Raw genomic sequence first — 72089 nt, forward strand, 5'->3', positions numbered from 1 at the left:
TGCGGGAGGGGGCTCCGGGCTGAGGCAGTGGGTTGGGATGCGGGAGGAGGTGAGGGCTCTGGATGGGGGTGCAAGCTCTGGGGTGGGGGCAGGGATGAGGGGTTTGGGGTGCAGGAGGGGGCTCCGGGCTAGGGATGCTGCCAAGGGGTTCAGAGTATGGGAGGGGGCTCTGGGCTGAGGCAGGGGATTGAGGTGTGGGAGCGGGTATGGGCTCTGGGCTGGGAGTGCAGGTTCCCACGGGGGGCCAGAAATCAGGAGTTGAGGGTGCTGGAGGGGGCTCTGGGTTATGGTAGGGGTGTGTGAAGGCTCCGGCTGGGAGTGCAGTCTCTGGGGTGGGGTTGGGGATGAGGAGTTTGGGGTTCAGGAGGGTGCTCTGGGCTGGGACCAAGGGGTTTGGAGGGTGGAAGGGGGAATCAGGGCCGGGGCAGGGAGTTGGGGCGCAGGAGGGATGCAGAGTTGCAGGCTCTGGGCGGCGCTTACCTCAGGTAACTCCCGGAAGCAGCGGCATGTCCCCCCTCCAGCTCCTACATGCAGGTGCAGTCAGGCTCTGTGCACTTCTGTAGACATTAATCAGTAGAAGGAGACTGTCAGGGTTCATCAGGACCAGGGAACCACAAACCCTAACTTAAGAGAGGGTGTTGACTTGGGAACTGGATGTTTTCCCAGCTGGTTCTCTTAGAACTAGGACAAACCCTGTTTCTCTAGAAATAGCTAGGATATTGAGTCTTTCCAATGAATATCAGGAATACCCTAAGTCTCTGTAATTAATAGATATGATATGGATAATAATTTATTTACCCTATTTTGTGTAATTTAGGTTAAGATTCCTCCTTACTTACTAGTGATGTTACAGGAAATAAAGAATATAAAGAGTGCACTTTTTAACAGTCGTTCCATATATGAAGGTACTATTTGTCTGGTTCTCAGCACCATGTCACACTTTCAATATTAGTAATAGAGACATGATATGAGACTATGCAACTGTAATCAGAAAAATCTATTTGTGCAACTGAGAAAAAATAGAGCTGAGAAAATTCATTTTAGCAAATATTTACTCAAACAAATTTGCTCCTTTTTTCTGTTTATCATTTAACTGTAATTTTTACATCTTTGTTCACTATTGCTCTAAATGGGCGACTGTTTACCCAGGAAACATGGTATTAATTCTGTTCCCTGCCTGGATGACTACAACTTTTAGAAACAAGGAGAGACACCAAAGATTTCAGTATGCCTGCATGAACTTTGAGCATAAGTATTTGGAAGACTTGCCTTCTAAGAGCATTCTTGCAGGAAAAGAAAAAGAAAAACAATAGTTCAAACTAAAGACATGTTTTTTTGTTTGAAAGAATGTCCAATATTTTTTTTAAATCATTATTATTATTTATTCACCTAAATCTAAGACTATTCAGAGTGTGTGGCAGCTGGATTTTGAAAACGAAATATTACATTCTATGTAAATATTGATTAGAAATTAGTTATTCAGAGATGCAAATGCAAAGGGTTTCCAAGTTATCTGATTCGGCAACACTGGCTGCACAGCTCCTTGTGGGTTAAACTAATGAGACAACATTTCATGCAATTCTTAAAACAATCCAACACCTCAACATTGAGTCTTTGGAAATATAATTCTACTGTTTGAGGGATGAAAGCGTACCGATGATGTATGTAGGCAATACATCATTAAAGTGCTATGACCCTGAAGATGGCTTCATTTAATATATTGCTCCCTAATGTAACCCTGACTGGCAGAAGTTAGTTTCAGGAGATCTAAGCTGTTAAGGTTACTTCAAAAGGCTTTTCATACTTTTCTGATGTACGACTGTCTCTCTCGCCCAATAAATATTTAATTATTAATACAAAGTGGCAGAGCTCCAACAGGAGAAACTGAGAAAGACCCATCCCACACCATCAAATAACATGGTCAAGGGCACTCATTGGGGAGGCAGAAAGCCCAGGTTCAAGTCCTTAGTCTAAACCAAACAGAGTAAGGAATTAAACCTGGGTCTTGCATATCCCAGATGAGTACTATTCTGGGATTGGTTGCTCTCTTACGTTTTGAACAGAGATTCCATCCTGGATCTGAGAAACCTTTCAGAGGAAATTTTCAGAAAATTAACCCTTTCATGCAAAAAGCTTTGGTTTTGATGAATTGGCATTTTTCAACAAGAAGTAGTTTAATTGAAAATTTCCCAGCTAGCTCAAGGTTAAAGAACATGTTGAGGTTAAAGGAGTCCTCTGGACTCAAATATCTCAAAAATAAGTGATAGAATAGGAAGAAAGGTCCTGGGGGAGGCCTGTTTTGAGAAAGAAAAGTATCAGATCTAGGCCTGCAATGTAGTCAAGGGAATAGAGAGTAAGAAGGAGCCATCAGGGCAAGGAGTTTGTTTATATATGCAAGAACATTTTCCATGTTTTAGCCAGAGTGTAACAAAGTTTGAAACTGCTCAAAATAATGTCAGAGATGAGGTGAGGTTATTGTTTCTGGTGCTGTATCACTTATGTCTAATTTTCTTTTTCGCAAAGAATATTCATACAAACAGAAAAGACAAGAAAATATCTTCCAAAAATAGTCACTAGGATGCAGTAGTTTCCCCTCTAAGGACAGTGTATACTTCTCCCCATAGGCCAGTGGGGAGACGACAAACACTTTTTTGTCCCTGCAAGGTCATACTTAGCTTATCTGGAGCTAGATATTAAATTTTTAAGATCTATTCTCCATTTGATGTAGAAGCAGAATGTATGAGTGAAATAATATTTTACTTTCAATTTGCCTTCTATTCAGGAGAAACTTGATTTTAATTGGCTCATATCCTGAGTCATATAACCAGACTTCAAGAAGATGCATTATTAATTATTTATAGAGCACATATATATTGTTTCATTCAATTCACAGTCTTCAACATTTGGGCTTTAGTTGCTAGCATTTAAATAGCCCAGAGGGGGAAGAAGTGATGGTATGCTCCAACTTTTAATAAACATTTTTTCTTTCTTAGAGCCAGGAAGAGTGAGAAGTGGTGGTGTAGGATAATCCTCCCTTAATTGGATTTGAAGCACTGATCTAATCAGCAAATGATGTATTCATACTCTGACGTGGACTCAAATTATGGTTTCATTCTGTTTCATTGCATTCAGTCATACTATGTTTTTTTTCCATAAATGAAGAACAAAGTCTGAATTAGTTCGGTTGTTTCCCTTAATCTAAAATAAAACAGAAATAACAATAGCAAGGTCTCTGTGAGAGAGCACAGTTGTCTCCTCTCCAGTGTTCTTCATCAGTTCTACATCACAAAATGGTGACTGCCTCAAAAGGCAGACTCCTTGGAAATTTAACAGTGTGGTTACAAGGGTTATATATCTTCAGAATCACAGGGCCCAGTGGGGAAGCTTTTGTAATTGGCTTTATACTGCTATCCTACTCTGTAAGTAATGTATCCTTATTAGAGATTCCTGGAACCATTTGTGGGCTATTCAGTGATACAAAATGACAGAGAAGGATCCTGGAGTGCAGGCTAGGAAAATGGCAGAAAGCTCATTTGTGCCTGGGATGGCCACATTATAGACTTCTACTGTGTGAATGTACTTACCAAGGAAGTGTGTGGCAGAACTATTGAGAACAGTGAAGCATATGGTTCATTCTTATTGCCTTCCTTCTAAAGCAGTTTCATCATTTAAATGCTGTGAGCAATTTTCCACCTTCTTTACTGAAAAAAATCTATTGTCTCATTTACCAAGCTGCCAATGTCAGAGCAAATGAGGACAAATGCACTATTGCCTGACTGTACACAACATTGTTTTATGTGACAGAGGATCTTTGGGTGAGGTGGAGATTTAGGTTCATAATTTCTTCTGAGTAGTGGTATCCTTGCCTGCTATAGCTTGTGAAGGCTGTTGGTGAGGCATTAATCTATTGTTTGGGATCTATCATCAAAGCCTCTTTGGTGGAGGGCATTGTGCCAGCTTAGCTATAATATGTTTGACTTCCTTGTGGGATGATACTTCAATTTTTAAGGGACAGAGATTGTGAGGAAACAGTTTAGGCTCAATCCTGGACTCTGTACTTCAGTGAGATATTTGCCTGAGTAAGGAGTTCAGATTTAAGACCTTTTGGGTGATGGTGTAGACAGTGATCACTCACTGTTGGACGATGAGATCTGAATGTATCAATATTTTGAAATCACATGTCCCCTTGCACAAAGTGTCTTGCTTCTTGGGATGCAAACTCCTCCAAGGTTGCTGAGGTGCATCACTTTAAAGATTTTGTTTTTGCTTTCTAGAATTTGTGAGAAATGTTCTCAGTGAGTGATTAGGTAGGCAGGAAGCTAGGGGTGTACAGTATAACATGAGTGTTAAAAGAAGGACATTTACAGATATAAATCTCCACCAGAATAAATTCAAGGTCGTGTATAATAACTAATGCTTTCCTGCAATTTGTCTCTACCTATAGGACTATTTCACTAATAGTTATAATGATCTATTCATTTATAATTTGAAACATTTTTTTTCATAATAACCTTAACTGTATCATACCCCGTATATAATGTACACTCAACCAGATTTTATCAGGTGAGACTTTAACAAAGATTAAATTTGATTAAGCTGGTACAAAAAAGAGGTCCAGGTTTGCTCCTTTCAATTGTAAAGATCCCAATCAAGGCCTATGCAACAATTAAAACACACTCAATGTCTAATTGGAAGCCTTAAACAGACCTTAAGTGGTGTATAGATATCTGTTGGCTTCCATACCAGACTGAATGGGAAACAGTGCGGAAATTATATACATTAGTATCCTTTTTTAAAAAGAGAAATATCTCTTTTCATTTCTCATAACTTTCCTCTTTTTCTTGGGATTTTGTATGTTATCCCATTTTGGTACAAAGCTCTCAGTCTGAACTTTAGAGGTACACAGAAGATCTGAACATCTGAAAATATTAGGTAGTTTGACTGTATTACTATCATCAAACTGGAAGTATTAAAAAGTTAACTTTAAAATACAATTAAATTCTCAGGAACATACATTCTTTATTCCAGCACTATTTAAGGTGGAATATTAAGTCATCCCTAGTCATCCCATTAACATCCCTTGGAAATTAAATAAAAGAAAATAAGAATAGTTTCAGAAAATTGTAACTACTTGCAGACAGTCTTTGTTAAAAAAGCCAGATCAGTTTAATGCAGTGATAGATAAGTCAAGTATTCTTATTTATGAATGGCTGCAGTTACTACACCATGATAACAACTTTGGGTGACAAGAAACATGAAAGACCATATATCAGCTCACAACTCCTTAAGATCATTTCACTTAAAGGTCTGTAGAATAATGTTTCAGCTGCTTTAGAGAACTGACATACTCCGGCTGTGAATTTATAGACTTTATTCAAGTAGAAGGCCAGTAAATGTAAATTTTCATCTTGACAATGAGAAAGTATTGAGTTTTCATTTGGGGAGGCATAAAAGGTTTTGTGTCTGATAAGCCACTCTAACATGTAATAAAAGAGTGCTTTGCCCTACAATGATCAATATGTTTAGTTTACTTTTAGACTCTTGTCATGTGCATAACTAGAACTAAGGTAGGTATAATTTGAGTGTTTAGAAAAAGAAGAGCCAATACTGCAAGCAGAATATGCCACATGGCTTTGGTAAGTACGCAGAGCTGCACAGGTCCAATAGCATAGGGTTTGTGGTTAATTCTTTTAGTGCAGTTGATAAGCTACTCTATGAAATATGCTGATTTTCCAAGCAACAGAACAGTTCTTAATTTTTAAGTTTATAAAGGACAGTTTTAAGGACAGTTATGAAAACCAGATATGAGAACATGAGTAGATTGGCAGTCAGCTAAAAGCAGGATATGACTTTTGGATAAAACAGGGCGCATCTTAATCACTGTAGTGCCAAAAGGCTAATTAAACTCCAACAAGGAATTAACATAGCACAAGCCGAGAGAACACATATAAATTATCATTATTCTGTGCAAGACAACAAAGCATGCAGTCCAAATTGTAGCTTTAAGGGGAAAGCCATCAAATGTATTGGACCTCTTGGTTAGAAATAAAGTGGGACTAAACTGAGTTTTAATTGCTTAATAACAAAAAGTGCTGCTGTGGGCATTTCTCTCTCTTTTTTTTTTTCCTAATAAAAGATGAGGTGTCTGAAAACATCAAGCTGTACAATCAAAGGCATTTTATTTCTCCAGGCCTGCAAAGCCTTTGTTTAGACTCACATGGCAGTAATGTGTGACAATGTTCATGATATAATGTCTGCTTGTTAGTACACTGAACACCTCAGTTGTCATTTTCTATTGCAGTTATTTGCAGAAGAGATAATGGGCCAGATACATCAAAGGGATTACAGACGATTACCAAATATACGCTGCTACATAATGGCACTGCTTGATATTTATGAAGTGCTGATTTTGCTATAAGGCTACATCTGAATTCTGCTCTGTTACTTCTTTGTGCACCTGAAGTACCTTCATTCAGATCTGTGAAGCTCTTTTGTTTTCTCTTGGTGCAACCAGGATCATAATTTGGTCCTTAACAGCTACAGTGAACACTTCCAAGATTCTAACAATCCATTCCTGCATAAACGGTAATATGTTTGGTTAAAGTCCAGAGGAAATAAATGTATCTGCCTGTTATCCCTTTGCATTTTATTATTTCTAGGTCAGATCATTGTTTTCCGCTCTATTCTTCAGCAAAACAATTCAGTACCACAGCTGCCTAGTTTTGTGCAGATCCAACTGACCTTTTAAGCCAGATATTTAATGAGTTTATTTGCAAAAATAACATAGCTGCTATTATTTAGTATTTGTACTCTGATAATTCCTAGAGGCCCTAGTTAGGGATCTGGACCCCATGGGCTAACTAGTCTGTACACACATCATGGAAACGTTTCCTCCCTCTTAGAGATTGCAACTAAAATTCAATTTAAAAAGTATTGTGTGGATTGAGTGGTGGTGAAAGGCACTGTCTTGACAGCCCTAGTTAATTGAGTCCTTTGCTTACCTGCAGTCGGCAGCAGCAGAGGTTTCTAACACACACTGCCCTCCTAGCCTGGGTCAGCCCTGGAACAGCCAGTGAGCGGATGGAGGCAATCTCAGGGGAAGTTCTTGGCCTCTCTCCTGAGTCTGCCAATTAGTGCAAAATCTAGTGGCAAGCTTGTAATGTTTGCTCAAACTCCTCTGCTGTAGGGGCCACCAAAATGGGTTAGATGGGAACAATTTTTAATCCTTAATGAGCTGGGCTGGATTCAAACGGGGTCCTACAGGTGAAAGGCCATGCAGCTCATTAGCTGTTCCCTGAGGCTCCCGGACTCCCAGTAAGGGCTAATTTTACAACTTCCCCTGTACACACGAAAAAGTCTAATTCTTGAAATGTATCTTTATTAAATACAAATTCGGACCTTTTTGGAGAGTGCACCAGGTTTTCCATAATCTAGACACAGGCAAAATCTGCCATGCATGGTCCTGTAAACACTCGCTCTACTGTCAACTGTCTCACATTGTTCTGTAAAGGGACAGCTTCCTTTAATTAAAATAGAAACAATAAATTAATAGCAAGACAACATCTACATTCAATTTTTTGCATTTGGACAAATTCAAGGATTCAATGGTACACTCACATTCGGAATCTCTGTGTAAATTAGACATGCATTGGCATTACATTTAACAGCGAGACATTCACTTTCTACTCTACTGCTCTACACTGAAAGCTTATTTGAGACAAACTTTCTTAAAGGAGACAACACTGGATGGCTCTGTGGACAGCCGCTTCTTTTATGGCGAATCCCCTGGTTTGGGATTTATACGTTATGTAATTGGAGTATCGCACTTAAAAACTAAGTGTCTTACAGAGAGTTCTTTCAACTTAGTGGTACACTGTGTCGATTATTATTTCTTTCTCTAGTCTAAAGAAAGTGAAATAATTTGGAACTAATAAAGTAACATATTTTATTATTGAATTGAGAGCATGCACTCCAGCTGGCAACATAACAGTGGCAAGTGTTTTATATATATATACTTGTAAAATGTGACATAGCAAATTTTCAGATTGTTTAAATTGGTCTGAATGAAATCTCATTACAAACTCCAAATCCTGGAGTACATAGCAAATATACTATAATAATCCATCTATCAATTTTAGGGTTTTATCTAGTGCCCCTGACCATGATATTTAGTTTCCTGCTAAATATACGGTGAAGCTAGTACCTATCAATGTCAGACCTCACATTCTCTGCTTATTTCAAAATGTGGGAAAAGATCATATGAGCAATAAGGAAAGAGGGGTATTGACAGGAGAACACCAGTCCTGTTGTGATGTGAATATTTCCAAATAGTATTCAGAACCAGCTCTCAGCAACCATGGATTTCCCATGATTTTGTGAATGTCCATCTATTTTCTAAAGGGCATCCAGTGGTGCAGGTGGACCTCATTTCTTACCCAAGGGCCCCCACACTCTTCCTGTCCCCTCCCCATAATCCACCCCCCTTACCTGAGGTGGGGGGAGAGGGCTCTGTCCTCCTACTGTGCTGGAGAAGCAGAATGTGTAACCACTGGGTGGCACAGTTGCCAACTTTCACATGGTAAATAAGCACCCCAACTTTCACAAAAAGCCAAAAATCAAGCTAATCCCATTTAAAAAACAAAGCCAAAACAAGCCAATCCCTAAGAACCCCAACATTCTATCAGGTTTCAGAGTAACAGCCTTGTTAGTCTGTATTCGCAAAAAGAAAAGGAGTACTTGTGGCACCTTAAAGACTAACCAATTTATTTGAGCATAAGCTTTTCTGTGCTACGTGCATCCGATGAAGTGAGCTGTAGCTCACGAAAGCTCATGCTCAAATAAATTGGTTAGTCTCTAAGGTGCCACAAGTACTCCTTTTCTTTTTGCCAACATTCTATGTGACTAGTTCACCCCAGCATGCCGTCTGGGACTATGGTGGGCCCGCTGTGCACTCCTGACTCTCTCTCTCCCTTGGCCCTGCTTGCCCCCCCTTGGCCCTGCTTGCCGGGAGCCCATCAAAAAAAAAAAAAGAAGCAACAAGCTATAAGCCAATCAAGCAACAAGCTGCAAGACAAAAACTAGCCAACAAGCAACGCACAAGCAAATTAAGCCAAAAACAAGCCCAATTTCTGTGTTTTTTTGGTGGGTTTGGCATGTCTGCTGGGTGGCCCCACACCCACAGTTCCTCTGGTGCAACTGTACTTCCCCAGCCCTTCCACGCACAGTCTCCTCCATCTGTAGTATACAGCAGCCAGCCCTGCTGGAGGACAGGCCTGGGCTGGGGCAGTACAGCCATGTCGGAGGAGCTGTTAGCATGGGGCTGCCATGAGTTTCAGGACTCTCCTGGGAACTGCAGTGGGGAAAGGAGCAGAATGTGGGGCCACCGGGCAGCCCCATGCACGCAGCTCCTCCAGCACAGCTGCTGTACGCCCCGGCCCCACCCCGAGCCCTGTCCTCCGGTGGGGATGCTGTACAGACAGAGGAGCTCCTGTGTGGAAGGGCTGGGGCTGGTACAGCTGCACCAGAGGAGCTGCGGGCTTGGGGCACATTCTCCTCCTCCTCTTTACAGTACGCCGTACCAGCTATAAATGTCTTGCTAGTACATCATACCACACCATACCACCCTACTTTCACTGCTGAGCGCATCTCACACTCCACAAAGAACTGTGAGCACGCTTGTGCAAGAAGCGAGAAGAGGAGACTATAGAGGATGCCTCATACATGGAAGCGGTGTCCAAATCCTGTTGTTTCTTTCTACTGAACATCTTAGATTCATCCTTTTTCTTTCTCTTCCTCCAGAGAAAGTTCTTTTTCAGAAAAGAAGGGAAAGAGGGATGATAAGTGCTCAGAATCCCCTCTGATGCTCTGAACAGTATTGATATTCCTAGCCCAGTTGGACTATGACTGTAAGAATTTTTGCTCATTTTCACTCTCTGATATACCAATGATCCCTGATAACAAAAAATGTGTTTTTTAGTCCTATTCATCTTGTCTGTATTACTGATAACCAGCACACAAGAACATTTTGGAAATTACTGGAAATCAGCTATTAGACACCTGTCAAAATGTTACTCTTCAGGGTATTAAAATCTGAATTTGGACTACTTGTGTGCTTCAAGTGCTGCAGCCAAGGAAGTAAATGTGGGACACAATTATAGCACTTCAGTTGTGACTTCAATAAAAGCTGTGGTGTTGATCCTCTTCAAACCTCCTTGATCTTCCATATGTTGAACCATGGAGCAGCTTCCTAACCAAATGTTATGAGATATGAAAGGTAAGGTTCACACAATGAAATTAACATATCAGTGTTGTAGATATTGCATGTATACATTTCTGTTTTTCTGGTTAAGGGCCTGATTCTCCCACCCTACTCACCCTGAGCTGTACAGAACTTTTTTGATGGCTAAAAATGTGTAAGACTGTGTAGCCTTTTCAGTGAATTAAACTCCTTAGCTCCACAAGAAGGCCAAGCATCAGAGCCAGTATCATCTTCACTCATCATTAGCAAATAGGCATACATTCCTGTCCTTCATCACTCCAGATGTGACAACCTCCATTTTTTCAGATCACCCTCCACACGACCTGACCTCTCACTTACAGCAAATTGACTGACACATTACCTGCTTCTGTCAAATTGTTTTGTTTTGTCAATTATCACTATCCCTCAGCATGGTTCACCAGGCCTCCCATTCCTATCTTCCTGACCCTTATCCCCACCATTTCTGCTCTCCTTACTCTACCTGTTAGTAGCCTCTTCTCCTGATCAAATTCCTTTTACTCCATTGCTCTACCTTCTTGTAGCCTTAATCTGTGTCACCTCTGATCTACCCCCAAAAATCAAGTAACCAGTACTTTACACAATTAAAATGTGTTGCCAACTCTCACAATTTTATCATGAGTCTTGTCATGTTTGTGGTTTTCCTTAGAGCCCCAGTTGTTGGTATCAAATTTGTATATGACAATCTCAGCTTTCATTTTAAAAAAAAGTTTCTAGAAGAGCTGACTGAAAATTTTTCTATTAAACTTCTTTTTGGTCAGAATATGTCAATTTATCAAACCCAAATGTTTTCATGAAAACTTTTCAGTTTTGACTAAAGTTTTGTTGGAGAATGGAATGTTGGTTAAGACAAGAGAGAGAACAAGACTCACCTCTATCAGTCAGAGCAGGGATGTAAACTTGGGTCTCTTACATCCCAGATAAGTATCCTAACCATGGAGCTATTGGCTCTTGTGGGGTGAATCACTCAAGTTTTCCTACATAACATATTTCAAAAGAACTCACTTTCATTCCACACACAAATGAAAACAAATTCTGAAAGCTCAAAAAAAACCCTGTGAAATGGAATTCTTATTTTCTGGCCAGCCCTAGTTTCTAGCTTGCATGGCTACAGAGCAAAATTTGACAATGTGAACCTTAAATACTCCTACTCCTGAAAGCAAATAAAAAGAACCCAAAATGTATTAATTAATGAATCTCAAGATTTTTAAGCCAGTCTCGTGACTTTAGTGAGCCTGATGCATGATTTTTGAATACCGAGGGATGGCAGGTTTTAAATTAGCAGGTTCTGGGGAGTATATGGAAGGACAGATAGATACAAATTCATTTAATGGAACAATCATGAGTCACACATAATAGCCCTATGTCCCTACATAATATTAGTGATTTGGATGTACCCTTTCTCCTGTCCCATCCTTCTGATTGTTATCTTCACACATTGCATTTTGTTTAATTTTAGATTGCAAACAATATAGGATAAAGACTGGTTTATCTGTTCAGTTGAGTGCCTAGCACATTTCTGGATCTGGTAATAATAATAATTGTCAAAGATAATATTAACTACAAAATAAGAAAACAAAACAGAACACAAAACATCAGCTTTGCAATGGAGCCAAGTTGATATTATTGTTGGAGACCCGACATTCACATTTCCTGATTTTCTGTGACTTTTGAACGTACATCCTTAATACTGGATTAATACGGGGATTTCACTTTATCTTTTTTTGCATTTAATTTAAAAATAATTGAAAATGTTAACTTTATGCATAGGTTTACCCCTTTCTCACACACGCTGTCTTCTCTTCTTGTCTGTTTTACTGATATTTTTTCAGGCTTGGAAAATATTGTCATAAATGGCAGCAATACAAATGGAAAACAGATATTATTCCTTTTAAATTAATTACTTCATTATTAACCTATAGTTGCCTCCTTACAGATACCATTCAGAACTGTAATTGTTGCATCTGATTTTGGAGTTGGTTTGTAATTAAAACATGACAACTAATGCTAGAAAGCCCTTTACAATAACATTCATTTGTATTCACATTGAAGAATAGTTAATGCAAAATACTTAAAGTGCCCATTATCTAAAGGACAGGACATGGAATCACGATGTTCTAGTGTTAATATACTGACAGAAGCAAACTTCAAAAAACTAAAATTATACTTCCTGTTATACTTATTGTGTATAGCAACAATGACTCATGTCAGTTACTTTCAGGTGTCTTTCCTGTTAATGTGCTGCATTGCTAATTACAATCAGATTACGTGATCAACAAGCTACTATCATACAGTTAAATATGTTTACAAATTAATGTATTTTCAACACTGTTCACATGTCAACATAATCTTGGCTTCTAAATACTCTCTACACAACAAAGAGATTTTAAATATCAAGTTGTGATAAAGATTTAAACGGAGACAAGTCTGATTTACAGTACTGTGAAAGGACAAACTTCCCATCCACATGGCGAAGGGACACCACATTCTAAATCCCAACATAAACCAAAGAAACACTCAAATATTCAGACTCTGATTTTCTGTTAGAATTGGCTTGGAAACATCATACTTTCAGATATAGCACTTCAGACTGGCTGCTGAATTCCTCAGAACAAAGAACAGTTGTTCTTTGAGTGCTGGTCCCTATGTGTATTCCACACGTGGGTATGTGCACCATGTGCCTGAGACTCAAAAATCGTGTGAGTTGTGTCTGTTTTTTCCTGCACCCTTGAGCTCCTCATGCTCAGCACTGAAGGTACAAGGGAAGTGCATACAGACCACTTTTTCTTATCACCACCTGTCCTGAAAGTTGGAATCTTCTGTGTCCAAAGCTATCTTTGCACTGTCCTCCTGATCTGTAAATGTAATTGTAGATAGTTCCAAGTGGGTTTAATGATTTCAGTAGTGTAGATTAGTTTTTCCCTGCCTCAGGGAGCTTCTCAATTTTTCTCCCATTCAGGAGAAGGACTATGCCCCAAATCCCTAGGTTTAATAACTGTGTCTCCTGTCCTTGCTCCTTTTTAATCAGTGATGATTACCAGTGCATCCTTTGCTACATTGGAGAGGCATACATCTCTACCAAGTGCAGTATCTGCTGCTCTTTCTCTCCTCAGACCCGAAAACAATGAGCGCTTCAACAGAGGAAGTAACTCATGGAGAAAGCCAGGAGACACTTTTCAGATCCAGGCCACAGATCTGACAAAATACAGAGGGGCCTCGGTCCTCAAGTAGCACCCCTCCAAACAGGAGCTCTGAAACAAGGCTACTTCTGATAAATCTGAAAAATCGTTGTCTCAGGTTTCTCATGAGAGGAAGGGGCACTCTTTTCACAAACACAAGAACAGATCCCCTTCCAGACCTGCTCCTAAGAAAAAGAATCCTTCCCCAATTCCTTCCAAATTCGGTAAATTCTCACACTTGGTTCCTAAAGTTTTTGACCTGCTTAGGCTTCCTGGTCCTGAGGATAAGACTCACAGGATCAAAGATCCAGTAACACTGATTCCAGCAACAGCTGGAAAAAAGAAGATTTATCATCTGCCGGCACCAACCAAGAGCTCCAGGTGGGAATCTTCTTCTCTGACAGTACTGTACTGATCCCATAAGGACCCACTGTCCACTAGGTCAGTGACCACACTGGATCTGATAATACTGACTTCCAGGACTCCTTGTACTCCAGGATGGACTGAGGCTTATAACTCCCTGGAGGATATCTTCACCTTCCCATACCCACAATCAACTCTGATTTTGGGTCCAGTCCTTGTGAAGGATGTTTTGACATTAGAAGAAGAATTAAACTTCAGGTACAGGATGCTACTCCCTTACTCTGTGTACAACTCAAAGTCTCAATACACCTGCACTGATGGTACGGCTGATGGGACCAGAACCAACTTTTTTTTTTGGCTGAATCTGATGTCCAGGACAAACTGTCACCTCCACAAAAAGAGATTAGCCCATCTATGGCTTCTAGACTGCATTTGAGCTACTCTCTGCGCAGACATGATTAACCTTCAAGGAGCTGCTAGTACCCAATGCCATCAGTTTTCCCCAAACAGATTTTGAACATCATAATGGCCCAGGGGATCCCTGTGCATGGCACCCTGGATCTGCGTGAGAGTCTTACCAACCCTCTTCCCCTAGACAACAACTGGCACCACTAGATTATGTGGAAGAAGTAGACATTGAACTGGATCCACCAATACCGACAGTATTGGCAGGCATATCGTCCTCCTCATTCAATGAGACTATTGCCTCTTCTTGACCTGAAGATCACAGGAAATACCAAGAACTCTTGCAGAAGGTGTTGACTGAATTGCAGATCCCACTTGCATATGCTGTGTATAACAGACCTCCTCATGTGCACATTCTACAGCCCACTGGTCGCAATCGAGTGGCTCTTTCAGTAAACAAACCCATCATGGAACAAGCCAGAGTAATGTGGCACAAACCTGCATCATGCAACCCTACTTTGTAGGTACTTTGTCCTGCAACACCCTGCCGCCAAATTCCTAGTAGTAGAAGCAGACACAGAAACATCCAGGCAGCAACATCTGAATGCCACCCCTGTTATGGCATTAAACATCTCTGCCTTCTGGGAAAGCAAATATTGTCAGCCACAAGCCTCCAGTTTAGAATTGCTAGTTACCAGGCCATGTTAGAGAAGTATGATTTTAAGAAGTTTCTAGAGTTTAAAGATAAACTCCCTTGGGAGGACAGAGCCCAATTCCAAGCCCTTATTGACAAGGGTAGATTTGTGGCAAAGGCTTTGTTTCAAGCCTCAGTGGATGTGGCTGATATTGCATCTAGAACCATAGCAACTGCCATAATAATGCTGTCTAAATAGTGACGTTACTCTTTGGTGTTCCCCAGAGAGACTCAGAACACCCTGATGACTTTCCCTTTAATAATCTAATTTCTTTAATGAGAAGACAGATGAGTCTTTGCACTTGTTAAAACACTCCAGCATTGAAGAGGAAATATCAGAAATGGGTACATAAGCCAAAGTCTCTCCCACAGCCTTTCCACCATCAATGACCAGTATATGGCCTCATCCAGCTTGACAGCAGCCATCCAGCCTCATCTACAGACCAAAAGTTGCTTTTGACAGGATACTTGAGGATATTTCTTTCCAGGCCCCACTTCTGGAATAACTCTCACAAGGAGATCCTTTGCTAGGAAGTGGACTTGCTCCTCACAACTTAGCATCATGGCATAGGGTTCTACACCCACTATTTCATAGTTCCCAAGAAAAAGTAGGACTGGAGACCCATTCTTGACTTACATCAGCTAAATATTTTTATTTGCAAATTAAAATTGTTCATGGTTACATTGACATCAGTAATCCCCTTCCTGGAAAAAAAAAACACAACGTTTGTCGCTCTTGACATGAAAGATGCTTACTTTCATGTGGATGGTCATACATTCCACAAAAGGCTCCTTAGATTTCTGGTAGGAATAGTACCAGTTTAGGGTACTCCCAATTGGGGTTGAAATAGCAGCCAGGGTTGTCACAAAGTTCTTCTGAATATTGGTGTCACACATGGGATGAAACAGCTATCTTCTCTTTCTGTACCTGATGACTGCTTCCTCGCAGGAAGATCCAGATGGGAAGTTCAGCTGGCTATCTTAACATTGTTCAGCCTTCTGGCATCTTTGGTAATCTGCATAAATGTGGAGAAATCCCCCCTGATACTGATGCAGACTATAGACTTGATGGAAGCAACATCAACCTCAACAAGGATCTACCTCTCTATGGACAGATTTCAAGCTATGAAAAGCTTGATAAGACAAGTCACTCACAGACCTCAAACCACAGATAGAGTCTGTTTTTCTCTGTTAGGTCATATGGCCTTCTGCACTTTTGTAATGCCACTCTCCAGACTTAACCTCCTTTGACTACTTTGACTTTGCTTTGGTCTGTTTACTCACCAGACAGAGACAGAATGAATATCAAGGTGACAGTCTCCAACAATGTCATAGCTTCCCTCATCTAGTGGATGAATCCAGAGCAAGTGCATGCTAAATCCCTTTCCTCCCATTCTCTCACACAAGATATGACCATAATCATGCTCAGATCCCTCATAGGCAGGGGAGCCCACATAGGTGACCAGATGACACTTCAAAAAGCTCGGATCCATATCAATCTTCTGGAACTAAGAGCAGTCAGACAGGCCTGCAATACATTCCTCCGATTTATACAGTCCTGACATGTCCAGATAATGTTGGACAATATTATAACTGTGTTCTATGGAAACAAACAACGAGGAATGAAATCTCTTCCTCTGTGCATAGAAGTGTATCACTTACAGAACTGGTATATCCAGAACTACATCTCATTCTCCACAATATAACTCCCAGGAACACAAAACTGTGTGGTGGACAATCTCAGCAATGAGAGGGAGTTAGACAATTCAATGATCAATGCAATCTTCACTAAGTAGGGGACACCTTCTTGGAAACAGTTTGCCTCTCAGATGAACAGAGCAGCATTAGGTTGGGACTACAAGGATGATGCCCTTCTAGTGTCCTAAAGAGATCACCTGAAGTACAAGACTAGAGCCCCAAACTGAGTGTGTTTGCTGGCTGCCTTATCCAGGAGCCTGAGGCTACGGCCTACTCCAGCTCTGCCCCACCCAAAAGGCCAGAGCCTTAGATTGTTAAGTACTGCCAGCCCCAGCTGAGGGGTTGCGAGCTAAAGACTACTCAGTATTCTGCCCCACCTGAGGATGGGGACAAGAACCGCAGATTTTTATTGCTTGTTCGCCTCTGTTAGACAGCCACAGAACTATAGATGGCTTACGGCTTGGCCCTGAGCGCGAGGGTTACTGCCCAATAAAGCGAGGCAGAGTGGCCTCCCTCCCCACTGGAGCACAAGGTACCACTACAGTGAGTCATTCTCATTATACGCAACCAGCCCAGCTAGATCTCCTGAGAATGTCAACCCATCCTCCCATCTGCATGCAACCCTTCCTGGATCTTCTGACTCGAGAAAAGTAGGATCAAACATTCCAGCCCTAACTCTCTTCCCCTCATGGCCTGGTATTTGGATGTCCATCATACTTAGACTGTCCATATTCAGAGGCCATTCAGAATATTCTCAAAAACACTCTACCAGAAAATGTTATATAGCTAAATAGAGGTGTTTCTCTACCTGGGCACAACAAAACCAATTCTCCCCGACACTTTTATTCTAGACTACCTCCTCACTCTCAAGATGTTGGACCTTTCTATTATCTCTCTGCAGGTCCACCCAGTAGCAACCAGTGCCATCCACCCCTCGGTAGAGGGCTACTTTGTTTTTACTCACCTGATAACAAGAAGGTTCCTGAAGAGTCTCACTAGGACCTTCCCAATAGTAGTGATGCAGACTGCAATGAGACATCAGTCTTGCTCTCTCAATACTTACCAGGCCACTCTTTGAACTGCTTGTCATGTGCTTGATGTCCCATCCATCTATACAGGTCACCTTTCTCCTCACCATCATGTTGGCTAGAAGGGTGTGTGAGCAGGGACACTCACGGCTCACCTCCCATACACTACTTTTTATAATGAGAGGGTATCCCTTTGCTTCCACCTGAAATGTATCCCTAAGGTAATTTCTGAGTTTCACATAAATTAATAAATTCACTCACCGGTTTTCTTTCAAAAACCTCATGCCTCCAGTGAGGACCGGAGGCTTCACTCTCAAGATGCCAGACAAGCTTTGGTGTTCTACCTGTAAAGAACAAAACCAACTAGGAAAATGTCTAGACCATTTGTTGGTATTGTAGGGTGAATATGGGTAAAGGGATATCTGCTCAGAGATTCTCTGAGTTGACTTCTAGCATTATTACTCTTTGTTCTTGACTAGTGCATCCCCCGAGAGGGTGAGGACATATTCCACTATAGAAGATGCAACCTTAGTGTCATCTCTTTGAGAAATGCCTATACTTGAAGTTTTTAAGGCAGAAAGCTGAAGTTCCATCCCCACCTTCACCTTCAACAAATGTGTGGACAAGGGGGATTCACTGGACATAGTGTATTTAGATTTCCAGAAAGCCTTTGACAAGGTCCCTCACCAAAGGCTCTTATGTAAATTAAGTTGTCATGGGATAGAAGAACTGGTTCAAAGACAGGGAACAAAGGGTAGGAATAAATGGTAAATTTTCAGAATGGAGAGGGGTAACTAGTGATGTTCCCCAAGGGTCAGTCCTAGGACCAATCCTATTCAACTTATTCATAAATGATCTGGAAAAAAGGGTAAACAGTGAGGTGGCAAAGGTACTCAAGATAGTTAAGGCCAAAGCAGACTGTGAAGAACTTCAAAAAGATCTCACAAAACTAAGTGATTGGGCAACAAAATGGCAAATTAAATTTAATGCAGATAAATGTAAAGTAATGCACATTGGAAAAAATAACCCCCACTATATATACAATATGTTGGGGGCTAATTTAGCTACAGCTAATCAGGAGGAAGATTTTGGAGTCATCGTGGATAGTTCTCTGAAGATCTCCACGCAGTGTGCAGCAGCAGTCAAAAAAGCAAATGGGATGTTAGGAATAATTAAAAAGGGGATAGAGAATAAGACAGAGAACATCTTATTGCCCTTACATAAATCCATGGTAAACCCACATCTTGAATACTGCAAACAGATGTGATGCCCTCATCTCAAAAAAGACATATTGTCATTAGAAAAGGTTCAGTAAAGGGCAACTAAAATGATTAGGGGTTTGGAACGGAGAGATTAAAGAGGCTAGGACTTTTCAGCTTGGAAAAGAGGAGACTAAGGGGGTATATGATAGAGGTATATAAAATCATGAGTGGTGTGGAGAAAGTGACTAAGGAAAAGTTATTTACTTGTTCCCATAATATAAGAACTAGGGGGCACCAAATGAAATTAATGGGTAGCAGGTTTAAAACAAATAAAAGGAAGCTCTTCTTCATTCAGCACACAGTCAACCTGTGGAACTCCTTGCCTGAGGAGGTTGTGAAGGCTAGGACTATAACAGGGTTTAAAAGAGAACTGGATAAATTCATGGAGGTTAAGTCCATTAATGGCTATTAGCCAGGATGGGTAAGGAATGGTGTCTCTTGCCTCTGTTTGTCAGAGGGTGGAGATGGATGGGTGGAGAGAGATCACTGGATCATTAACTGTTAGGTTCACTCCCTCTGGGGCACCTGGCATTAGCCACTATCGGTAGACAGGATACTAGCCTGGATGGACCTTTGGTCTGACCCAGTATGGCCATTCTTATGATCTTACGTTCAGAAAGCACTACACTTTCGTGCAAGACTCTTCTGTGGATGCAGCTTTTGGAAAGGCAGTGTTCAGACATCTATACCATTTGCATCTTCTCACTTCCCTCCGAGTAGACTACTGCTTCCCAGTCACCCACGTGTGGAATACACATAGGGAGCAGCACTCTAATAAGAAATTGAGGTTACTTACCTGTAATGGGATGTTCTTGGAGATGTGTGGTTCCTAGTTGTATTCCACCACCCACCCTCCTTCCCTTCTGATTCAAAATATGACTGGATTACTGGTAGAAAAGAAATCGGAAGGGCAGTCAGTTTGCACCTTCCCTTATACTCTTGGTTCTGAGCATGAGGATCTCCAGGATGCAGGTGCAGACCAACAGACATTACTTGCAAGAAATTCCAGTCTCAGGAGCATGGTGCATGTGTACACATGTTTGGAATACAGATACGGACCCACACATCTGTTACAGGTAAGTAACCTCCATTTCTGGAAGTAGCCTATCATTAAGGTGTCTTTGCACATTTTGTCTCAGCCCACTTACATACAGCAGAGTACATAAAATGTTGCTTTCTTTATCATGTCTTCCACCCAAGGCACAGATGTTACTTATTTTAAACCCATACATGTGGCACTGAGGAATCAAATAAATAATGTAGCAGTTGACCTCATCAGTACCATGTCCCTAGCTAAAAAAAAAGAGAAAAGAAAAAGAAAAAGAAGTGCTACCTTATTATTTTCAGCATTGCAAAAAGACCATATGCCATGTACATATGCAGAACTGTAAAAGTACTGATTTATATGGCACACATTATGAATACTCCAAACAGCTGCCTGGGAGCAGTGCCTCGGGGAATCACAGTACTAGCCTATCAGCATAGTAAGAATAATGTAAATCCCATAAGTATTACCTTCCAAAAGCATTACTTTTTAGCATGACAGCAAATGCACCGTGACACCCATATCTGGTGGAAAGTAAAAGCAAAATATCCACTTGAACTGTGGTCCTAAGCGTACCCCTTCTCCTACTGTGAGGCACCCAAGAGTGTCCAGATCTATGTAATTTCATTTTTTATATTAATCAATGTTACCAAGACTTCAAAGATGACCACTTGAGAGATGCCCACATTTTCAGTGCATTTCTCTTGTGCTTGCTAAAACTATTACATAAATTGGGATTATGATAAAAAAGACTTGCTATTTTTGTCATGTTTCCCCTTTCTACATTCAATCCAGCTGAATGATGAAAGCCACATTTGTGTCTAATTTGAAATCTATATAAGATGAAGAGCAGACTATCAATTTCAACTGTCAGAAAAAAGGGGATATTACAGCGCAGCAGCAGCAAGAAAGATTTTATAGTCCTAAACTTTTAGCTTTAGTTTGTATAGAATAAAGAAAGGATAATATTTGAATTAGCTTAAATTTAAGAAATAAACTAGACTAAAAAAATCCATTAGAAAGCAATTAAATATATGTATAGGGCCAAATTCTGATATGCTTTTCAACTAATTTACATATAATTGGTTTTGATAGAATTACTTCTAATGTAATTTAATCTAGTGTAAATCCGAATCTAGCCCATTGGTATCTGGGAATCCAATTATGAATAAAACTCTTCAGACTCTGAATAAGGGCAGGCACATTTCTTATACCTGCTGGTCATTAGAAAGCCACTAAAATGTGTATCAAAGAAGTCTTAGCTGTCATCAGAAGCAAAAAATAAAATCATGTGGGGCTGTTAAAAACGAATAGAGGAAAAAAAAGGTAGAATAAGAATTAAGAGCCATTTGCTTATTGTAACCTTATGGTGGGAAAATGTAGCAAAGATTCTCCATTATATATATATATATATATATATATATATATATATGTATATGTATATGTGGAGAATATATATATGGCTTCTGTTTTAACTATTCTGTACCATTAGCCCTTTTTAAAAGGAAAGCGTTTGGAACATGCCTATAAATATTAAACTGCAAACATGATAAAGGAGAAAAAAGTGCTTGTTTTCAGGGTATTGTGAGTTGTGTCTCCTTCATATTGTGCTCTTGTGTAGTTCACTTCCGGCTGAAAATGCTGATATCCATTTAAGCATTGTAAACGCTTTTCTTTATTGGTGTCTCCCAAATATTTCCCTTAACAATATGTCCTATTGCAGAAGTTCTCAAGTTTAGCAACCTGAGCTTTAGCACATTTTGATTTAAAATTGTTCAGGAACACCCAAGACCCCCTGCTCAGTCCAGGCCCCGCCTCCACTCCACCCCTTCCTGCCCCTCCCTTACTCCATCCCCCCTCCTTCCGTCACTCGCTGTCCCCCACCCTCATTTACTTTGACCAGGCTGGGGTAGAGGGTTGGTGTGTGGAAGAGAGTGAAGGGTGTGGGCTCTGGGAGGGAGTTTGGGGGTGAAGGGTGCGGCTCTGGCCTGGGGCAGGGGATTATGGTGTGGTAGGGGTGCATGCTCTGATCAGGCGGTGCTTACCTCAGGCGGCTCCCAAAAGTGACCAGCACATCTCTCTGGCAGCATTTCCTAGGCAGGGGGGCCAGGGAGTCTCCACATGCTGCCTCTGTCTGCAGGCACTTCCCAGCCAATGGGAGCTGTGGAGTCGGCGCTTGGGCCAGGGGCAGCATGCAAAGACCCCTTGCCCACAGAGGCCGAAGGGACATGCTGGCCGCTTCCAGGAGTGGCGCCGAGGCAGGACAGGTAGAAAGCCTGCCTTAACCCCACTGCACTGCTGGACTTTTAGTGCCTAAATTCTCCTGGTTTGGCTTCAGTAGACTCCAGGATATAGAGGGAGGGGTAGGAGTTGATCAGCGGGGCCCATGGACTCCCTGGAGTACTCTCGGGGACCCCCAGGGCTCTGCAGACTCCAGTTTGAGAAACAATGTCCTATTGAATTGAATTCCCTGAAGAATCAAAGGCAGCATTTTAAAAACATTTATGTGTCTAGATTCAGTCTGATGGGGACCTTTCAAAGGGACCTTTCACCCTGAACAGTCCATAAAGACCACATTTGTTGTTCAAAGGCACTGAGACTGCTTCCATCACACAGTGACCCAAAGGGACAGGAGAAAGCAGGTCCATACTTTCCCCACTCCATAGCAGTCTATAGAGTGGGCTGTGAATAACTTAGGGGTCGGCTGTACTCCCAGGTTCTTGAAGAAGCTGGGGAGATCAGTTTTCCTCCTAGGGAGGTACAGTGCTGCACTGCTCTTGTGGAGTGCACTACCTAGCCATAAAAAATGTATAGATAAACACAAGGCTGAACATCATCCCGAGCCTAAATATGCACAGTGCAAGTTTCCACATGCAGCAGTTCCAAGGTATTTCAGTCTCGATCTGCAACACCTAATCTGGATCTCCCTTGATCAGGGATTGCCAATTATATAAAATAGTGTAATGATTACTGTCACAGGATAAGTTGGCCCTTTAAGGGGGTGCAGGCTCAGCTGCACCTTTGCCAAGTAGTAGCCCAGCTCCACAGGTTAAGGGAATGAAAGCACAAGAGTCATGTGACTAGGAATGCGCAAAAGACAATCCTGAAGTGGTTCCAGGGACAGCAGACCTAAGAGACAGTGCTCCATCAAGAGTCTAGCCAGGAAACTACTAAGTGAGGAGTCCTACGATGAGCCTTGGGAAGGAGATATAATGCAGTTTACGGCATGGGTTCAGACAGCCCAGTTGATTAAGGGTTCCAGGAACCCATGGTAGATGATGTCTATGGGTTCCTCCATGCTGCCAACATGTGAGGGGGAATCAGAGCCGAGAGGGCTGGAAGTTGGATCTAGAACAGGGTTGGGCAAACTACGACCCGCGGGCTGGATCCGGCTCCTCAGGGCTGTGGATCCAGCCCACGGAATTGCCACCCTGTGGTGCCATGCCACTCCAGGAAGTGGCTACACCACCTCCCTGCAGCCTCTAGGGTGGGATTAAGGGGGCGGGGGCAGAGAGCTCCGCACACTGCTCTTGCCTGTGGGTAACTCCCCCAAAGTTCCCATTAGCCAGGAATGGGAGCTTTGGGGGAGGTACCCACAGGCGAGGGAAACACACGGAGCCCTCTGCGCCTCCACACTCCCAGGGGCCGCACAGGGATGTGGTATCGTCCGCTTCCCGGAGTGGCGTAGCATGGGGCTGGTGTGGGGCAGGCAGGCAGGGAGCCTGCCCTGGCCCCGGTGCGCGCTGCTGCCACCTCAGAGCTGCTCTAGGTAAGCAGTGCCAGGCCAGAGCCTTAACCCCTCCTGCACCCCTCACCCCAACTCCCTGCCCTGGGCCCCCTGCCACACCCCACACCCCTCCTGCACCCCAATCCCTTTCCCTGAACCCCCTCATACACCCTGTACCCCCACTCACACCCCACACTCCGCCCCCGCACCCCAACCCCCTGCCCCAGCCCTGCAAGCAATTTCCCCACCCAGATGTGGCCCTTGGGCCAAAAAGTTTGCCCACCCCTGAGATAGAAGGAAGAAGACAGATTGCTGGAAGGCAGAACAGACCTCTTTTAGAAAGTTCTGTGCCAGGCATGAGAATGGGATGAAAGATTTTTTCTTTTTGTTTGGCTCCGCTGCCACTATGTAGTCCCACCATCTGCTTACTACCTTCTTCGTTGCAATGCATCTTTCACTTCATCGGCTTTCATCAGAGTCTCTTCCTGCCACCCTTTGCTGCTCTGCTATCTTCAACAACTTCACTTCTTTTATCCTGTGCTTGAGTCTGGACCAGCAAAATCATGGGTCCTGGATTTTGCCAGCCATATAATAGACTTCTATCCTAATACTTTTGTTTCAAAATAGATCTCTTTTTATAACTCCTCTTATGGCATAGCGATGTCTCATCTCAGACATCTGTAGGCATTGATCCTGCTGTCCCTTTATTGCCCACACTTTTGCACCATACAGCATGGGGGGTGCACCATTGTTCTGTACAGTTGGGCCTTCAGTCTACATCCATATTTGCTATCTACACTGTTTTGTAAGCTACTGGCACCACATTTGTGCACACAATAAATTTATATGTTTACAAATTTTGCATTTACGCTTGTCTGCAGATACTCACACTTAAGTACTATGCTGTTCTATGTGCATAAATGCACATTGTACAAGCAGAATTACCCCCTATACACAAATGTGGGGTTTGCATTATAACCAATTCTATAGATGTTCCCATTAGAATCCAGTTCATTGCTATATGATTAGTCTGAACACAAGCATAGTCTGGAGAATTATATTTCCTGGAAAATTACCTTACAATTCAAAAAGGAGTACTTCAACTAACTTAGGTTGAAACCTTTATATAGCACTTGACAAAGGATTATCGGTACACCCATTTCAACAAATCCCACTTTCATGGCATACTCTTTGAGGCCTTCCATTATATTTTTATGTGTTAATTGCTTCTTTCTTATAATTCCCTTGGGGAGCAAGCTTTAACTGCCTACTCCTTGGATGCAAAATGAGTAGCTCTTGTTGTTACGAATAAAAAATAATAAAGTTCTCTAGACCTTGTGTTTTCCTTTACAGTGACATTACAGTAGAGTGACAAATAATTTATCATATTGAAGAGCAACACTGAGAAAATGATCCATAGAAGAAAAATCTTCCTAACATTACTGCTCATTCAAGGTACAAGAGCAGTGGAAGAATAGGGACCTGGAAAGCATGCTTAAAACAGTCCAGGAAAGGGTTGTGGCTGGGGGCAAGCAGCCTCAACTGTGACCGTACCCCAGTCAGGGCCCAGCTGGCCCTCATAAGAGGGTAGTGGGCTGTGAGTAGAGAATCTCTCTCTGCCTTTAGAGGGAGAAGGGCCTGGCTGCTGGGGAGCATACCTGGGTACCTAAGGTGAGGCGGGGGGGAAATGGGGGCCAGCGGCAAGCGGGACACTGGCCTGCAGAGGGCGCTCCGGAGGCTGGAAGAGCTAATTCACTGAGAGATGAGCAGGAGGCTCGTCAGCGGTGAGTCCTACACCGCTACACTCTGATTTCCTTAAATCTTCCCAAAGTAGGTTTGATGTTTCAAAGGAGATAACAGAATTTACACTGGGATGAAAATTTGGTTCTACAGATTTCTGGGAATGTATCAGGAATGAGATCCGAACTCTAACAGGGAAGCAGGATGTAAACTGTGTGACACAACCTAATAGATTATGATAGCAGCCCTCCATATATGTAACTAGCAGTGTAGAATGCTAGAAGACTAGCTTTCCTCAATACCCTATCATAATTATGGGTATTTAGTAAGGGATCCATTTTCTTGTGGGATTTTTGTTTTTGTTTAAATAGGCAAAACAGTAAGAAATCAAGACAAAATAAAACTTTTTATTACTGGTGATGGACAAAAAACCTGTTTATGGGCAGGCAAAGCAGGGATATGATTGCTTTCTCCATAATTATATCAGAGAGCAAACATCCAGGAGGGAGAAAAGCTACTGAAGCTAATGAACAATGCTGACTCAAGAACAAATGGGGATAAACCAGCCATGAATAAATTTAGGCTGCAAATTAGAAGATTTCTAAGCATCAGAGGGATGAGGTTCTGGAACAGCATCCAAGGAGAGCTGTGGGGGACAAATAACCGAGTGAGTTTTAAGATGGAACTTGATAAGTTTATAGACATGATTATACGGTTGGAATTTCCTGTCATAACAGGAGACTGGACTCATTGACTCAGCAGGTCCCTGCCAGTCCTGTGTCTTATGGCCTTCTAACAACTTGCATAGGGCTACATTCCAATACCCCTTCCCACAGTAAGTAGTACTTTAGAATTGAATTAATGGGACTGCTTGGGAAGTAAGGTAAGACTTGAGGTGAATAGGGGCTTCAAAATCTGGCTCATAGACTGCCAATCTCTGTCCATGACTAGGGATGGACAGTCATTTTTTTCAGGATTAAGTGGTATGTGATGAGTGCATTTGTGAGAGGGCTCTAAGAAGAAAGATGAAAAGGAAAAAGAGTTGCACACAAAGATGGCAGTAGCGCCAACAATCTGCCTTCTACCCTACTTTCTGTATTAACATTGTGCTGTGAAGCCATTCAAAGACAAAGAACCGTGCCTTAGAGCAGAGAGGAGCTAGTCATTGCCATCCTAGAAGTATGTCAAGGCTTCCAGAAAGTGACCTTGTTCAGCTTGTAAATGAAAGAGCTTGTCTATATCCAGAGCAGAGGGGCACACGCAGACTGAAGGTAGCAGCATCCCACAGCAGTCCATGGCCAAAGCCGCAAAGGCTCACCTCTGTCCTCCCCAGAAAAGCGAAGCTATCAGTGGCGATGCATAAGCCTGTGTGACATTTTAGGTCTTGCACCAGTGAACAAAACTGTTTAATTTCAGCCCCAGTGGCATAATGAAAAAGGCAATAGCCTTCTAAGCCAGGGATTGTGGGTGGATGTCCCATCAGAGGTGCTGTTCTCTGACACTCTCCTTCGTGCTTCATAACCTTTCCTGGGCAAGTCAAGGCAGTGTACAACTCCCTCTTGCTGGCATGTCTTTGCAGGCAGCTGACATCCCCTGGGAAAGTGGTTGTATGACCCTCCAATAATCTTGGAGATGATGAGGTTTCTCCATCCCCAAGCTTGCAGCTTTTCTTGCTCTCTCACCTCCACAGGCTGCACACAAGGTTGGCTGGCTGGCTCTCTGGAGTCATTAGTGAAATACAGTCCCAAGAAAGGCAGGACTTGGAGGAAGTCAAAAGAGCTGCCACCACCACCCTCTTCTACTTCAGGAAGCACTTCCTGGCAAGTGCTAGACTGGAACTGGGCAGCCCTGCAAAGAGTTGAAGGAGCAGCAAACGACCCTGGCATGGTCTGCAATGAATTCCAGAAGCCCGTCTGCTACTTTTGGAAAGCTCAAGGCTTGAGAAAGACAAGGACTCAGAAGACAGGACCCATAGTCAGCAGGATTTTAACCTATGCGGCCATTGCCCAATGGATTTTTACTCTATTGCCTTAACCTCTTGGCCATGACTACCAAAGGGCCACAAGCCTGCAGCCTCTATGGGGAATCCAGCATGACGAGACCCTTTGAAAATAAAGCACGGCTCTCACTCCCCTTCTTGCAGTGTCACATCTCAGTGTCTCTCAGCCGCACTACAACGGATGAAGCCGCCTTTAAGATTTTAGGCGAAGACATCGCAAGACAAAGACCAGTGCCATAGAGCCAAGAAGAGCTAGTCATCGCCATCATGTAAGAATGCCAAGGCATTCAGAAAATAACCTGCAAATGAAGCTTGCAAATGAAGAGCTTGTGTGCATCCAGAGCGGAGAGGCTCGCATGAGCTGAAGGTGGAAGCGTTCCGCAGATATCCTTGGCCATAAATGCATGCTTCTATCCTCACAAGATGAACGAAGTGCTCAGTGGCAACGCATAATCATGCCTTCCCTCTTAGGTATCCCACCAATCAACCAAATAGCATGGGCTCAGCCCCAGTAGCCTAATAGATAAGGCATTTACCTTCTAAGACAGAAGTTGTAGGTTTAAGTCCCCTCTAGGGTGCTCTTCTCTGGCACTTTGTGTTTCATGGTCTCCCCTGGGCATGTCAAGGCAATTAACAACTCTCTGTTGCTGGCAGGTGTCTGACATTCTCTGTTGCTCTCAAAGGTTATATTGTCAGGTTTGCATCTTTTCTTGCTCTCCCACCTCCACAGGCTACAGACAAGAAGGGCTGTTTGGCTCTCTTGAGTTGACAGTTAAAGACGCCCCAAGGAAGGGAAGACTCAGGGGAAGACGAAAGAGCTACCCCAACCCTCTTTTATATCAGGAAGCCCTGCCTGGCAAGTGCCAGATGGGGACACAAGCAGCCCTGATAGGCATTGCAGAAGCAGCAAAGGACCCCGGCAAAGTCCTTTGACGTCTGGAGGCCTGTTTGCTACTATTGAAATTCTCAAGGCCAACAAAAGGAAAGCATGCAGAAGGGAGGGCCCACAGTTGGCAGGATTGAAACCTTCAAGGGCATTGTCCAATGGATTTCTACTCCATCGCCTTAACCTCTAGGCCACAACTAAGGAATCCAGCATGACCTGACCCTTTCACAATGAAGCACAGCTCTCCCCTTCTTGCAGCATCACATCTCAATGTCTGTCTGCATCCCTATAATGGATGCTGCTGCCTTAAGATGGCAGGTGAAGTCTTATATCTTTTAACAAACTGGGTTACTTTTAGTTTTGTTAAAATAAAGATATAAGACTTCACCTGCCACAGTGCCATGAAAATGAACCAAGCCTCTTCCTCTTGCTCTAGACGAACAATCTGTAGAAACAAAGACATTGCTTCACCTAGCATTTTAAATTAAAAAACAAACAAAAAAAAACATGCAGCTCTCGACAGATCCCAGAACCCTCTTCATTTTTCCACAGATATTTTTAGAAGAGACACTGATTATTTTAGCACGTCAATGGATTCCAGACATGGATGCAGTTCTTCTTAATGTCCCTTCCCCCCAAATACTACCTAGTCTGTAGGAGAACTCCACTGTTTCTCACTCATCTCCTGGCTCCTAGGAAGAATCAGGCACCTCTAGTCATCCTTCTTTCTTATCAGCTTGCTTCTTAAATGAGAGGAAGTTTCAACTCCCTTGCCACATTCCTACCCCCCGACCCCATACTGGCTAATGGGCTATGTCATCTCTATGCCTTCTTAAATGACTCTGTGGAATGAAATTCTTTTCTCCTGATCTCTAATGGCAGTCAGAGAAGGTCAAATGTTTGTTTGTGCTTGTTTTTACAGTGGGCTAGCTACAGCAATGTAGCTGACAGTACAAAGCTCTAGAATAGGTATGCTACAAACTGATACTCCCCAGATTCAAACTGGTGCAAACAACCACCATGGTATAAATGAACCCTAACATTTAGTTCATGCCACCTGATCATAGTGTTCTAAATACAAGTAAAGAACTGATCCACATTGCCTGACACATACATATTAAATGGGGTGGGAGCAGAGCATGACCCAGCCTGAATGGAATTCAGATTCAGTTTTTGTCTTCCAACCTGTGACTTGGTAAGCAGTATTCTAGATGACAATGTTGAGATACTATCGAGAGTTAAAATAGCAGTGAAACATCTGAGGGGTGCAAAACAATTAAATTATTCAGGTAAAAAAAATCAGAAAAAATTCAGCTGAAAACCTTTCAGTTTAAAACCTAAAACTTGATGCCACTACAGTGCTTCATGGGGAGTCATAATTCCAGGGCCTCATGCCCCATTCTCTTCTATTGGCTGGGCTTCCCAGCTGGACTACATCTCCCAGAATGCACCACTATCTCCTTTCTTGCTAAGCCACCATGTACACTATGGGGAGTTGCTGGGTGCAGTGCAGCATAAAAGGTGTAGTCTGTGTGGGGAACCTAGCTCACAGATGAAAATGGAGGCCTCAGGTACTAGAAATTACAACTCCCTATAATGCATATCAATGGCATTTGCAAATCAGGTTTTTTACTTGGATTAAAACATTATCTTTTAGCAAAAAACAAACACTTTTTGGGTTTTGGGTATTCAGGTTCTTGACAATGTTGGAAAAATGTGATGTATAGTGGACACTTTTCATGAGAAATTTAGTCAAAAACCCAATTTTCTGTTGAAACAGTTTTGACAGAAAATTTGACCAGGTCAGAAAGGGTAATCTGATGGCTGTCCCTGCACATTGCTCAATATGTTCAGTATGAGATCAGTTCACTGACCAATTGGCTTTACTGACAGCTCTAAAGATAAGGTCACTATACCACAGAGCTCGAAATGAAAATGGATAAAGCTATTGCACAGACTTCCACTAGGGAATCCATTCTCTGAATAAGGGAATACGTTTTATCCACAGAGCATGAAACATGTTTAAACTCCATAAATCACAACATAAGAAAGTAGCACAGAGGAGTAAGAGTGATTCTTTTCTTTTTGTCCAGTCCCAGAGACTCATCTTGGGTCTCTGCTGTTAGGTCTCTTCCTTGAGCCTTCATCCTAACCGCTTTTCCAACAAGGAATGAATGTGCATAATGGAGTTGTTACTGGATTCTACAGCAGCACCTCTTGCCCAGATTTCCACCGGGGAATATGTTTTATGCTGCAGCCTCTCCCTCACTCTGCACTGAAATGTCTTATCTAGATTCTCGGAGCCCAAACCAGTAGATCTTACAGAAAGGCAAAACTCTTCCTTCAACACGTCTAGGTGTTTTTTGTGCCCCTTTTTCCTATCTTCCACACCACTTAGTGGGTGTGAAATGAACAGGACTGTCTGCAGGTTGCTTTAGTCTCAATCAGTAATGGCACCTTTCAAAAGCTTTTTCTGGATCTCTTCTGTACTAGAATGCTTTGGGTTAAATCTCTAAAATTTCTGTACCTGTTCCGAGATTATTTTTACTAACTCTTGTTAAACTAAATCTCATTTAGTCACTTTGAGATTTCACCTCCAATACATTTTCCAGTAGTAACGGGATGAGCTGACTTCCACAATTAGAGCAAAGACAATTTAACATCTCTCCCTGTTAGGAATGTTTCTTTAATCATTTGTTTGTAATCTATAGAGATTTAATATGTGGCAGTTCTTTAAGCCTTAATATAATCAATTTCTTTGCTGACTTAGTACAAGTTTGGTTATTTAACCAAGCACTAACTCTTCAAAAGAATTTTAGTACATGCTTTGGCGTTGTCAATACAACAGTGAAGAAAAATATGGCAAAGAGATTTAACATGAGTTTAAAATCTATATGAAGTCTGCTTTTTTTTAATTGTTCATCTCTAGGAAAACCAGAACATACGAAATATAGAAATATTAAATTTGAAATAGGACTCCTAATTTATTTGTTCTATATTGTAATAATAGTTGTAACTTGGTAGTTATAAAAATATGTTGAAAATTACCAAAAATAATTGGTGTAGGTTCAAGATCTGCATAAAATTAAATACAGTTTTAATAATTTGGAATATTTTTAAATTATAATACATGTTATTGGAAATAAATATATGGATATTGTTCCAATAGTGTTTAGGGTGCTTTTCAAAAAGGTAAAGGACAAGGGGTGTTTGCCATTGACTTCAATGGAGCCAGGATTTCACCCAAGGTCCCTGTTTTGGGTGGCCTTCAATATAAATAGCTTGTGCATTGAAAAAAAAAATAATAATAACCAATGGGATACAGTGAAAAGCAGATGTTTTAACAGTGACGTTTAGTACTTGTTTTGTTTACTGTCACCATAGTTTTATTTTGTGGGAAGGGGGAATTTATTTTGCTCCATTCACCTGCACAGTGCTCCACTGACTTCAAATCAATGAGGACCTTCACAAGTGTCTGCTGCCTGCATTGTACCTTGTTCTGTCATTGCTTAGCAAACATTTTTGAAGAGATAAATAGGATTTGTCAGCCTATTGGAAGAAGCTAGGATAGAAACGTTAGTAGACCAGGTCAGGGTCGGGATGTGCATTCCCAAGGCAATAAACCTTCTGTGCCAGTGTTTTAGTGCACACTAAAAAGATCCACTAATATAAAAATAGAAAATACTATAAAATTATTAAAAAAATAATATAGTCTGAATGAATCCCTCTACTAGAAAAGGTAGCTGGTCAATGCCTCTTTAGGTGACTCCCCTACAACCACTGTCTGTCTCTGAGCTCCTGAAGGAAGGTTTTTATAATTATAATCAGAGCCAAAATAGCGCACAGGTGAATTTAGCCCAGGTTTTCGTCCATCCTAATTAGGCCCTTATAAAGCTGCACACAGTACCGGATTTCTAATGGCATTTAGGCACCTAGGACTAGATTGAAGGGGGTTTAGGCACCTAGTGGCCTAAATCCAATGCTTAGGTGCCATGGTATTCACTAAATCCCTGCTCAGCTGCTGCTTAACCTTGAAGGCACCTCAAATCCCCTAAGCACCTACATATCAGTCATTGGGCATGTGCACAGCCTACTAAGTCCTGATAGCCCCGAGTTGGTTGGCACCTAGCCCAAACCTAAGCCTTGGCTGAATTCACAAACTAGCTGTTCTCACACCAATGTCACCTGCAGGGCCCACTCCACTGCATGTACTCAGGGCATGCCTAAACTCCCACAAAAGATGGGTTGGTGGGTATCCCTCTTTTTCGTCCAGTGGTTAGAACACTTATCCAGGATGTAGGAGACCCAGGTTCAAATCCCTTCCTTTGCCTGTTGTGGAGCAAGGAGCATGTCTTCCCCCCTCCCAGGTGAGTGTACTTATTAGTGGGCAACAACAATATTTCTCTCTATTTTGCCCAATGAAGGGGAGAGAGGGAAGACATGTTCAAGTCTCTGCTCCACATGAGGCAGAGGAGGGATTTGAACGTAGGTCTTCCACATTATGGGTGAGTGTGCTAACCACTGGGTTAGGATATAAGGGTGGTAACCTTTTCTGGAGAAAGGGCTGACCTGGCATAAGTGCCTAACACCAGGAGAGGGTTCACAGCTGTGAATCCTAAGTGGAGATATGTGCCTCCTGGCAGCGTGGATGGATTGGGCTTCTCAGAATTTTCTACTGTCTGGCTTAGATGAATCCCACTTTTTAGGCACTTAAGTCTCCCTGTGCATGTATGAGAAGCCGTGTGCCAAACTCAAGTTTGTGAATTTCACTAGGCAGCAGGGTACCTAACAGTTAAAAGTCTAAATGATGAGCATTGCAATGCCTAAGTGCCCCTTGAGAATCAAGCCTCAGGCACTTTTATAAATCCTACTAGGTGCTTATCTGCATCTTTAGGCATCTAAATGCCTTTTAAAATCTGGCCTCTAGTGACTTTAACTCTTAATTGGCTACTCTGTTACATGGATATCTGGAGGAAGAGCCAGAAATGGGAAGCTATGAAGTGGGTGGTGAGTCATGCAGTTAACAGGGCAAAGCAAGTGAGTGCATATATGAGGAGGTTAGAATACTTTGGTTAAATGACCCAATTCAGGTGAAGAAAAATAATGAGCTTTCTTCTGAAAGCTCTATGTTCCTTTGCTATTCTATTGAGTCTTTCCTCCTGCTGTCTTTGGGTCCCACTAGATGGGAAGGCATGGGAAACTTCCTCCATAGCTGATAGCAGTTAAAACATTAGCCATGAGGGTACTTGGTGAACGGAGACAACTGTAATCTAATCAGAAATTAAGAATTTAACCTGTGTAACAAGTAATCTCTAAAATTCAGGGGCTTTCTCGTCTTATTGCAAATTTGATTGGACCAAAACATTCTGCTCCTAAAGCCTGGGCACCTTAGGTTGTGTATCTCCTTTTTTTTTTTTTCCCCCTCCTCCAGAACAACACATTAAGCAATTCAGTTCAAATTATGTGTCATTTTAATTGGAGCTGGAGAGCAATTAACTTTCAGTGGCAAAATGTCAAGTACTTCCTTTGCCTCATCAAAGCAAATTTGTCTGGAAAAGGCTATAGTTTCATATACATAACAATTGGTACAATTAATTTGGTCTGTTTCAATTAGCTTGTGACGTAATTATCCTATGATTGAAATATAACATTAAAGGAAATCCAAGAGGAGGAAAAATGTATTGCCCTGTCCCTCAAATGCATATTGCTTTTCCTTCTCTATAGATATGGATCCATATTCCTGAATAAATCCTGCATGCTTTTTTGTAAATGCTACAGCCTTACTTTATATTTAGTCTCCTCTTAGACACAACATGAACAGCAAAACTTAGTGCTACCAAGCTGTCAGTAATTAAAGCTAGTTCAAATGACAGAAGACAGATGTTCCACAAACTCATGCAGATTTTTTTAAATTAATCCATAGAGCCCTATTCCCAAAGACCTCCTAGCTCTTTTAGAGAAATAAAGACAATTATAAAGATATATTCATTAAAAAGTCCCAGAAGACAAAATGAAAACAATATAATGCCTCTTCATAACAAAGCTGAAATGAGGTGGGGGAAGGAAACCCTGCAATCATTCTTGAGCCTTACCAAGGTATATTCTGTTATATAAATAGAAAAAGAACAAACGACCCAATAGAATTATACAGTAGGCATATAATTGTCTATTCAATTCTATAGCTGGCTTCTAAAATACTCATAGAAAAGTACAACTTTTTAAACTTCGATAGGAGATTTTCACATAGAACTTTAAATATAATGTATGTTTGGCTCTGCTTGGTACCACTCATAGCAGAGCTTTTGTTATGATCTTAGAATCATAGGATATCAGGGTTGGAAGGGACCTCAGGAGATCATCTAGTCCAACCCCCTACTCAAAGCAGGACCAATCCCCAGCTAAATTATCCCAGCCAGGGCTTTGTCAAGTCTGACCTTAAAAACCTCAAAGGAAGGAGATTCTACCATCTCCCTAGGTCAGTGGTCCCCAAGACCATCCCTGGGGGTGTGCGGCAGGAGGAGCACAGGTCCAGATTAAGTTGAAATCACAATGTTGGCTCTTGGTAGTTCATTCCATGCCAGGTATTCATTATTATAAATATCCCATTTATCAGAGTAATTATCAGAGTAATAATCACTGGCATCAGGTTTCTGGTTTCTATCAAGCTGGTCTTAAGAGTTTGTATTTTGTTTTATTATTTCTTACTGATTTTCCTTTCAATTTTAGCCAAATTCTCCCAAGATGCAAAAGTTTGATCTTTTTCATTTAAAGATTTTTCTCCCCAAGTGAGTTTCCTCAAGCTCTTATTGCTCTGTCAGCCATATACAAGCTGATTGCTTCAATGATATTTAAGAAAGGTGTGTATATGATTGAAGAATATGCTGTACCATTCTAAGTAAAAATGTTCTCAATAATCCACCATTTTAAATGACAAAAGATGCATTTTCATGTGTGCTCACACAGAGAGAGAATTACAGATGATCAGAATCAGTAATAAAAACCCTTTCCAAATTCAGCTCAAACGTTTAAATCCCATTGTGCAGCGGTTTGTCATAAAGCTGTGCCAGAGCCTCACAGACCCCAGTGTTAGGTGTCTGAGTAATCTCTAACTGAACTTCTGCTTTTACATTCTCTGAACTTGTAACTACTGAACTTGCAAATTCAGTCTGAGCAGCTGCTTCTTCTTTTTTTAAAAGCTACTGTAGCAAAACTTCACAGTTTTGATGATTGACCTGGCTTCCAAGAAAGGTTTGGATTTCTGCTGTGAGTTAATTCCTACCGGGGAAATGAGCAGAGGATGAAAGAAACAAATAGGTTAAAATTCAAGATAATCTTTTCTGTTCCATTTGTATTTACAGCATGCAACAGGGCATCCACAATTGGGGCCAGATTTAAAACAAAACAAAACAAAAAACAGCATGTTGGGAGCTGAGCTCTTTTAAATATGCACATATACATGACACAATAGGAACTCCTAGAATCTAGATGCTGAGCAGTTTCACAGCTCTCTGGAGCTTACTTTGGTGCTGAACTGGGAACTGAGTTCTCTAGAAAAATCTGGACCTGATTGTGGGAGCTGAGGAACTGAAAATCTGTCCCATATTCCCACCAATGTTTTGAACGAGAATGGACAAAACCAGCAAAGCTTCCAGAGAAATAGTAGTGTTTTTAGAATTCCAGTAAAAGAGATCTCCACTTTTCAAGTTGTAAGTTCCAGCCAGAATGCTGCCAAAACAAACTTCCACTCTGTCTTCAGTAGATGGTTTTTTTTTAAATCCTATCATTGCCAACAATAATTCATCTACAATAGTGTTAATAGGGAGCCCTCTTGTAGACACCGTCATTTCTTACACTGCATTAATTAGATATACTCTGAGTAGGTTTACATGGCGTGGTATTAAAAACATCAGCAATGTCTTCCTGCCCATCTACTCTATGGGCTTAAAATCTGTCTAACATTAGTGGAGCTGAACCAGTGATAGCCATGTTTGGAAACATTTAGAAAAAATCCTGACAGCAGGCAGTACTACATTGTGCCCAGCTGTTCTGCACAATGTGTGTCTTAACACTATCTTGAGCACACTAAAAGTTCTTTGTAAGAATAGGTGTTTGGAGGCTTTTTTAAAAAAAAAAATAAATAAAACCTCCCACCCAGCTCCGTAAGGGTGTCATTCAATACCACAGACAAAACTTAATTGTGGGACAAATTTGTGGCCCTCCATGTTTACAGCTTGAATTCAGTTCCTTTCCCAAAAAAGGGCTTGAGTGTGGCCTCCTTATAGTTCATTATGTTCAAAGGTATCTGTCTTCCTCAACAATTAACCCAACCTGATACGAAATGAGACTAATTTTTCCCATGACAAGCCATTTTTGACTAATATCAATCATTTCATTTTTGTTATAGCTGTACCACTTTGTTACACTGATGTACAGTGTCTTCAGTGGCTTTGTTCATTGGCAGGCTATAAAAAGATAATTTATGATGTACTAATATGTATTCTTCACTGCAAAAGTTTAATAAACAGTAATAGACATTCAGTAAAGTAGAGGAAGGCATTTTAGGGGTCACAAGGATCAAGAAGGCTCTAAAATAGTTAATGTAAAACTTTCATGTTCACAGATTTTCACACGTAATTCCCAGATTTATGTGCACAAATAAGATAACTGAACATTTAACTATGACTTGCTCACGCAACTGCACTGTGGATGTGAACACACATTTTACATGTGAAACTCTAAATGTACATTCTGGGGACATAGCAGAAAGGTGTGGGTATATGGTTTACTTTTAATATTTATATTGTGCATCAGTATAGTAATCTGACTGGGTACTATTGGATCATCATTTCAGAATATAATTTTAAAAAAGGCTATTTTCAAAAATGACTGTTCCTTTGGGTTCACTGGTAAAACAGAGCTCAGAGCAGCTGAATCTTTATAATCTAGTAAAAGGCTCTTGAGAGAGCAGAAAATAAGGAATGTGTCCAGAACAGACGTGTGTACAGAGATAGGGTAATACTTGATGGAAGTTCATGCTTAAGAGGAAGACAGAAATAGCAATGTGCTGCAGCAAAAGCCACAGTGAAAAGGGAAACATGATTCAGTTGAATACATATACTTGAGTGAATATACCTATTTAACCTGAAATGCATATATCCAACTCATTGGTGATTTGGGTGATCAATTTAAAACTCTGAATATCAAATACCAACACCGGGAACTTTAGGTAGAATCCACAGACTGCAGGCTTTTCTTGAAGAGGGATGATTCATGAGTTTGAGAAAACAGAGAATATTCATTGGGAGTAAATATAGGATATGCGTACATTTTCTTGTGATCTATGGGCATAGGCATTGTTTGGGCTCCTTGTTTAATATTTTATTTATACCTGAGTTTGTGAACACAGCACACCTAATAAATTTGAATAAATAAATGTTAGAATTCTGTAGGTAACATGGAACTATTCTGTTTGAGGTTGGGTAATTTTGCTGCTAATGTTAACATATCTGCCTTATTAAGAGCTGTCTGACCACATTTTATTTCTTAAATTTATTTCTCACATGATATGGGCACCTCAGAGAAAAGAGAGATTAACCTCTCAGTATTTTAAATTGCCTCATGCTGAAATCTGGTGTACAACCCAGCGACCATTTTTTAACAACAAGTGGAATATATATGAGGGATTTAAATCTCTTGAATTGATTTTTCAGTTACATAGCAACAATACTTACATTTACCATGGCTACAGATTTTGTTTGGCAAGATCTAGCTTTAACAAATCTGAAGGCAGTTATTCTTTACTGGGGACTAAGCATCTTTATACTGTAAAAAGGTAAAGCATGTCAGATATTTAACTCCTTAATATTGTATTTCAGTGCAGATTGTTCACTGCATCAGCTATGTTGCTGTGCCTATTAACATTCCATTTAAATCAGTGAATCATTTGCATATATCTGGTTGATTTGATGGCACAACATTTATTCAATTTGTCTGTCCCTACAATATTTATTTTAGTAGAAGTCAAGTGGTTATATAATAAATGAACTTGCACAATCATTGCTGTCCATGTTTTTCAATGGTAGAAGCTCATACTTCATTATTATTAGGCTACTTAATGTCATAACACTGATAATATATATCAGTGTATATATAGTTATACACACATGGAGAGCCAAGAATGGTAACTCTACAATGCAAGAAAATATCTATTTTTCTAATATCCGAGCAAGAGTGCTCATCTTTTACTCCCAGTTAAAAATATAATTTTTAATATAATTTATTTTTATGCAATGAGTAAATATTACCGTGGGTAGAAATGACTATGTAAAAATAGAAAAAATGACTGTGGGAATGATTATAACTTTCACACCACAGCACTTCACTGTTGTGTGTCTGGATTTTCACCTTTCAAGAAAGAACATGAGAGGCACTCTGTGGAACTGTCCAGTGTGCAGGAGGCTTGCACACATTCCTGTATGCCTTTAGGCATGTGGCTGGCCAGTTCTGTTGACCAATGTGAAGAGGGAGGAAGATATGCAGCCATGACTCTGCAGGGGACTCTTTAATTCCCTTCCCATTGCATGGGCCGGTAAGAAACTATTGCTGTGTGCGTTCAGCCATATATTCTTAATTTGGCAAAAATACGAATGTATCTTTCACTCCTACTATAACTGCAGAGCCAATGGGAGACTGAACTAGATATTTTTCTAGCTTGCATCTCCACAGCAGAGTGGGCATATGAGTACAGCTGGTCATATTGGTTTTGACAAAGATTTTGTTGGGAAGTTTTATGAGAGAGACAGAAAAATCAGAGATTTGAACCTGCATCTCCAGCCAGTGCTCTAACTATGGGAATGGGGACACACACACTCTGAAAATGGACCTTTTGACACAATTCTGTTTTCAAATAGATGTTTAGTTGAGAATGAAAACAAACTGAGAAGTTTATTGTGAAACAAAATGGTCATCCCATCGGCTCTAACAATAATCTGTTGCTAGCTATTATGTCAGTATAATAACTATTATGTCAGTATAATAGTCTTTATATTGGCTTCAGTAAGGACTTTGTGTGTGTGTGTGTTGAGGGGGCTTCTTTTGTTTTTAATATGGGGATTGTGTGTTCTTAATTGTATTAGCATATAGGTCAATGCCACAGACACTTAAGTCAACTGGTTTTCTTTTAACTTAGATGCTGTGGGCCTGATCCAAGTCCCTTTTAAGTAATGGGTGAGAGGTTTTTCGCAGGAGTGGGTGGGTGAAATTCTGTGGCCTGCGTTGTGCAGGAGGTCAGACTAGATGATCATAATGGTCCCTTCTGACCTTAGTATCTATGAATCTATGAATAATTGGGAGTCTGTCCATTGATTTCAATTGGGCATGCTCTATATGAGGAAGAAACCAACAATGACAGAGAATTGTAGCTTTAATCTTTTTGGAACTAAGAGCTAAGAAGTAAGCCGAGATTTGACTTTATATTTGAAGTGACAATTTGAAGGGGAGATATTCTCCCTCTGAGATTTCCAACTTCTGTTTTGAGGCCCTTAGTCACTAGAGCTGATCAAAACCTTTTTTGATTAAATGACATTTCATCAAAATATATTCCTTTGTCAAAGTTGAAAAACTTTGCTCTGAATGAGGCAGAGGAGGTATTTAACCCTGGGTTTCCTACCTCACAGGCCAATGCCGTAACCACCAGACTATGCATCTGGCGAGGTGTTGATCTCAAGTTGGACATTTCAGTGCTATTCTGCATCTGTGAAAATGTTCTAAAGGTTTTTGTATCATTCGAATATGGAACAGAAACATATTTTAAAAATTTGAAAGCTGCTGTGAAATGGAATTGTTGTCCTCTGGTCAGCTTTAGTCACTCATTTTTCTTAAGTAATGTGGCAGAATGAGGGAGTAGCACAGATTTAGTGTGACTGATGACTTACTGTACAGAATTTCCCAGGTGAATATGCTGAATTGTTGAGTCATGAACACTATGTTCCATTGTAGAATATGCTTTTACAAATTTGGGGCCTGATGCATTCCTAATAAAGACAATAGCAAAAACACAGTGATTTGAATGGGATTAACATTAGGTCCTCTTCTATTTGAGATTTACTTTTATGCCTTTACTGTAGTATATTAAAGCATGATCTATTAAGAAACATTATTTTAAATTTGAATTATTTTCTCTTTTTAAATTAAAATATTCTACAAACTCCCTGATTGTCTATACTATACTTAATATTGTATTAAGTATTAAATGTTTTCAGCCAGAATTGTAAGTTTTACTTTTCCGCTGAATTTCTTTTTTTAGCAGGACTACTTTGTGACAAGTGCAAAACCCCTGGAATCTTTCTTCGCTTATAATGGGAAAATTAATTTTGAACACAATTACTGACACTATTAACATTCCTTTTACTGAACAGAGGGGATTTCCATGGCTTTTGCTGTCACAAATGAGACCACCAGAATCTCTATTAAATCCCACCAACAGCTGTGCAGAGATGAAAGAAACATTTTCCCCTAAACACACACACCTTCAATGTCTTCTTGAAGATTCAGCAATTATGTTAACAAGTTCAGATTGATTTAAGCTTTAGTTAAGGAAGCACCATACACTCAACCCTTTATTGCTTGGAACACTTATTCACCTACACAACAAATAACAGATAATCTTCACCACTATAGCTGCATTAGATTTTTCATTGTGCAAAAAATGGTTATGATGAATCCTGGCAGGATTCCTAGTACACAAAGGGGGTGGGGGTCTTTATTTTATCATGTATTGCTAATGAAGAGTGGGGCTTTCTTGTGGCTACTCTAAAATACAAAAAATACAAAATAACGATGCATTAGCTTTCTATAAATCCACTTTGTCTAACAAAAATCTCTCATTCTTTAGGGCTGTCAATGGAAGGGGGCAACGGAATAATGTTCCTTGAGTTTATTCGATTTGCAAGAAAAAGATTACTTTAATTTTAGTCTGAAATGTAAAGTTACATGGAAACAATGGGCTGGATCATGCCCTTGTGCAGTCCTCACTTGTGCCAAACAGCAGAAGCACAAGTAAGGACCACACAAGAACAAACTCCTTCCTCCCCACCACCAAAGCAGCAAAAGGGGACTTATGTAGGGGTCCTCTTAAAAAGATACCTGCCCAGGAGCTCTAAGAAGCATTCACTTCCCTTCTTTATCTATAGGATGCAGACAAGGGGAGCCAATTCCTATATTAGGAAAGCAATATGAATAGGCAGTGACTGGTTTTGCTGTTTCCCCCAGCAATTATATACACTTGAGTGTAATGAAGATAATACAAGTACTGGAATATATCTTAATATGTTAAAGATCCCAGCCATAGCTAAAGATGAGAAGATAGCACTGGTCACTGATGTTGCCCCTAAAGAAATTGAGGAAGCCATACATTATTTGAACTGGGGAGAAACTATTGATTTTATTTGATTTGGTGATAGAATGGTTGGCATTAACAAACCTTTTTTTAAAAAAAACTCAGAATCCCCCTTGTATATTAGGCATCCTGCAAATTAATAGTCCACAGTATTAGTCTGATTTTATTTTATTTAGTGGTAGAATAGTTGGCATTAAAAGCCAAATCCTAAAAGCTACTGAGTACTCAAGCTCCCAGTGAAAATCATTGAAAATTTCAGAGGCTCAGCAGTCCCTCTCAGGATTTATCTTATTCTTAGGGTAACCTTGCATGTCTTATAGTGTAGGGAGACAAGAAATGCCAGAGCTCATCTTTGCATTATAGTTATCGAGAATGGATTCTAGTGTGATGTGACTCTTTCTGTGTTGTACCTTGCAGTAGTTTAGATGTGGGATCAATAATTTGCAGATGTTACATATTGCTGTATTAAGGTCCTAATGCTGAGGCATCCCTATTGACTAATGAGTTTTTTTAACTATTTCTGAGACAAGAGTAGACTGCTTTCTTTCCCTCTTTTTAGACTTTAATCTGAACTCTTTAATATTATAAGGCATGACCCACATCTAAAACATATTAAAATCATGCAATTTCCATCCCATTTCTCCCCTCAACTTTTTTCATTGCCTAAGAATAGGAAAAAAAAGTATTGTACTAGTCTCCTATTTACACTGAATGATCGATTCCATCACATCTACCACTATTATGTCTATCCATACTGTTCACAATAAAATAAGTACAAATAAGGAAGAAAGGGTGGAAACCCTCATGCAAATGCATAAGATGTTAGGTATGGTCAGAACAATAATATAAGAGGTTCCCTGGTTGGGTAAAAGTGGGAAGTCCCCATGGGACAACACTATGGGAACCATCCCTCTATCAATGATTGTCTGAGAGATCTCTCAGACCCTAGAATATCTTTGAGGATGTGAGTGTAAATACAGTCTTAGACACTGCATGTGTTTTTTGTAGGTTTTCTATATGTATGGGTAATTTTAAATTGACTTATTGGTTTAATAAAACTTGTAGTACAGCTAAGACTTCGTACTTGTGATTGTATCTGTGGTCACAATACTTGAACTTCATGTGTTTCTAGCGTCTCCAAATTTGAGAAAAACAGTGTTGGGGACACTGGGGCATGGCCATTAGGTAACTCGAGGGGATGGAAGACCACGAGTGTCGATGAAGCCCCCTCGCACTAGGCCCAGGTGTCCTTGGCCCCCCCTCCCGCCTGGAGGCACTCACAGCAGCTCTGCGTACTAGGCCCAAGTGTCCTTGGCCCCCCCACCTGGAGGCTTACACAGCAGTTATGCTGAGGATCTGCAACAATATGCTGTGGAGTCAGACTGCCTGAAACTAAGCAAGGCCAAACAGGGCAGATATGGAAGAACAATGCTGAATAAAGCAGCTTTATGTATAGTTTAACAAATGATACAGAGAATCAGGGAACTAGCTGGGAACTGGATTGGCTGGCTATATGGATACTTGGGGCAGCTTGCTATTGGATAAGTATGCTGGGAAAAAGGATGTATAAAATCCTGTGTAACTTCCTGCTCTGTGTGCAGGATTTCAGATTTTATTCTCCCTGTACCTTTTTGCAGCTGCAAATAAACTTTTCTGCTTCTCCACCCCGTTGTGATTCTTGGGTGTAGCACACCGGGTAACGAACCAACTCAAGCTGTTGTTCAGCCTCTCGGCACTGGGTGCCGGCAACAGCAGCACAGGTGATTTTCACTCTGTTCAGCTTGAAATTGTGGCAACAGGAACTGAACCCATGGTAATATAATACAGAATTATTAAATTCAATCTAAATAAAAAGAAGGCTATAACATTTTCGTGACAGACATCACCAAGTGGCACTGTTACACATATCTTTGTCAGATGGAAAGCGAGTGTTTTTGATGGTTGGGGAGTGGGCAGTTGGGGCTTTTAGTACTTAGGGAAGTATAGGAGGTGTTCCAACAATAAAATCTAGAAAGCATTCCATGAGACAACTGGTAGATACTCACCACTGGAGCTAGTCAATGAGGAATTTGTGATGAAACATTTTTGTTAGAAAACCAAAAGTTTTTGAACAAACATTCCAGGGGCTATAGAGTCAATGTCCCCCTCTCACCCAGTTAATATTTAATTATTTATACGAGTGAAACATCTCTTATAGGAGAAATTGAACCTGGAATAGTTAGTAAGCTGGTGGGTAGGGAACTGAGCTAGGACACTCAGGTGTAAGTCCCCACTATGAATCAGATGTAGCAGGGATTTGAACCTCAGTCTCCTACATCCCTGATGACTGCCTTAACCAATGGGATATTGATTATTGCAGGTAGTGGTGGGTGGCCTTTGTTTCTCTTCCAAAATTGGAAGTGTCTTTTTTTTTTTTTTATCCTGGTGCAAAACAAAAAAAAATGAAAAAGAATTCTAAAATTTTTATGGCACAGGCAACTAGTTTCATACCCAGTTCTACTTGCCTACATGAATAAGCAGCCCACAGTTGGAAACAATGAGTATACTGTCTGTGAAGATACTGATTACATAGAAGTCAAATTGCTTGCTAGACAGACATGGGCACAATTAGCACAGAGGTGGTCTTCCTGCTGTATTATTTTGGGGTTTATTTTTGGAGAAGGGACTAGAGATTTACTGTTTACTCCTTCCAACTTTTGCTGTTTAAGAGGAATCTATTCTGTTTCTGAACCAGATACTGGCACAGATTCTTAATAGATTCTACAACACTTCTGCAACAATAAAAATGCTCTGGAAAATATTGTTATGAGGAAGCTGCAGTTGCATCTGTTCCCTTCATTGTTTTTATGGGTCTAGCAGTTGGTTTCAAGGCCTTTAAGTTAACTCCTGTTCATTTGATGGTCCTATTGGCAGCTCATGTTAGGTAAGATAATGTTTTCAGTTCTTTGATTACCTAGGGTATTAGTAGTTTGCAAGCTTGAGTCCAGAACCAACTCTCATTGAAGTTAATGGGAGTCCTTCGACTGACTTCAGTAGGAATTGAACTGTGTCCTTGCTAATTCATGCTCCTTTTTTTTTCGCCCAAGATATTTCTGTTTCCTTGCCCATCGTTCCTTATGAAGATATCTGAAACTTTTCATGCAGCTTTTAAGTTTATTGAAGTCTCCTTTCTACTTGAATAAAAAAAATGCCAATGATTTTTAGAGATGGTACGAAGATGTATTTTAAAAATAAAATGACTTTAATTTTTCTTGATACAATAGCTGATTGTTCAGGCATGTTACCCACTGGCTTTTAAAATGGTTTTTAAAATAATTATTATCATAACACTGCCCAGTGTCATTTTAATAGTGCTATGGAGCTCTATTAAAAATACAAACAGCAATTTAAACTTATTCAAAGTTTCCTTAAACAGTAGTTTGAATATTTTAAAGAAAATTAGCTCGGTTGGAAGTATTTTCATAACTGGAATTATTTAAATGAGAGCAAACATTTCTAAAATAAAGTAGCCATTAAACAATTCATTCACATTTTCATCGTACTGCTATACAATTGAATTCATTTTTATACAAAATGAGAAGAGGATGAGGAGAAAGTCATTATATTTTATGCAATATTAACTGACCTATATGGGCATCTTGTACATTGAAATATATTTATCAAATATTATGTATAACACATAATAAAATAAGTATAGTTGCAAAACACAACTGACCCCAGAAAGCCATGTCTCCGGAGATGTGGGGAAAAGGGGGTCTTAAAACTGAAGCATGAGTTAAGCCGAGGGAGTCTCAGTGGGTATGTCCTCACTACTACTGGAAGTGGGCCTCCCAACCTGGGTAGACAGACGAGCACTAGTGGGGCTTGAACTAGAGCAGTAAAAGTAGGAGTACAGATGCTGTGAGACCAGTGGAAACTTGGCCTAGCCACTCATATCACAACAGCCATGCTGCTAGCATGCATTTGTCTACCCACACTGGGAGGTTCATGTCTAACTGCTGTGTAGGCATACCTAGTAAGGACTTAGATGAAGAAGCTATTTAACCATGTTCCTGAGTTTTTATATGTATGAAGTCTTGTTGTAGCCATGTCTGTCCCAAGATATTAGAAACACAAGATGGGTGAGATAATATATTTTAGTGGACCAAATTCTGTCAGGGAGAGTCAAGTTTTAGTTTTCACAGAGCTTTTCTTCCACTCTGGGAAAGGGACTCAGAATATTACAGCTAAATACAAGATCAAATTGATAGTTTAGCATAAGTAGTTGATAGATATTTTAAGGGACCATTAAAGGCGAAGTGGCCCATGAACACATCTGCAGTCATAGGATGAAAAGATTTTTGTAATAAACCATACATCCAGTGTCTTTATTAAGACTATGAGTTTCAAAGTCTAGCAAAGTTATGAATTTAAGCTCCCAGTCTTGTCTTTTGAAAGTGTGTTGTGCAGGTTCCCTTTGAGAATAAAGACTGATAGATCAAATATATAGTGACAGGTTTCAGAGTAACAGCCGTGTTAGTCTGTATTCGCAAAAAGAAAAGGAGTACTTGTGGCACCTTAGAGACTAACCAATTTATTTGAGCATGAGCTTTCGTGAGCTACAGCTCACTTCATCGGATGCATACCGTGGAAACTGCAGCAGACTTTATATATACACAGAGAATATGAAACAATACCTCCTCCCACCCCACTGTCCTGCTGGTAATAGCTTATCTAAAGTGATCATCAGGTGGGCCATTTCCAGCACAAATCCAGGTTTTCTCACCCTCCACCCCCCCCACACAAATTCACTCTCCTGCTGGTGCTAGCCCATCCAAAGTGACAACTCTTTACATAATCAAGTCGGGCTATTTCCTGCACAAATCCAGGTTTTCTCACATCCCCCCACCACCAACCTCAGCCTGGTCCAGTCCACACAAGAGATCCACTTCCTGGACACTACAGTGCTAATAAACAATGGCCACATAAACACCACCCTATACCGGAAACCTACTGACCGCTATTCCTACCTGCATGCCTCCAGCTTTCACCCTGACCACACCACACGATCCATCGTCTACAGCCAAGCTCTGCGATACAACCACATTTGCTCCAACCCCTCAGACAGAGACAAACACATAGCACTGTAGTGTCCAGGAAGTGGATCTCTTGTGTGGACTGGACCAGGCTGAGGTTGGTGGTGGGATGGAAATTGTTGAAATCATGGTGGAATTCCTCAAGGGCTTCTTTTCCATGGGTCCAGATGATGAAGATGTCATCAATATAGCGCAAGTAGAGTAGGGGCTTTAGGGGACGAGAGCTGAGGAAGCGTTGTTCTAAATCAGCCATAAAAATGTTGGCATACTGTGGGGCCATGCGGGTACCCATAGCAGTGCCGCTGATCTGAAGGTATACATTGTCCCCAAATGTGAAATAGTTATGGGTAAGGACAAAGTCACAAAGTTCAGCCACCAGGTTAGCCGTGACATTATCGGGGATAGTGTTCTTGACGGCTTGTAGTCCATCTTTGTGTGGAATGTTGGTGTAGAGGGCTTCTACATCCATAGTAGCCAGGATGGTGTTATCAGGAAGATCACCGATGGATTGAAGTTTCCTCAGGAAGTCAGTGGTGTCTCGAAGGTAGCTGGGAGTGCTGGTAGCGTAGGGCCTGAGGAGGGAGTCTACATAGCCAGACAATCCTGCTGTCAGGGTGCCAATGCCTGAGATGATGGGGCGCCCAGGATTTCCAGGTTTATGGATCTTGGGTAGTAGATAGAATATCCCAGATCGGGGTTCCAGGGGTGTGTCTGTGCGGATTTGATCTTGTGCTTTTTCAGGAAGTTTCTTGAGCAAATGCTGTAGTTGCTTTTGGTAACTCTCAGTGGGATCATAGGGTAATGGCTTATAGAAACTCGTGTTGGAGAGCTGCCGAGCAGCCTCTTGTTCATATTCCGACCTATTCATGATGACAACAGCACCTCCTTTTTCAGCCTTTTTGATTATGATGTCAGAGTTGTTTCTGAGGCTGTGGATGGCATTGCGTTCCGCATGGCTGAGGTTATGGGGCAAGTGATGCTGCTTTTCCACAATTTCAGCCCGTGCACGTCGGCGGAAGCACTCTATGTAGAAGTCCAGTCTGCTGTTTCGACCTTCAGGAGGAGTCCATCTAGAATCCCTCTTTCTGTAATGTTGGTAGGGAGACCTCTGTGGATTAGTATGTTGTTCAGAGGTATTTTGGAAATATTCCTTGAGTCGGAGACGTCGAAAATAGGATTCTAGGTCACCACAGAACTGTATCATGTTCGTGGGGGTGGAGGGGCAGAAGGAGAGGCCCCAAGATAGAACAGCTGCTTCTGCTGGACTGAGAGTATAGTTGGATAGGTTAACAATATTGCTAGGTGGGTTGAGGGAACCATTGCTGCGGCCCCTTGTAGCATGTAGTAGTTTAGAAAGTTTAGTGTCCTTTTTCTTTTGTAGAGAAGCAAAGTATGCGTTGTAAATGGCTTGTCTAGTTTTAGTAAAATCCAGCCACGAGGAAGTTTGTGTGGAAGGTTGTTTTTTTATGAGAGTATCCATTTTTGAGAGCTCATTCTTAATCTTTCCCTGTTTGCTGTAGAGGATGTTGATCAGGTGATTCCGCAGTTTCTTTGAGAGCGTGTGGCACAAGCTGTCAGCATAGTCTGTGTGGTATGTAGATTGTAATGGATTTTTTACCTTCAGTCCTTTTGGTACGATGTCCATTTGTTTCCATTTGGAAAGGAAGATGATGTCTGTCTGTATCTGTACAAGTTTTTTCATGCAGTTGATAGATTTCCACTCCATACGGCTAAATGCAGTGCCTTGCATAATGACAGGTTTCAGAGTAACAGCCGTGTTAGTCTGTATTCGCAAAAAGAAAAGGAGTACTTGTGGCACCTTAGAGACTAACCAATTTATTTGAGCATGAGCTTTAGCTACATACCACACAGACTATGCCCTGAAATAAAGCTATATGGGGGACAGAAGGGCATTGTATTTGCTCACTGAAAGTAGTTTAAAAATATATGCCTGCATTTCTGTGACAGTTGAGATGACCCAGACTGGAAATGTGATTTTCATATACTATTATGATGACACTAACATCTCAACAACTATTGAAGTTGGAATACTATAACATGGCTACAAGGACATACTGATGAGAAGTAGAACCGTAATCTGAGGTGTACAGACATTAAATTTCTTATTCTGAAGCCAAGAGTGGCTTATTGAATCCAATGGAAATGTCAATTACAGGTAGCATCTTTTTCAACCTCTGTATTTATACTTGGTGGGGGGGGGGGATCAGCATCATAGGACACTTGGCAAGTGTAACTCACAAATGGGGGAGTAACCCCGGGAGAGGTAGTTGGTTTTTATTCATCTGTTCTTCTTATTTATCCATAGATGGAACACTTGAAAGCTCTCTAGGACACAGATACTGTTTTGATCAGTTCGTATATGATTAATGGAGAGACAAAGGGGATAGGATATGGTACAACAAAACTACCTGTACATATCTGTGGAGAGTCCCTATAAGGTCTTATTTACTTATTTTCCCATATACCTGATGGTATCCATTGCAACACTTCTGTAAGCAATAAAACTACTAATATTGGTAATGTCCATCTTTGTCAGCCCAAGGGCTGAACATGCTATATAAGAAAGGTGAAAGTGCTACAATAAATACTTTTGGACAAAGGAGGCAGAACAGCTCTGTTCTGCCTCCTTTGTCCTACTCATGCAGTACAAAGGGAGTGGACTTGAAAGCTACCTACAAGCTCCCTGTTGAAGACTGTTCAGTGGATGTAGATTCAGCATAGCCAAATGCTTGCACCTGCCTCACCACAGTCCCTGCCACATGGAGCGGGGTAGTAGCTGGAGCACACTGTGCTCAGCTGTCTCTGAGATAGTGTACTGTCCCTTGAGGGCCATAGCGAGATCTGGTAGTTAGAGCAACCCACGTTGTGCCCACCTCCACTAGGGCTGGGAGAAGTTAAGGAGCCTTTGCTGGTTGGTGGTCATTTGTCAGCTTCTCCCTTCCACACCTGTCTCGGATGTTTCGCTGATTACACTGTGTGGGGAGGAGACCCAACTTTTGCTAGGCACTACTCTAAGCTCAGGCACAGCCAGTTGTGTTCCTGCCCTGCTCTCTGTGAGATTCCCAAATCCCAACACCCTAATCGGATAATGCCTCCACTGTGATGCAGTGAGGATCCAGAGGGGGTGCTGATGAACAGCTGCAGCAGAAGAGGGACTGAAATTGCTCAGAGTGCTCCCAGCTCACATCAAAGATACGTTGGATCAGAACATATGGGGAAAATGTACATAGACCTCCAATCAAGACCTTTGTGTTTGCTTTGATATTAAAATATCTTTATCTGTTGCCCCCCAGATTTTCAGCTCTTGAAACACTTCAGAATGTATACTGAAAATGCATAACTGGAATTTGTTGTGAGGAAGCCAGAGATTTTGGCAGCTGGGTAGGCAACAATTGTCACCTGGGAAGATGTTGAAGGAGGGCTAGTTTTTGGCACCCAGGAGATAGCTGACATTTTAGGGAGAGGATACATACCTACTTACTGTTTTTGAGCTGGGTCAGAAGCAACCTTAATTTATTAGGAAGGGAGGGGCTTGAAATCTTAGTTTCCTACCTCAGAACTCCCTTACAACAACTAGCAGCCCTACTATCACCATTGCATCCAGTCAGGATGGATCACATACTTCTGATTTAAATGATCAGCCATGAAATTATCTAACGGTAAAGTTTCTATTGATTTCATAAATTTCAGATTAGGGCTGTTAATCCATGTATTTAACTCAACTGATTAACTCAAAACAAATTAACTCGATTAAAAATAATCATGATTAATCAGTTTTAATCACACATTTAACTAGAATAGAATACCAATTTAAATTTACTATAAATATTTTTGATGTTTTTCTACATTTTCAAATAAATTGATTTCAATTACAACACAGAATACAAAGTGTGCAGTGCTCACTTTATATTTTTTATTACAAATTTTTGCACTGTAAAAAGATAAAAGAAATAGTATTTTTCAATTCGCTTCATACAAGTACTATAATGCAATCTCTTTATCATGAAAGTGCAACTTACAAATTTAGATATTTTTGTTACATATGTGCAGTCAAAAACAAAATAATGTAAAATTTTAGAGCTGGCAAGTCTACTCAGTCCTACTTCTTGTTCAGGCCAATCTCTAAGACAAACACATTTGTTTACATTTAAGGGCGATAATGCCGTCTGCGTCTTATTTACAATGTCACCTGAAAGTAAGAACAGGTGTTCATGTGGTGCTGTTGTAACCAGCGTTGCAAGTTATTTACATGCCAGATATGCTAAACATTTGTATGCTCCTTCATGCTTCAGCTGTCATTACAGAGGACATGCTTCCATGCTGATAACAGGTTCTGCTCAATAACATCTAAAACAATGCAGACCGATGCACATTCATTTCCATCATCTCAATCAGATGCCACCAACAGAAGGTTGATTTTTTGGTGGTTTGGGTTCTGTAGTTTCTGTATCAGAGTGTTGCTCTTTTAAAACTTTTGACAACATGTTCCACACCTTGTCTTAAATCGAACAACATATGGTGGGTTGTCATCCAAGATTGCCATAACACAAAATTTATGGCAGAAGGAAGGTAAAACCATGCAGCAGGAGACATATAATTCTTCCCCAAGTGTCATCAGCATGGAAACATCCTCTGGAATAGTGGACGAAGCATGAAGGGGCATACAAATGTTTAGCCCATCTGGCACGTAAATACTTTGCAATGCTGGCTACACAAGTTTGAAATATATGAAATTGTAGAAAACAGAAAACATCCAAAATATTTAAATAAAAAATATTCTATTATTGTTTAACAGTGTGATTAAAACTGCGATTAGTCACAATTTTTTTTTATAATTTTGAGATTAATCACAATTAATTTTTTTGATAATTTCACATCCTTTTTTCAGAGTCAACTGCCATTTATCTCAATGCTGTGTTAAAACCTGTGTCTGATTAATTGTTTCAGGCTACCTGAACATTTCGGTAAGCATCATGACTACATTATTTTATATTCAGTTCATGTTTGGAAGGTTACTGTTACAACCATAAGATCTAGAAAAAATAATTATGAAAACTGAAAGTTCACTGCATGACAGAGCAACAGTGGGCTAAACTTTGCAGCTGTTTATAGGATCATATGATACAAAAGATCCCAGGAACATTTTTCATTGAAACTTGAATATACATACATAAATCAAATCACCTGTAATCTTCTGTTAATAATAAAAATACTTTAGTTCAACTCTTGTTTCATTGAAGGATCTCAAAGCATTCTAAACACATTATTGAATTAAGACCCAAATTTTGAGTATAGTATTATATTCATACCCATTTTACAGATGATCAAATGAGAGAGAGGGAGGAATCTAAGGCTCATTGAAGTCCATTAAAGGACTCCCTTTAAAATCAGTGGGCTATGGATCAGGCATATAAAGAGGTGGAATGAGTGACTGTCCAATAAGATCACATAATAGATCATTTAGTAGATCATTAACAGAGTTCTGGATCATAGGCTCTGCTCTAATCACTAGATCAGTGGTGTCCAAACTTTTTCTGTCAGCTCCCCTACCCCCGTCCCCCTGTAGTAGTAGGATTTTATTTGTGTTTTCTATGATTTAGAATGAAGGATAAAGAATAATGAGATAATAATGTAGCATGTATTAAATGTACTGGTGTATGATTTGATCATATCCTTCCAGCCACCCTTTTTGAATAGAAGAAAGGAATGGCCTAATGGGCCATTTGGTAAAGATGCATCAGCCAGAATCTGTGTCTGGGCTGATTTCAAGGGAGTACAGACGTTTTAAGGTCACTATTTTGTTGTAGGATTAGCATTTTAAAATAAGTAAAAGAATACGATGATTGTTTTCTTGTTTATTGCAATTTGATGTTCCTGTTCAAAATGTTCTATGTAAATTAATTCTGTTTTCTGTGTGAATGAGGAATGTATGTGTAAAGAGAGAAGTGTGAAGGCCATCACTGAGCAAGATGTATGAGGGAGGAACTAGAAACAGACCAAGGGTGTCAGGAGGCTGCAACATGCCCTTATTGAAATGTCAGAGGAGGGCAGATTGACAACTCTAAAGCTGAGACAGGCACCTATCAATGGGGACAAGATAGCTGTGATAAAGAATGAGAAGGACGATTTAAGAAAGTAAGCACTCGTCAAACAACAATTGAATACAGCATGACTCATTGGTCCCAATGAAGGAAAATCACTATATAAACAGGGTGTCTTGCCATGAAACTTTGGGTTCGTCCTGCTAAAACTTCCCCAGAGCATTGTGTCGTGACTGACAGAACCCAGCTCCTCCCTACCCATGATCAACCTAGCTGGCCACTAGATTGATCTGGACTCTGGACTGGTAACTATAACACTGACTGGCGGGACAGTGTGTGGTGTGATTGAATGAATATGCTAATTGTTGTATCTTCAATAAATATGGTGTATTGCCTTTTCCCCTGAAAAAGATCCTGTGTGCTTCTTATAAGCATAACACCCTTACCAGTAATGGAATGTGTTTGCACCACCCCAGGACAGGAGTGGAGACGTGGCTGTGGGGCAGGGGCAGAAGGTCAAGCTGCAGCCAGGAGCAGGTCTGTGGCCAGAACCAGGGGCCAGGAGCAGAGTTGGGGCTGTAGAAGGGGCTGGGGCTGTAGAAGGGGCTGGGACCAGGAGTGGGGCCAGAGCAGATCTGGGGCCAGAGCAGAGCTGGGTAGCGCTCCCTCTCCCCCTCTTCCCACCAGAGGGCTTGGCCTGGAGCCTGCTGCACCCCTTGGGCATTCCTCCATGCCCCCTTAAGGGGGCACTCCACAGTTTGGGGACCATTGCCCTAGATTGTCCTGTTTCCTCAAAATATCCTTCTTTTGTTCCGGGAGGGGAATAATTTCCTTTTCGGCATATGTTCGTCATGATTTTAAAAACATGGTACTGTACTGAAGAGAAAAAAAAATCTTGCCCTGTTATTATCTACTATTTTAGACTTCAGTGGGAGTCTTGGTGCACAAGAAATCCAGGATCCAACTTTTTGTCCTTATTTGATGTTGTTCACAAGCACCTCTGAAGTTAAATGGTGTTCATTCAAATTGTAAAAATGAACAAAAAGAGAAAACATTATTCTAAGAGAAAACTGTTTTACTTTCAGACTCAAAGGATTAGATGTTTGATTTTTAAATTATGGTCTGTAGATGCAGAATAACCTTTTCGTTACAGTGCTTATCTTTACATTTGTCAAACAATATTGAAATACATGAAACATCAAAATGGGAGCCAAATATGTCAAAAGAAGTACTATTAAAACAACTTCCATTATGTGCAATTTTTAAAACATTGTCATGGCAAGGCTGCTTTCGTTGTGGCACCAGGTAGGCTGTTTAAAGATTACTGTAAATTAACCCCAATATAACTAAATAAAAATCAAAATACACACACACAGAACAAGGTGGTCAGTACTGTTGCAGCAGTTCTCCTACGCTTACTTCTTTTGTCAAATCCAGTGGCAAAAAATCCAGTCATGTCACCCCATAATATGTATCTAAAAGCAAACAAACTCCAGCTAGACCTTATCAGTGAAATTAATGAGGTAAAGCGTGAATCATATGAGCTCGAGAAGAACAAAAATTTTCCATCAAAACTGATTTTCAAGGAAACAAAACTCTGCAAAAAGTATCTGATTTCTGTGAAAAGTCTTTGTTTTTGTCAAAGAAAAAAACCAAAAATGGTTTTGACTGAATATTTTCTTTATTTTTTGCCAAAAAGTAGAGGAGCTAGAAGGGAGAGGAAAAATCCTGTTGTTCAACCAACTCTAATATGAACTGGTACATACAGCATAATGTACAAGGAAGTTTTTATGGATATTTTTAAATTAATTGTTTAAAAAGGCCAGACATTTTAGTGCATATAGGTGTAAGTCTTACCTGCAATGGTGTTGAACCTGTAAATAGTTACTCAGATGTGTAACTTTATTTATGTATAAACAAATATATTGACTTTAGTGGGACTAAACATGTGAGAAACATTATGCACTTGTGTGCTTGTATGACTACTGCCCTCTTGGCCGGCACAGCAGAGCTTGGACCATAGATTATAGATTCCAAGACCAGAAGGGACCATTGTGATCATCTTGTCTGACCTTCTGTATAACATAGTCCATAGAATGTATCTAAAATAATTCCTTTTGAATGGAAGCATATTTATTTAAAAAAAAATGATTAAAAAAATGCCAATTTTAAGGAATCCACCACAATCCTCAGTAATTGTTCCAATGTCTAATTATGCCTCATTTCCAGTCTGAATTTATCTGGCTTCAGCCAGGGCCAGGGCCCTCCAGAGATAAAAGCATCAGCTGTTATAGTCAAGTCTCTAGTTTTGGGTTATAACAACTCGTACTCTCTGCTGATTGGCACAGAGGGAGACTTGTAACACACAAACACTTGCTAGTGGGTTATATCTTCAGGACTGAGGCCTATGTATTGGGCATGTGCCATTACTATTATCACTCTATTTGGGGCTTTTTGTGGTTTGGCTTTCAATTACCATGTTGCTGTTTGTAGCTGGCATTTTGGAGAGCTATTTATTTTTCTCTGCTTGAATTCCAAAAGCTCCTGATTGAGTCCTTTCCCTTGGGAATGCATGTTGTCCATGCTCCTTACACTACTATATGTATTCCTGCTAGAAAATTGGAATCATACTGAAGGTGCATTTTCCGTGCTCTATATTTTGCAATTGGGCTGTTTTATCTGGCGAATGTCCCAAAAGCTGTTTGGCTTCTTTTTCTAGTCCACATATAAATCGGTGTTTTCAAACAGGATTTTCTTCTTCATCAGGAAAAAGGATTGAAACAATTTACATTTTTTTCCCTAATCACATAAAGTATATATCCTTAGAACCTTGGAGGTAAGAAAAGATGTAATATTCCCATCTCAAACATAGCAGGCAGCATTGGATGAATAGACCTATGGAATTGGAAAGATACTCTCATATCCCCAAACCTATGGCCAGGGTGTCCCCTGCTCATGGTAAAAGCTGCAGGAGAAGGAAATCTGTATGAAGATCCCCACACATTGTTCCTCCCCTGATTGTTCCCTCGGGCTCTCTGGCAGATTTAACACCTTTTGAATGAGCCATGGGGCCTACCTCAGACTTGGATGATTCCCAGGTGGCCCTGTTCCTCTATTCTGGCTCTTTGCCCTGGTTTTCCTTACTTACCAGCAACACTGCTCCAAAGGAACAGTACTACCAAGAAGTACCCTTGTCTACAGTTGCCCTGAGACCCATTTAAAAGTGGATCATATTACCAAGGTAATGGAATGAGTAAAACAGGTTCTTGGAACAGGTGAAACAGACTCAGGCTCCTAGGCAATCTCCCATGGGGCAAGAAGGGTCTCAATAGTCATCCTTTTGATCTTCAGCCCTCTCAGTGAAAAGCAGCCCACTCCTGCCCTAGCCCTTCCATATTTTAACCTTCCTTTGGATAGATTTTGAACCTATGGAAAGCTATCTGTGGACATGTGTCCTACGAGAGGGAGTCAATGCCCTTCATGTTGCCATCTTCCTTGTGGGATGGTGATCTTGGGGGGCATAATCTAACCTGGTCATAATCTAGGAGCCCCCAGATGACCCTGTGACCCTTGCCCCAACAAGGAGGACAGAGACACAAAAAGCCCAACTCTTGCTGGTGGAAGGAAAGAGGAGAAGCACTATGTTAGCAAATGTCTAAGACAGGACTGTAGCCCATAGCGTTAGCTTCAGGTTTACTGTATCCTGTAATACATTGGCTACAGCAGCTATCATAAGACATGAGGCCTATGAATTTAGGCACACTTAAATGGCCCAAAGTTCACCCCTAAGTTTTGGGGAACTGAGAGTAGTGTCTGTAAAAGAGACATTTGTACATGATGACATCAGATGACCACAGGGCCATGAGCTAACACCAGCTTTTGGATATTTTAGGATAGGAATATATGCAGATATCTGACCACAAGAGCACCATGGCAACAAATTGATGTATATGATAATTAAAATTAAGATTTTGTCATGTTATTTTTAGTAAAAGTCAGGGACCGGTCATGAGTAATAAAAAAAAAAAATGCACGGAAGCCCGTGACCTGTCCCTGAATGTTACTAAAAATAACTGTGCCAAAATGAGGCTGAGGAGGGGATGAGAGCCCAAGACATGCTGCAGGATGGGAAGAGGGGTACAGCACCGCCTGCGGCAGCTTGGAGCTCCAGGGCCAGTGACTGGGAGCTGTGGGGGCCTCTTGCCACCCACGACACCTGGGAGTGTGGAGGCCTCCACTGCCCGTAGTGACTGAAAGCTCCAGGGTTCCTCTGCTGCCCACAGTGGCTCAGAACTCCGGGGTATCCTCGCCATCCATGGTGGCTCCGAACTCCAGGTTCCCCTGCTGCCCACACCAACTGGGAGCTGTGGGGACCCCCTGCTGCCCATGGTGACTGAGAGCTATAGGGGCCCCCGCTGCTGGCAGTGACTGGAGCTGCTGAGTCCCTTCCACCCCCCGCCACCTGTGGCGGCTTTGAGTTCTAGGTTCCCCTGCAGTGGTTCAGAGCTCCAGGGTCCCTGCTGGCTGACAGTTCCATCCCTGCTACACTGGGACTTAAGGGGAAAATGTCATGGAGGTCTCTGGAAATTATGGAATCTGTGACTTCTGTGACCCCCATGACAGAATCTTAGCCTTAATGGCAATAAATTGGGATCGTTAATATTGTAACCTATAGGGCTCCCCAAGATTAGTAGAGAAGGGTTCCTCAACATTAGTAGGGTGAGGAAATACAAAAAAGGAAGACAGGTGAAACCCTGATGAATATATTTTAGGCATAGTGGTGTCATCACAGTGGTGGTGTATTATCAAGTTGTATCCCTTCTTGTGTGCAGGAAGAAAGAGAGATGTAGTCCTTGGGAGTTGCCAGATGATGGCCACTGGTGATGATGAGGAAGATGATGGTGATAAGGAAGATAATGGCTAACATTTAATGTTGTGCTGCAAGGCATGGTGTGAGTATGTGGCTGTTCAGATGTACATTTTATATTATCTCTATGTATTTGCTGGGTTAAAGTGTCTGTGACTTTGCTAAATGTATTAATAAACTATTTACAAATACAGAAGAGTTCCTAAAGTGTGAGTGCTGCAACCATGAACATCAGGGTTCCCAACTAAACAGTAATTCTAATAATATTGGGCATGATCTTGGAACAAAAACCTGTGAAATCTCAAAATGCTATCTGGAAATTCTTAAGTAATCGATATAATTAATACATAATCCATGGATCAGGCTGCAGGACCAGTAATAAGATCACCTATCTCCCCCCGCCCCTCCCCTCACTGCCGCCCCAATCAGTCATACAATCCTGATCCCACCCGCAATGTGAAACTCTCTGTGCCTCCTAATCCTAGCAACTGCTTCACTGCCTTAATGTATTGACTATATTAAATTAAATTGTAATGCAAATTGAAATATGAAGTAGAGCAAAATAAATGGAAAAACATTTTAAACAGAGGGTTTATTGAATTAAGTATTAAATTAAATAACACAATCAACTCAGCAGTGAGTCTGTTATTTTATTAGAAACTTCTTATTTTTGCAGCATAATTCAAAAAAATAGTATGCTACCAAAATCAGTACTGTTGAAATATGGGTGATCTTGCAACAAAGCATAGGTCACTCATGCTATGAAATATGCCGTGTCCTGCATATTGGAGAAATTCTGATCTGCATGAATCATAGTGCACCATTACTGCATAAGGAACTCAAAAAACTACATTGCCTACTTTTGTGTCCGTATCCCACACAGGTTCCTGCTGGATTTGCTGTTCATCGTAATTCCTAGGTCATTTTCAGCATTACCACTTTTCATGTATTCCTTTCCCACTAAATATCTGTTTCAGATTTTTCTCCCAGATGCGTTAATACAATATTTAACCTGCATGGATTTTCAGTGCAATCTGAAATTTTAGCTTCGAGGTTGCTGCCTGTGAACTGACCTTCATGGATTCGCCTAATATGTCTACAGAAAACCACAGCAAGTGCAGGGGCATCCAATGTCTGGTGCTAAACTGTTACTGACTAAAGGCAAAAGACACTACTCTGTAAATCATTCCTTTCCATTCAGTAACCTTCAAAAGAAATAGCAACCAAGAGCTCTGCTGTGTTATCATGGTGATAGCTAGATGACACCTTGCAAACCAATGGCCAGAGAAAAGGGGAGGAGCATACATGGGAGCAACGGAAGGAATAGGCAGCCATATTGGTGATGGTGTTAAGTAATCTTGAGTTAGGAGAGAAGAAAAGGTTTAAGGAATTTGGGCATGATTCTAATGCAGTGCTGTGATCTGAACCCAGGTCTCCTGGCTGTTCATTATATATGCTAGCCTCCATATCACACAGGGAGATAAAATAAAACTTAGAATACAATCCATGGTATGTGGCGCCCCACAAGCCCTCACCACAAAGTGATCCAGTGCCACATAATGACAATTTACACTTTGGGATTAATTTTAATTGCAATATTTATCTGTCTTTAGAAAGACTAGATTAGCAGATCTATGAATAAAAACTGGTGGCCACTAAAGCATGGTTGTGCAGAGGTGCGCAGCAACGGGAAATATAACACTGAGTGAACAGCTGGCAGAGTGTAACATATTGTAATTCTCAACAGATACCATATTAATGCTAAAATATTTTATTAATATTATCGTTCAATAATTTATATAAATTTAATTAGACTGTTTTACACTGAAGTACAGAGGCCAGGTAACTGGTATATCTTTAAAGTACCTTGCCTCACAAAAACTTACTTGGAATATTCATTCAGACGGCCCAGATGTGAGGACTGCTACATGGACCGAAATGGTTTTAAAGTAAAATAAACAATGGACTATAGACATGGAAAAATGTTGCAGTAAATAATAATAAACCCTAATAATACTTAACATCTCAGAACTTGCTCAACATTTTCATCTTTAAAGTGCTTCTACAAGCATTAATCCTCACAACACTCCTTCAAAGAAAATATTACCCAATATATAGTGGGAAACTGAAGAAGAGCGAGGTAGTAACTTGAATCTATGATGGAAAAGCTTCTGCTCACCCCAAAAGAGGAAACTTTTGCAGCATTTTCTGAAGATACTCAGACTTGTCTAAGGTACTCTGGAAGCTTTATTCCATAGCCGGATGTCCTCAGCTCCAAATTTTCTCTTTGAGAAAAGCTTTTTTCCAAAAGCAAATATGACACTTGCATATTTGATACCCCTGTCTACTCAAATACCTTCTACTCACACCAAAAATAAATAAAGATAAAACACGACACAAACAAATCAACAAAGAAAAACCAAATAATATATCCACATCAGAGTTTTTTACCTCTCCACCCACGAAATGTCAGAGAAGTCCACCAAAGACTTTGTTATTGCTATTGATTCTTATCACCATATTCTCAGCAGGGGCTCAGATAATATGGTGATTAGGAGCCATATATAAACTCTTAGCTAGATCAAAGCCACACACTGATTTGTTGTCAGAGCCAAAGTTACTGCTCAAGAGTTTCTGCTTCCTTCTCTGCTTGGATCACAGGTCTGAAAAAGGATTTCAGATCCTTCAAAAGAAAGGAAAATAAAGGCCATGTATTATTAAATAATACACAAAGGGGCGGGGTGTGAATCACCCTGAATCACAACTCATTCTCTCTGTTCAACCGCCTATCCTATCTGAAAAGAAACTTCCTACTATCCATTTTCTTCTCTTGCAATGCAATCAGTAACCAACATCCTGACAATTGGTTTAAAAATGCAAACTTTCAGTTACTTGCACTGATCTGCATATGTCTATGATACATACAGGTACATGTACACACAACCTGTACTTAATAGCCCAAATTTTGATAACTGTGGAGCTTCCCATTTAGTGGAAGAAGAAACAAATCTTTATATCTGAAACAGCAGACTGAAAAATGTAATGAACCAAAGAAGAGTTGAAATGTCAAGTAAAAATGTTCATTGGAGGAACACTGAAAATGGTGTGTGTGTGTGTGGGGGGGCACCTATCAATAACATTCAATGAAAAGATGCCCAGAAAAACATGGACTTTGACATACAATTATTATTATTTATTTATATTACTTTAGTGCCTTGGAGTCCCAGTAATGGATCGAAACCTCATTGTGCTAGGTGCTGTAAAACACAGAACAAAAAGACAGTCCAGGACCCTGTAGTCTAGTATCCTGTCTGTAACAGAGGCCAGTACCAGACACTACAGAGGAAAGGGAAAAAAAGTTTTAAAGAGAATGATATATTTGTGGTAACACTTTTGGCATGCTCCGACACGTGCAGAGATCACACTACACATGAACACGGGAGCAAGGGGATGTAACAATCTCTTTATTTCCCTGCATAAGCCATGTGGGTGTGGAGCAGGAAAAGCCTTTCAAAATGCCAGACCAAGAATGGGCTAGTGCCATGGGTGTTATGCCTGCTTAGTTCTGGCACAAATGCCACAAACCTGCCTCAATAGGTGGAGGAACTTGATGGGGCCAGTGGTGAAGCAGGATAGTCCCAGCAGTCAGGGAGGGGGGCACTTGCTGAGGGACACCAGGTGCCTTCTTCCCCCCTGGGAGTCTCTGGCACCCATTGGAGAGCTCCAGGGTGAGCGTGCTGATTGGCCAGTATTCCCCAGATCCCAGGATTTAACCTGCCATGGGTTCTATGTGTAATGTCTTTCAACTCCATTCATAAGCCCCACCCTACCCACTCAGAACTTGGAATGGAAACACAATCTGAAGGAAGCGGGTCTAGATTATTGCCTTTTTGGGGTCAGGAAGAATTTTTTTCTCAGATGGACCAATTGGCAGAGAAGCAGGGAATTTTTCTTCTTCTTTGCAGCATCTTGAAGCCACAGTGGGTTAAGTAGGACTTTGAATAGTACTTCACTGAGGTACTGTGGTTGGGTTGTTCAAGTGTCACAACTTGTGACCAATTTCTGTGGATGAAACCCTGGCCATGTTCAGGTAAATGGGAGTTTTACCATTGATTTCACTGAGGTCATGCTTTCATAGAATCATAGAAGATTAGGGTCGAAAGAGACCTCAGGAGGTCATCTAGTCCAACCCCCTTCTGAAAGTAGGAACAACCCCAACTAAATCATTCCAACCACGGTTTTGTCAATCCGGGCCTTAAAAACCTCTAAGGATGGAGATTCCACCACCTCCCTAGATAACCCATTCCCATGATTCACCACCCTCCTACTGAAATAGGGTTTCCTAATATCCAACCTCGACCTCCCCCACTGCAACTTGAGACCATTGCTCCTTGTTCTGCCATCTGCCACCACTGAGAACAGACTAGCTCCATTCTCTTTGGAACCCCCCTTCAGGTAGTTGAAGGCTGCTATCAAATCTCCCCTCACTCTTCTCTTCTGCATTCTAAATAAGCCCAGTTCCCTCAGCATTCTCCTCATAAGTCATGTGCCCCAGTCCCCTAATCATTTTTGTTGCCCTCAGCTGGACTATCTCCAATTTATCTACATCCTTTCTGTAGTGGGGGGCCCAAAACTGGATGTAGTACTCCAGGTATGGCCTCACCAGTGTCAAATAGAGGGGAATAATCACTTTCCTCGATCTTCTGGCGACACTCCTACTAATGCAGCCCAATATGCCATTAGGGTTTTTGGCTACAAGGGCACACTGTTCACTCATATCCAGCTTCTCATCCACTGTAATCCCCAGGTCCTTTTCTACAGAACTGCTGCTTAGCCAGACGGTACCCAGCCAATGGCAGCACATGGGATTCTTCCATCCTAAGTTCAGGACTCTGCACTTGTCCTTGTTGAACCTCATCAGATTTCTTTTAGCCCAATCCTCCAATTTGTCTAGGTAACTCTGGACCCTATCCCTACCCTCCATTGTATCTACCTCTCCCCCCTTCCCCAGCATAGTGTCATCTGCAAACTTGTTGAGGGTGCAATCCATTCCATCATCCAGATAATTAATGAAGGTGTTAAACAAAACTGGCCCTAGGTCAGACCCCTGGGGCATTCCGCTTGATAACAGCTGACAACTAGACTTCGAGCCGTATATCACTACTCATTGACCCCCATGGTCTAGCCAGCTTCATATCCACCTTATAGTCCAATCCATACTTTTTTAACTTGCTGGGAAGAATACTGTGGGAGACCATTTCAAAAGCTTTGCTAAAGTCAAGGTATATCATGTCCACTGCTTTCCCCATATCCACAGAGCCAGTTATCTCATCATAGAAGGCAATCAGGTTGTTCAGGAATGACTTGCCCTTGGTGAATCCATGTTGACTATTCCTGATCACCTTCCTCTCCTCCAAGTTCTTCAAAATGGATTCCTTGAGGACCTCCTCCATGATTTTTCCAGGACTGAGGTAAGGTTGACCGGTCTGTAGTTCTCCTTCCCTTTTTTTAGACATAGGCACTATATTTTCCTTTTTCCAATCATCCGGGACCCACCCTGATCACCAGACTTTTCAAATATAATGGCCGATGGCTCTGCAATCACATCAGCCAACTCCCTCAACATCCTCGGATGCATAATTCCGGCCCCATGGACTTGTGCATGTCCAGCTTTTCTAAATAGTGCTTAAGCTGTTCTTTCACTACTGATGGCTGCTCACCTCCTCCCCATACTGTGCTGCCCAGTGCAGCAGTCTGGGAGCTGACCTTGTCTGTGTAGACTGAGGCAAAAAAGCATTGAGTACTTCAGCTTTTTGCACATCATCTGTCACTAGTTTGCCTCCCCCATTCAGTAAGGGTACCACACTTTCCCTGACCTTCTACTTGTTGCTAACATACGTATAGAAACCCTTCTTCTTACCCTTCACATCTCTTGCTAACTGCAACTCCAATTGTGCTTTGGCCTTCATATTTAGACCCCATGCATGCTCAAGGAATAATTTTATACTCCTCCCTAGTCATCTGCCCAAGTTTCCACTTCTTGTAAGCTTTCTTTTTGTGTTTAATCTCACCAAAGACTTCTCTGTTAAGCCAAGCTGGTCGCATGCCATATTTGCTATTCTTTCTGCACATCAGGATAGTTTGTTCCTGCGCCCTCAATAAGACTTCTTTAAAATACAATCAGCTCTCCTGGACTCCTTTCCCTCACATATTAGCCTCCTAGGGGATCCTGCCCATCAGTTCCCTAAGGGAGTCAAAGTCAGCTTTTCTGAAGTCCAATGTCCATATTCTGCTGCCCTCTTTTCTTCCTTTTTTCACGATCCTAACTCAAGCATCTCATGGTCACTGCTGCCCAGGTTGCCACACACTTCTACTTCCCCTACCAATTCTACCCTGTTTGTGAGCAGCAGGTCAAGAGGAGCATGGCCCCTAGTTGGTTCCTCCAGCATTTGCACCAGGAAGTTGTCCCCAACACTGTCCAAAAACTTCCTGGATTGTCTGTGCATTGCTGTATTGCTCTCCCAGCAGAAGTCAGGGTGACTGAGAACCAGGGCCTGTGATCTGGAAACTTCTGTTAGTTGTCTGAAAAAACCTTGTCTACTTCATCCTCCTGGTCTGGTAGTCTATAGCAGATGCCCACCATGACATCACCCTTGTTGCTCTCACCTGTAAACTTAACCCAAAGGCTCTCAACAGGCTTTTCTCCAGTTTCATACTGGAGCTCTGAGTAACCATTCTGCTCCCTTACATACAGTGCAACTCCTCCACCTTTTCTCCCCTGCCTGTCTTTCCTGAACAGTTTATACCCATCCATTACAGTGCTCCATTCATGTGAGTTACCCCACCAAGTCTCTGTTATTTCAATCACATCATAGTTCCTTTACTGCCAGGACTTCCAGTTCTTCCTGCTTGTTTCCCAGGCTTCTTGCATTCATGTACAGGCACCTAAGATAACTAGCTGATTTCCCTACTTTCTCAGGGTAAATCAGGAGGCCTCCTCTGTTGCACCCTCCTCCTTGTGTTTCCTCCCAGTATCTCATTTCCCCACTTACCTCCAGGCTTAGGTCACTGGCGAACCTAGTTTAAAGCCCTCCTCACTAGGTTAGCAAGCCTGCCTGCAAAGATACTCTTCTTTCTCTTTGTTAGATGAATTCCATCTCTGCCTAGCAATCCTTCTTCCTGGAACAACATCCCATGGGCAAAGAATCCAAAGCCCTTTCTCCCACACAACCTGCACAACCATGCATTTACGTCCACAATTTGATGGTCCCTACCTGGGCCTTTTCCTTCAACATGGAGGATGGACGAGAACATGACTTGTGCTTCAAACTCTTTTATCCTTCTTCCCAGAGCCATGTAGTCTGAAGTGACCCAATCGAGGTCATTCTTGGCAGTATCACTGGTGCCCACGTGGAGAAGTAGGAATGGGTAGCAGCCCAAGGTCTTGATCAGTCTCGGCAGACATTCCATCACATCCTGAATTCTAGCTCCAGGCAAGCAGAATGCTTCTCGAGTTTCCTGGTCTGGATGGCAGATAGATGACTCCATACCCCTTAGGAGGGAGTCCCCAACCACCACCATCTGTTTCCTCCTCTTGGGAGGGGTGATCATGGAACCCCCATCCCTAGGACAATGAATCCCATGCCTTCTGGTCGATGGGGTCCCCCTCTGATCCCTTCCCTCTGATGACTCTTCCAAACCATTCTCCGATGTAGTACATGTGCAGACAGCCTGAAAATGGTTTCGTACCTCTATCTGCATTGGGGGGTACATGGGTTCTCCTCTTTCTTCTTCTGGAGGTCACATGTTGCCAATTTTCTCCCCCGTTCTGCACTCCCCTCTCTGATTGTTCAGCATGTAATGCCTGCAGCTCCAAACACTGACTTCTATCCAGAAAAAAACTTCATTTTCTCTGATGCAATGCAGGGTTGATACTTGGGTCTCTAGTCCTTTAACCTTCTCTTCCAATATGGAGACCAGCTTGCACTTTGTACAGATGAAGTTGCTTCTATCCTCTGGGAGAAAGACAAACAGGGCACATCGTGTGCAGGTCACAGCAGCTGGTTGCTCACTATCCATAATATCTTCCTTCTAAGAGCCTCTTCAGATGTTGTATTTACTGCTCACAGAAGCCTGAAAGGCAAAAAAACAAACAAACAAAAACTCTCTGTGGGAACTCCCCCACAAGCAAACTCCAAAGCAAACTCCTGCTTGCCTGCTCTCTGTTCGCCGCTCACTTGGTTTGCAACTGGCTGCTTTTTTATAAGGCTGCTGGCTTGAAGCACCCTGTGAATATCCATTGAGGGCTTGTCTTCCCTGCAGAGTTAACTTGGATTCTTACTCAGGTGTTGCCCCTAGCCTGGTTGCCAGCCACAAATGAAGCTCTCTGGTCAAAGTGAGGTGGTGCTTTCAACCTGGGTGAGCTGGCCCATCCTGAGATATAGGGTACAGTGAAGGAATAGAAATGGACACCCTGCAGAGTCAAGCACGAGGGTTTATTACGCATAGCGCTGGCAGTGTGTTCCTTTGCTTATTAGGCTCAGTGAGACACTGCTAAAAATAGATTACAATAGATTATATAGGGTGCTCATGGGCGGAGAGAAACAACGGGGTGGGAGTTCCCGAGGCCCTGGATAGGTTCTAGCAGCAAAACAAGATTAGCACAATAAGCCAATATTCTAAAAGGTTACATAATGGCTCCGCCCATAGCTCAGGATAACATGTTGCTAATACACAGGTGTTTTCCCTCAAACATTTCCTATTGCAATGTGTAGGTTAAATCCTGATTTTGGGGTCCACAAGAATGAGGTAGCTCTTCCAGTTGTCCAACAGGTACATTCCTGGGTGTTTAAAACAAAAGACAGTGAAAAGTACACAGCAAATAGTAATTGTTTTAGGTTGTTTCAGAGACCTAGAGTTGGCATCTGTGAAGGAGGATACATCTGTGGAAGGGAGGATGTCATATCTCATACTGAATGTTAGGCCTCTCCCTGAACTCTGGTTGGCATTTGGGGAGGGTGTTCACGATCTCCTTCCTGCTCGAGGGAGTAGACTTTGAGGCTCTTCTCAGTGCTTTGTGTGTCTATAACTCATGATAAGAACACTCAATTACTGCTTCCCATCTGGAGTTCTGCTGACTCCACTTATCTAGTTGAAACAAAGCAAGATTGTCTCCTGTTTACCCAGTTTTTCTTTAGCCATATATTGTCCATTGTTAGCTAGGCCCCAGGCCTCAGACCAAGCTGTGGAATTTGGGCCTATGTGAAAAGTTCTTAACAGAAACTGTGGTTAGGATCTTACATACACATTAATGGATTTTGGCCTTTCATAAAGTCTGAGTGCTGCTTACACAAAACAATAGTTGCTTATGTCTGTAGCTCTGTGTGTATCAAAACAATTAAATTTTAGTGTTGTTCCTATTATTTTTTGTAAATCAAAGTTTCTCATTTGTTGAATAATTAGAAAATAATAATCTGGCTTGTCAGTCTATAAATTAATCATTTTAGTCTGACAGAGTGGCATTATTTAATTAAGTTTAGACAAATGTCTATGTGATTTATGCTGTGTACTTGACTCTTCCTGTAGTATATCATTACAGCATTGCAATGTTTCATCTTCTTCAGTCAAGAACTTAATCTTACAAAAATAGCATTTTTGTACTTACAGGAAATTCTCCTTAAAATCAATATCCCCAAACAATTACATCTTTCAAAATAGTGAGTTCTTGAGAGAAAGTTCTATGAATTATAATCGAGACAAGTTTTCCTAACTTGCGTTGTAATGAACTTCTAATAAATTAGCTGTCCAAAATGGCTTTCAAGTTTAAATACTGTGTGCCTGTTTCCGAGGTAACTTTTTAAGAGTTTCTGGTTTTGATTATTTTGTTATTTTCTTTGTCCTTTAACTCTGGTTCTGTTCTTCCTTGGTTTTCCTGGAGATCTTGTTGTAGATCTCAGCAGATGTATACTGTTAATTGTCACAGTACTGAATCTTTAACAAAGATTTCCATTCTCAAAAATGTTCATTTAAATAGGTGTTAACCAGAGCTAACAAAAAACAGTTTTAAACAGCCCCTGTCTAAATATCTCTGCTCCCCTCTATTGCTCAGCTTTCACTCGCTTGGCTTATTTAATGTCATCATTACACTGGTTCTCAAGTTGTGATAGTCTTCCAGATCTGAAGCTCAATGATCTGGTGAAGTATAGTGATGGTGTTTGCAGTAATACATGAATGTCTTGAGTTATCATTTAAAAATCAAGCAGGGAAAACTGTTTTTGTTTTTTGGGAGGAGTGACTATTTCAGACCTTATTTATACCTCAAAAAGTAGAAAAACAAGAGACACAAGCTCAAGTTATTTTTTGCTTTCTTGAGAGGTTACACCAAAAGAGATTATCTATATTTTAGTTGACTCATATTTTACTTTAAAGAAATGTTGAATTGGTTTAATTATAAGTCAGGATAGCACTGACTGAATATTGTATAGCACTGCACTGGTAACTAGCAAACTGTAATATTCTACTCATATGTATCTGATTGAAGTACACGGTTGCATTAGTCACTGCACCAAAGATTTTGGTCTAATTCTAATGATATAATAGTAGCTCAGATACAGTATTTATTTGCACAGTTGTCCAATATGAAGGAAATTCTCTTATTCTGAAAGAAAATATTAATATGGTAGTTTAATTTATGTAACTTTAAATTACAAAGATCCATATGAATACTGTCTGATCTAATGAATTCTCTTTCCAACTTTTGCTTAACTACTGGGTATGAAACTATTACAATGCTAGGAGGTACATTATCCTTTTTTGTGTGATCTAGGCACAATATTAGGTTTTTATTTGTTTCCTTATTGTGAATCAGACATATTGCAACCCACTAATAAGCAAAGATTAAAGACTTCAATTGTCCTAAAGGTACTAAAAGCCTTTTTCTATCTACTTTTTCAGGTTAGTCACAGTTGATTTACTAGGCATTTCTAAACTCTTCATTTTGCGGCAACTATTGCTGTTACATTTTGTCCATACCCTAATTTGGATGAGCCAATCAGGAATTTACTCTGAAGCTTCCGTAGTTCAATGACAGGTCATGAGATGGTGCTAGAGTAGCAAGTGAATCCCTTTCTCCTTTTCTTGTCTCCACCATGCACTTAGAACATGCGATCCAGAAAAGTTAGATTTCTGCTCTGCACTATGGTCATGATGGTCCAATATAATGTTCTTGGATTGAAATGAATGTATTTTTTATAATGTATTCCTGCAGGAAATATTTCACTAAAGATAAAATTCTACACTCCAAATTCTTTTAGCAATATCAAGCTTAGATGTAAAATTTGTTTAATGCATCATACAACTCAGAGTGGGGGATGAAGTTGTGGATAGCTATTAGCATATTGCTAGCCAAGGTGGTGACTCTAGGATCCTGAGAAATCGGAAGCCTTGCCAACAGAAAAGGAATGAATTATATATCTGATAAAGGCTTTGCCTGTGAATATATATATATATATATATATATATATATATATAGGCTTTTAAAATAAGTATAATAAGCTGAGAGAATTTGGGCTCTCTTACTGTTTAATAGTTAATTCTCTCCCCGCCCCCCACCCCCCCCCCAGCTGTTCCTGGTCACCCCTTTCTACTCTGTCAATTCTGTTCAGTTCTTTCCCTTTAAAAAAACAAAATAAAACAAAACAAAAACCTAAGAGCTAAATGCAACTGAATTTATGGAGTAAGTGAGTACAATTTTCATTTAGGTCTGGGCAAACTAGTCACAACAAACAATTCATTCAAAGAGCTTAAATCTTTTTCTCATTTAGTTATTCACAAAATATCCTTGATTATCTCATTTTGGTGTATTATAAATAAGGCTAAGATTTTGTCATTGTTACTTTTAGTAAAAGTCATGGACAGGTCAAGGGCAATAAACAAAAATTCACAGAAGCCGTGACCTGTCTGCGACTTTTGCTGCCGTGGCTCCATGGTTTCCCCCACCAACATGGTGGCTGGGAGCTGTGGGGTTCCCCCTCTGCCTACGGCGGCTGGGAGCTGCAGGGTGACCATATATCCCAAAGAGAAAATGGGACACCCCAGCTGCTTGCCCAAGGCATCCCCCACCCCCCCCACGCAAGGCTGTCGCTGGAAGTCTGAGGAAGACCCCCCTCAGGAGTCTGTCATCTGTCGCTGGAACTTTGCAGGGGGCGCCTTGTCACTGCTGTTGTGTGTCGCTGGAATCCTGCCAGGACCCCACCGGCTGTCAGCTTGAGTCCTGCAACCTCTGGGGCTGAAGCAGAGAATGTCATGGAGGTCTCTCATGACCTCTGTGACATAAACTAGCCTTAATTATAAATAATTGTATTCTGTTCAGGTTCTTATATTGTATTGTTATCAGAGCACTTTCCTATAGTGTATAAAGCAACATAGCTAACATCTCTCATGTCTGGTTCCTTCTTTCATTGTTCGCCCCACTAGTAAAAGGAAGTGTACAGTGCCTGGCTTTTGTGTGTGTTTGTACTGGCAATGGCAAGTTAAAGGATGTGTTGTTTCCACTTGGAGCAAAAAGTGGTAAGGTTAGTGGTGGTTTTAAGTTTCTATAGGAGTTTCTTCCATTGTCTTGAAATCATTCATTACAACCTACTGATTACCTATACATTGAGTACTATGGTTATTTGTTATTCATTTGTGTGATTGGTCACTTAAACCATATTATGTGTGTTTATTTCTGGATTTTGTCACCTCTGGTTTATAAACAGGAAGCATGACTCAATTTGTCAAAATAAACCATTTTAGAAAGAGAGGAAGGACAGCAGGGTTTTTGAGAACATATGTAGTTTTCTAATGTTGCACACAGAGAAAATAAAAGTTTGCTTTATCATCCCAAACAATTACAAAGGTCTGATAAAGCTCCGGTGTAAGCAAAATACTTCCCATAGAATCATGACTAAATTTGGTCCCCAGGCAATGCCAGATTGCTGTAAGTCACATTACTTGGTCCCATCCTCTGAACAGCCTACACCCAACCCTGGGTGTAGGGATCAGCAAGGATCGGGATCAGGGATCGGCAAGGATCGGCAAGCTTTGGCACTCAGCCCATCAGGAAAATCCACTGGCAGGCCAGGACAGTTTATTTACCTGCAGAGTCTGCAGGTTCAGCTGATCGCAGCTCCCACTAGCTGCAGTTTGCTGTTCCAGGCCAATGGTGGCTGCAGGAAGTGGCGTGGGATGACTGAGGGATCTGCTGGCCACCACTTCTGATGGTCAGTCTGCCAAAGCTTGCCGATCCCTGCTGTAAATTATACCACTATTTATGTCATTCATGAATTTGGCTCAAACAGCTTAATGGGACTAAACTGGGGAGGAGTGAGTCCTGATAATCTCCATCCAAGAATATTAAAGGAACTGGCACATGAAATTGCAAGCCCAATAGCAAAGATTTTTATTGCTCTGAAAACTCAGGTGTCATACCATATGACTGAAGAATTGCTCTAATATAATAAGAATTTTTAAGAAATGGGGTGTGGGAAAGTGATCCAGGAAACTATAGTCCTGGTAGTTTGACCTCAACTGTATGCTAGGTCGTGGAATAAATTTTGCAAGAGAAACTAGTTAAAGATATAGTAGTAAATGGTAGTTGGGATAAAATACTACATGGTGTTACAAAAGGTAGATCGTGCCAGACCAACCTGACCTCCTTTTTTGAGAAGATAACTGATTTTTGAAATGACAAAGGAAATGCAGTATAGGGCATTTGATACAGTTCCACATGAGAAATTCTTAGCTAAATTGGAGAAGATGGGGACTAATCTGAGAATTGAAAGGTGGATAAGGAACTGGTTAAAGGGGAGACTGCAATGGCTCATACTGAAAGGTGAACTGTCAGGCTGGAGGAAGGTTACTTATGGAGTTACTCCGGGACTGGTCTTGGAGCCAGTCTTGTTTAAAATTTTTAATTAATGAACTTGAGACAAAAAGTGTGAGTGTGCTGATAAAATTTGCAGATGACACAAAGTTGGGAGGTATTTCCAATATGGAGGAGGACCAGAATATCACAGAAGAAGATCTAGATGATCTTGAAAACTGGAGTAATAGAAATGGGATGAAATTTAATAGTGCAAAGTATAAGGTCATACACTTAGGGACAATAAGGATTTTTGCTATAAACTGGGGATTTATCATCTGAAAGTGACAGAAGAGGCAACAGACCTGACTGTATTGGTTGATCACAGAATGACTATGTGCCGCCAATGTGACACAGCTATGAAAAAGTTTATGCGGTTCTACGATATATCAGGCATGGTATTTCCAGTAGGGACAGAGACGTGTTAGTATCGTTCTACCAGGCACTGGTGAGACCTCATCTGGAATACTGTGTGCAATTCTGGTCT

General features: G+C 41.1%; 1 long non-coding RNA gene across 2 annotated transcripts; it reads left to right on the forward strand.

Annotated features, from left to right (window-relative positions):
* The first annotated feature begins 38082 nt into the window (after positions 1 to 38082).
* LOC142069746 (uncharacterized) lies at positions 38083 to 58061 on the forward strand. Of its 2 annotated transcripts, none has more exons than XR_012665700.1 (3): positions 38083 to 38134; positions 38677 to 38890; positions 57668 to 58061. It is a non-coding gene; the product is annotated as an uncharacterized LOC142069746 (long non-coding RNA). The 2 variants fall into 2 exon arrangements; XR_012665704.1 differs by having other exon boundaries at positions 38085 to 38134; positions 38715 to 38890.
* Positions 58062 to 72089: the final 14028 nt, after the last annotated feature.

This window comes from Caretta caretta, chromosome 1 (genome assembly GCF_965140235.1).
Source record: "Caretta caretta isolate rCarCar2 chromosome 1, rCarCar1.hap1, whole genome shotgun sequence".
Classification (NCBI taxonomy): Eukaryota; Metazoa; Chordata; order Testudines; family Cheloniidae; genus Caretta; species Caretta caretta.